Source organism: Eumetopias jubatus, unplaced genomic scaffold (assembly GCF_037043125.1).
Source record: "Eumetopias jubatus isolate StellerSeaLion01/CBP00866 unplaced genomic scaffold, mEumJub1_p1.0 scaffold_2, whole genome shotgun sequence".
NCBI lineage: Eukaryota > Metazoa > Chordata > Mammalia > Carnivora > Otariidae > Eumetopias > Eumetopias jubatus.
Window position 1 is genome coordinate 101,328,710 of NW_028274808.1, and position 72,089 is coordinate 101,400,798.

At 38.8% G+C, this 72,089-nt stretch overlaps 1 protein-coding gene and 1 pseudogene across 1 annotated transcript; one reads left to right on the top strand and one right to left on the bottom strand.

Moving 5' to 3' along the window:
* Positions 1–14,372: 14,372 nt before the first annotated feature.
* Positions 14,373–21,368, top strand: IL21 (interleukin 21). The gene is made up of 5 exons (XM_028102220.2): positions 14,373–14,540; positions 14,649–14,684; positions 18,993–19,148; positions 21,171–21,248; positions 21,345–21,368. Exons 1-5 carry the CDS (start codon positions 14,373–14,375, stop codon positions 21,366–21,368), a joined length of 462 nt encoding a protein of 153 aa, XP_027958021.1.
* A 20,264-nt stretch (positions 21,369–41,632) lies between these two features.
* Positions 41,633–51,444, bottom strand: LOC114208196 (large ribosomal subunit protein uL16m pseudogene; annotated as a pseudogene).
* Positions 51,445–72,089: the final 20,645 nt, after the last annotated feature.

Sequence of the window (72,089 nt, forward strand, 5' to 3'; positions counted from 1 at the left end):
GAAGATTCATAGTATGATGTGGAGCACTTGTGCATGGTTTTAATTCCTGTGAAAATCTCAAAGACAAAAAACATTTTGTGAGCAAAGATGATACTTCTAACTCTTGCTAATCATCTTAAAATCATGACATGGGCCACCAGCAGTAAATGTGAACAGAAATTATGGAAAAAAAAAACTCAGTGCGACTGAGAAACAAACCTCGAGCGCACATTTGTCTGATCATATTTAGTGTCATTTTCACACATAAAGGCCAGCGTGCTTTCATTTTCTCAAGCACGCGTGTCATTTAGGTTTGCCATGTGTCTTCACAAAGCAGTGACCTGATAGCATCTCAAGAAATACCAAATACACACAGCCTCCATAAGTGTTTTCTGATGATGTAATGCTTCCTATTTATTGTTTTAAGTAGCAACTTATTTTATCTTTCAGGTTAGTACATGTTTATGGTAAATGCTGAATAATGAATTCAAGACTCCTCAACTTAGAGATGAAAAGCAAATTCCTTGAAAGCAGTTTTGTCACTTTGCCTCCTAATTTTCAGAATGCTATTTAATCTGCCAGTGACTAAGCTGTAGGAAAAATCTTTTTCTGTTGTTATGTAAAGGAAAATGTGGGTGGAGGGAATAAGGTCTGGTCTAAATCCACCTCAATTTGGACTGTCAGAGATAGAGGAAAAAGAAAAATCTCTGCTCTCCCCAGGTAGGGATGTGAGGTTGCTTAGAATTCCACTTTTGGGGAAGTCCACCATCAAGGTGATGTAAATTCTCAAGTAGCAAATTGACTCAGCATGTTCCTAAGCCACAGGCCTCCTAGGTGACGTATGCTAAATTCACGTCATTTGCCCATTTGCTCTCACTAGGTGACAGGGAAACCGTGTATTTTCCCCACCTCATGCACACACAAAGCGGAAGTATACCAAGCTCCCCTGTGGGTCTTGTTCTTATTCATCTTTCTAACAATTAAGACATTCTGTACCTGATCAGAGCAATTCATTTCAATTATCTTCATCTTTATTCCATTGAGCTTATAGTGAACAATTATAGATGATCCTCCTTTGCCTAAAGGTCTTTCCTATTTCTTGAGTAGTCAGGAAAATTGTTTTACATCTTGTAAATCTGTTCAGAAGTCAACTGAGATTGTCAAAGCTCTAACCACAACATTCCCCAATGCCTATTTAGCAAATAAATTTAACATCAGATGTGGCAGCCACCACTATAACATTTTAAAAGTATGATCCAGGGGCACCTGGGTGGCTCAGTCATTAAGTGTCTGCCTTCGGCTCAGGTCATGATCCCAGGGTCCTGGGATCGAGCCCCGCATCGGGCTCCCTGCTCCGTGGGAAGCCTGCTTCTCCCTCTCCCACTCCCCCTGCTTGTGTTCCCTCTCTCACTGTCTTTCTCTCTGTCAAATAAATAAATAAAATCTTTAAAAATAATAAAAAATAATAAAATAAAAGTATGATCCGTGAGAAAGTGTTTTTGTTTGTTTGTTTGTCTGTTTTCATTTTTTTTTTTTTTTGACCCCTGAAGAAAGTCAGGGGTCAAAAACCTAACCTTTAACACTAACCTTTAACAAGTCACTGTTATGTGCCAGGAGCAGTTTTAATGGACTTGACGTATACCCTTTCAGGCAAAAACTTCCTTGTCATATTTCTCATTAAAAGACTGATGATTTTTACTGTGAAAAGAAAATTAGTGACAGAGGGCAGAGTTTATAGAAATACAGAGAATTGTGAGTCTTAGGCTTCCTTTATCCAGCCGGTGACACATAATTTCACATGGTGCCACTGGTTCCCATGTCGAATTGTCTGTTCCCAGCAACAACAGGAATCATCCTGGGCCTCTTGCCACCTTGCCAGAGTGTTTGAGCAGTGGACACACATTAGTACTTACAAGTGTGACCTTGGACAAGTTCCCCGAACTCTTTGTGCCTCAGTTCTCTCATCTCTAAAATTAATGATAATAATAATTACCTCACAAAGGTGAGGATCAGGTGGTTTATTGTACTTCATTGACTCTAAGTTGCCATTGATTGTAAGAGGTAGCCTGGTGTATGATATATGAATATATGACTATATTGTCCAAGAATACTAAAAGGTAGAATATGTACAAAACTGAGAATAAAGTCTGGCACAGAATATGTACCCGATAAATGTTAACTACAATGATCTATTAGCAACCCATGGGCCACAGTGCAAAAGTGGGCTTGCCAAACCCTCTGTGGGCTGTGGCGTGGCTTCCTCACTCAAGGCAGAACACCTGGGCATGGGCAGGAGGCTCCACTACCCTGGGCTTGGTAAATAGGGAGCCCAATCAGTCACTTTAAAACTTTCTTTTTTCTAGAAAGTAAACCTTTTTTTCTAAACTAAATCTTACCCAGGACCCCATGTGTAAAACAGATAAAAGAGGATTTTCTCTGATGAAAGCATGGGTGGAGGGGCACAAAATGCTGCCCATCCCCCCTCCCCTTCCCCCACAAGGCAGCCTCTCCAAGGAGCCCTGTCAGTGTCACGATATATTGCTTTGTTAACATAATAAGATAATGAGTCTCCTAAAACTTCTACAGGTGTTTGTCAGTCAATTGCTCCAAACCTTGTCACGTTTTACCTTACTGAAATGTCACCTTATTCGTGGCACATATTAATACCTGATATGTGCACTAGCTATGTATGCAGAACACACTTTCAATGTACTTTTCTCACCTTCCTCTAGTTTGGTCTCAAAACTCCCTTAATCTGTTGCATGTGTCTGAGACTGTCCTTCCCTCTCAACCAAGTCACCTCACGATCCCCAACTCCCAGATATAGTCTAATGCTCTCAGAGGACACAACATGAAGGATGCTGAGCTTTTATTCCACATATAGCTTTCAGCTATCAAGGGCTTTTTAATCTAATGTCTTTTTCTTAAAACCCTCCTTGAGCTGTCTCAGGAAGCCTCCACCCAATAATAAATGGAATTTAATAAACTATTATTGTACACCAATTATGATATGCAATATTTTATGGGAAATATAAACCTACCAAACAACTTTCTCTTCCTGGATTATCTGCATAAAACTTAGTAGGTGAAGGAAATAAAATAGAAATACTCACATAAAAGTGTTTTCTCCCTGGTGGTACCTTCTGATTGTGTGTGTGTGTGTGTGTGTGTGTGTGTGTGTGTGTGTCAGGTTTGGGGCGTGTTATGTGCAAAGTAGAACTAACAGTGTGGAGGTTTCTACAGAGGTCCATGACTGTGGCAGCTCAGAGAGCTCTGAACACAGGGAAAAATTAACACAGGTAAGAGAGCTCTTTCTAAAATAAAATACCTCCTTAGAGATTCAGAAAGAAAACAGGATATTCCCAAAGTATCTTTTTCTCAGATACTAAGCAGATATTGCCTTTTTACAGCTTTCCCTGACTTATATTTTCATAGATCAGGAAAAAGCAAAGAGTAGTGTTTTCCTGTAAAAGTATCATTGCCTCATGCGAGAGAGGGAAAAAACCCCAACAAAGATCAAATACCAAAGGTCATAAAAAAGGCTTTCTTTGCTCCTAAAAGAGAATATAGCACTCAAGTCATTTTACTTTAAATGAATGCTTAGAAACTAGAAAGCTTTGTTCAATAAAATAATTATAATTAAAATATATGTTGGTTTCATGGTATGAGGATTGAAAAAGAAACAAATTGAGATGAAAGCAAATGAACCTGGGGAAAGAGAAGAAAAGAGAAGAAATCTGGAGTGAGAAACACGAGAGAAATGAAGAATAGAGACATCCAGAGAGAAGGTGAGGCAGAATCAAAAGAAGAGTGAGGTGGACACTCAGAGCTTTCCTGAACTCTGTGGATCATTTGGGTTGTGGTCATCTGGGGGGTCATCGTTCTCAATGATCACTGTTGACCTTCCTCAACTGCCTTAACTCTTACATTTCTAAGGTCTCCCTTCTAAATGATGATCTGAATACCAATTCCATTAAAAATTATTCTCTAAACACAGCAGCAATGATCAGAGAGCAGTGGTTCTGAAAGCTGGATAAAAATCAAGTCAAGAGCCAGAGAGTCCTACATCCCTGTCATGTCATTAAAGTCTCCAGCGGACACACATACAGATGGCACAAGAACCAGGACTTTTGCTAAATGCTCTGACATGACCCGTGATGACTGTAATGACTTAATGGTGGATAGCTACAAACAATGAACTATCCATCTTTTCTTATCATGAAGACTTAATTTTAGTTAACTCTATGATCTGTACTGATTTCTCCCTCGGTGTCTATTTTTTAAAGTTCTGGGGGCTAACTGGAGCAGGTGAGTGTTCTAACGTTCTCGTTGCCATGAAGAGGCTCAAATAACATGAAAAATGAATGATAATTGATGAAATAGATGTAAATAACTTAATTACATTTTTGGCCATTAAATTGTCAAGATAGCTGATTTTCTGATTGATTTTGTTTATACTATTCAAGACCCAAATGGCTGTAGGAGTTTATTCATTTTTTCCTTTCTTCTTTTATGGATATAAAATATCAGAAAATCATTGGCAAGTCTTACACTAGACCAGGTTGTCACTGGTTAAATAAATAAAAGAGAGGCAATTGGATATTCCAACCCGGGTTGAAAGCCGATTATTTAATTAACCCAGATAAGATATACATTTACATTCTGGATACCATCAAGAATAATTTTGCAAAAGAACTCCTTACCCCACCTTACCCCAAATCCATGTGTCAGATGCATCATCATCGGGGTCTAATCCTTTCATGGAGTACCATGAACTGTACAGACTGCTCTGTTATAACCCAATGATATTGGCAATGGAGGTAGTTTCCTGTTGTGGAGAGAAGTGGTCAGGCTTTACAGGCAGTTCACCCAATCATTCAATGTTTTACTTTTTTTGTGCCTTGGTTTCCTTGTCTGTAAGGAGGGATAATCAGAGTACTTACTTCTCACATTGTTGCTTTAAATGAGATGATGTCTGTAAAGCACTTAGCTATATGAGTATTTGTTCTTTTTTTTTTTTGAAGATTTTATTTTTATTTATTTGAGAGAGAGAGAGAGTGTGCAAGGGGAAGGGCGAGAAGAAGGAGAGGGACAGGCAGATTCCGTGCTGCGTGCAGAGTCCAGCTCGGCCAGGGCTCATGACCCAGAGATCATGACCTGAGCTGAAATCAAGAGTCAGACCAACTGAATCGAGAGCTTAACCAACTGAGCCACCCAGGCACCCCTATAAGTGTTTGTTCTAATAATTATTAATATTACTATTTTTTAATTGGTCCAAGGTTTTTTCCTAGCAGGAGCTACGCCTGCCACCTTTATTAGCAGCAGAAGAGTCTCTTAGGTGTGACTATTTCTCAATGTAAAGGCTGATTTCTTTAAGACTTTGAGCCCTGAGCCTTTGAGCAAATCTCACAAGAGTCTGTTTTCCTGTCCTCCACTTGGCTAGTCAGTCACTCTCATTTATGCACACTGTACACGGACAATTAATATTTAAAGAATTTAAGTACTAAAACTGTCCTATAATTCATCACTAAAATGGAAATAAAAATACTCATTTTTGATGCTCAGATGTCATTTCAGGATTCTTCAGTACCTTGTCCCCTTAGTGTGGTTTAAGATTGGATTTATATGTACAAAATAATTCAAAAAAATAATGTGCATAATTGTATATATATGTACAAAATTAATTACAAAATAATTACAGTAATAATTACATGTCCAATCTTTGTTCTTTTTTTATTTATTTAAACTCAATTAGCCAACTTACAGTACATCATTAGTTTCAGATGTAGTGTTCAATTTATCAGTTGCATATAACACCAGTGCTCATCACATCACATGCCCTCCTTAATGCCCATCACCCAGTTACTCCATTCCCACACCCACCTCCCCTCCACCAACCCTCAGTTTGTTTCCTATTGGTAAGAGTCTTTCGGGGCGCCTGGGTGGCTCAGTTATTAAGCGTCTGCCTTCAGCTCAGGTCATGATCCCGGGGTTCTGGGATCAAGCCCCGTATCGGGCTCCCTGCTCCACGGGAGGCCTGCTGCTCCCTCTCCCACTGCCCCTGCTTGTGTTCCCTCTCTCGCTGTGTCTCTCTATGTCATTTAAATAAATAAAATCTTAAAAAAAAAAAAAGTCTCTCATAGCTTTTCTCCCTCTCTGATGACTTCCCATTCAATTTTCTCTCCTTTCCCCTATGGTCCTCTGCCCTGTTTCTTATATTCCACATGTGAGTGAAACCATAGGATAATTATCTTTCTCTGACTGACTTATCTTGCTCAGCATAATACCCTCCAGTTCCATCCACACTGATGTAAGTGATAAGTATTCATCCTTTCTGATGGCTGAGTAATATTCCACTGTATACGTGTGTGTGTGTGTGTGTGTGTGTGTGTGTGTGTGTGTGTGTGTACTGCATCTTTATAATCCTAAAATTTTTATGGAACAAAAAAGACTTTGAATAGCTAGAGGAATATTGAAAAAGAAAAGCAAAACTGGTGGCATCACAATTCTGCACTTCAAGCTCTATTACAAAGCTGTAATCACCTAGACAGTATGGTACTGGCATAAAAACACATAGATCAATGGAACAGAATAGACAACCCAGAAATGGACCCTCAACTCTATGGTCAACTAATCTTCGACAAAGCAGGGAAGAATATCCAATGAAAAAAGGAGAGTCTCTTCAATAAATGGTGCTGGGAAAATTGGAAAGCCATATGCAGAAGAATGAAACTGGACCATTTTTTTACACCATACACAAAGATAAACTCAAAATGGATGAAATACCTAAATATGAGACAGGAATCCATCAAAATCCTAGAGAACACAGGCAGCAACCTCTTTGACCTTGGCTGCAGCAACTTCTTGCTAGATGTGTCTCCAAAGGCAAGGGAAACAAAAGCAAAAATGAACTATTGAGACTTCATCAAGATAAAAAGCTTTTGCACAGCAAAGGAAATAGTCAACAAAACTAAAAGGTAACCTACTGAATGGGAAAAGATATTTGCAAATGACATATCAGATAAAGGGCTGGTATCCAGTCTTTGTTCTAAAACAGTGGTGTTCAGGGGGCCCATGAATCTATCAATGCATGGGGCATTGTCTATAGATTGGCTAAATCATCTTCAACCATATGTATTATTTTTCAAAAAAGCATATAGCTAGTCTTATGATGAATTAAATGCAAATTCATTTAAAAGCACTCCCAAATTCATGGTGACCCCCTGGCATTAGAATTACTCAAGCAAGAACAAAATAATTAAAAAAAAATTTACTTAAGCAAGATGAACACTAAAGTCATTACTACCATTTACTAATACAGAAAATAAGACATTTTTGATATTAAACAGGAATTCATGACATAAAACATGAGAGTGTCAGATATAGTAACATAAAAACTCAGAATTTCTATATGGCAAAGACGCCATAAAGAAAATAATATCAATATGTTTAACGTATCTTTATATGAAATGGAAATACATATAATAGAAAAAGAGTCTTATAAGTAAGTAGGAAACAACCCAATAGATGGCAAAGAATATGAACAAGGCCGTTCACGGAAAAGAAATAAGCTGATAATAAAGATATGAAAATGAGCCAAACTTAACTATTGATCAAGGAAAGACAAACCAATGACAAGATATCATGTTTTTGCCTAAGCATATTGGCAAATACTTAAAATATTCATAATATAAAGTGTTTGAGAGTGGAGGAGCAAAGGAAATTCTTTTGTTGGTGAGAGTGTAAATATGCAGACATGACATGTTGGAGGGCAATTTGGCAGTTTCTATCAAATTGTTAAAAGGATATAATCTTTCTCCTTGGGAAATGAAATGTGGTATATGTATCTTAAAGGGATATATTTCACATATGCTTAAAGATATAGATGTTTAAGAGTGTTCATTGCAGCATTGTTTGTAGGAGATACAAACTGGAAATAATATAAATATCTATCAATAGGGCTATGAATGAATAAATTATGGTATATAGCCATACAATGAAATACTAATCCAGCTATTTAAATGAGATATCCCTGTATATGAATACTCTATGGATTGCTGTCTCTGACATATTGTAAAGTAAAAAAAAAAAAAAAGTTGTAGAATATGCATAGTAAGATTAAATTTTTATTAAAAAACACATTTTTCTTTTTTTTTTTTAAGATTTTATTTATTTATTTGACAGAGAGAGCACAAGTAGACAGAGCGGCAGACAGAGAGAGGGAGAAGCAGGCTCCTCACTGAGCAGGGAGCCCAATGAGGGGCTCGATCCCAGGATCCTGGGATCATGACCTGAGCCAAAGGCAGACGCTTAATGACTGAGCCACCCAGATGCCCTAAAAAACACACTTTTCTATGCCTGCATCTCTCTCTCTCTACTTCCATAGATCTCTTCTCCATATGTAATTCTATTTTATTCAATCTCTGTATATCTATATCTATTCTTTGATATTCTATGTACATAGGAAAAGAGTCTAGAATGAATGAAAATTAGGGAAGTGAAAATTAGTGGAAGAAAATTAGGAGTGAAAATTAGGGTAGGAAAGGGAGTAATTTTATGTTTTGCTTTTTACTTCATACAATTATATGTATTTTGAATTCTTTGTTTTATGACACAGATGTATTACTTTTGTAAATGAAAGATGAAAAGTAGTGAGATGCCTGTGTAGCCCAGTCAGTTGAGCATCTGACTCTTGATTTCGGCTCAGGTAATGAGATCCGGCCTTGCGTTGGGCTCCAGCTCAGCAGGGAGTCGGCTTAAGATTCTATCTCCCCCTCTCCCTCTGTGCCCCTCCTGACCCCTGCTGGCACGCTCTCTCACTCTGTCTCTCTCTCTCTCTCAAATCAATCAATCTTAAAAAAAAAGATGAAAACTAGTAATTTTCCAAAAATGATCCTTATTCCTAGAAACAGAAATAACTGTTCAAAATGAGGCCTACATTCAGACTGTAGACTCCTCTCTCTGAGATCCTGCTGTTGCCCCTTGGGAGGAAGCTGGGGGAGGTTCCTATTCAGGTGATTAACAAGGGCTCAGTAGACACCCAAGGAGGAGGACACAGCAAAGACCAACATCACATTTTTTAATTTTTATGACCATGTGTTAGAGGCTGCAGGGCCAAGACAGATGTTTATAGCTACTCATCACTCTAGGGAAGGAGAGAATAGTGTTTCTTTGATCATAGACAAGGATTCTAGGCAAGGCTGGTGGAGCTTGTCATATCTCCAGATGTGGGGTTGGGGTGGAACTTGGTTGATGGCATGAAGGACATCTAATCTCTAGCCTCACAGATGGGAGTCATAGTTACCTAGAGACCAGCCTAGGGATGAGTCATCTGTCTGAATACCTTTAGTTTGTAGAAGTGCTACATATTATAATGACTTAATACTGCTTGAAACAGTAGAGGCCTCTCTTCTCAGAGCTTGTCATACAAAACATCTAATTCTTCTCATGAGGGGACAGAGCAAGTGCAAACAGAAAGGAACTATTTGACAGATATGATCATAAGGAAGAGCTGCAAGACAGGGCAAGGGACTTGAGCCAAATATTTTCCAGCACAGCTTTTCCCATGCAAAACCATGAACTACCAGCATTCATTTTCAGACTTCAACTCCTCCTTCCTTTTATTCCTCTCACCCTCAGCCTGTTCTCCCTGGCTGAAAGCCTTCCTTTGGTTCCCCGGCTTCATTCCTACACAGACCAGGTAGTCTCCAAGCACATTCCCTTAGAGAAAATTCTTGAAATATGTCCACAAATCCCCTTTGGGGTGACAAGAGCTCCGTGCTTTCATGGTGACAACCTGAGTTATATTCCTGGAAAGAATGCATCTAGCAGAACCCACCACCTCACTGCAAGATACCAAATAAACCTGGAAGATAAGTAAAAGCAGTGTGCTTGCTACACAAGTATGCCTTCCAGCCAGAATGCTGTCCCTCAGCTTCTCCCAGATACAAGGTCTGAAGCTGCCACACTTACACACAATGAATGGTGTATATATGCAGAAGAAGTATGGATCACTCTGCCCTTCAAAGAAGTCTCTGGAGCCTGGAAAATAAAAATAGCAGTTGTCTGACATTTCCTTTGAGAGGCAGATGAAATGTAAGGTTTTCCTCTTACCATAAACATGAACACAAAATTTTGCAAATGATTTCAGGAGGCTCCTGGACCTCTGAAACACATTGACAGTGGTCCTGGGGGGTCCAGAGAGGCCAAGATAGACTCCCTTGTGCTGATGGGGAAGGGCCATGGAAGGAATGGCACCAGGGTTTTAAAATACCCAAGCTCAGTTGGGCCAAGTGTAAAAAGAAATAGTTTGTTTTCCATTCTCTCTCCCTCCTTCCACCATCTCCTTTTTTTCCTCCCTTCTCAAGAATAAATCCTATATCTTAGTCTTGATCTTTACCTGGATGTAACTAGTCGCTGTTGAGGCTTAAATGTGACCACTTCCAAACAAAATACAGTCAGTTCTGCTATAACGTGACACATACTTTCCTAAAAATCATTGTACTATACAACATTGCACAACAACAACCACAGAGCTTATGGGGAAAATGAGATTAGGCACCCCGTACTCAAAACATGTTGTCAGAGACACTTAAAAAAGATGATAGGAACCTAATAAAAAATATAGCAGTTTTGCACGTTAGTTAAGAAATAACATAGATGCTACTATAAACATGGCACTTTACCTAGAAAAAGACCTGAAGTTTGTTCGCAGAGGTGAGTGTTGCAGCTTGTGAGCTATTAAGAAATGGCAACAGAGGGTTTTCGAGGACAGAACCTTGTAACCCCAGATGAGTATGGCTCATCATACACCTGGTGAATGGAGGCAGCCGGAGGATGTTTGAGGCATGTGTGCACTTTGTGCATTCCTATACAGCTCAGTTCAGCTGGAGGCAGTTTCCTGCATTCACTTAGCATTTCTGGTAGGCGAAATCACATGTAGGCAAACACAAAATTCTTGTTATACTCAAATTGTTCCCTGGTATATTTAATCAATGGAATAAATTCTCATTTTCAACATGAGCATGATAGCAGGACTGACTAAATCTAGATTATAAAAATGATTATAACTTAGAGCCCCCAATTAAGACCCCAATGGAATGATGCCATAAAGGTAGCAATAAGGTTATCTCGAAGCAGATAAAATGTAACTCAGTTAAATCTGAGCTTCCTTACTCCCACCCTAAATTCCATCTCAACTAGTGATATATTCAAGTGAAATGCAAATTTGGCTCCATAACTTTGAAACATACTGCCCATCCTGAGCAAAGCCTTCTTGGTGCTAGGAAGAACTTGTAACAATAAGCACCAGACTTCCTGGAAAATCCTCATTATACATTAATATCCTGATCATCCCACACCACGTGGCAGCCAACACTAATCTTACTTCCCTCCTCTCCACCATTCCTTCTCCCTTTTATATGCACCCTCCAAAAGCCCAACTAACAAAATTCCAGACTTTATGGGTTTTTGCATTACCCCCTCCTCTCTTTCCCACCTTTTTCCAAGAGTAAAAACTCCATACATAGGTGTATTTTTTTTTTTTTGGTCTTATGTGCTTTCTTTAATTTTATTATGTATGTTAATCACCATACATTACATCATTAGTTTTTGATGTAGTGTTCCATGATTCCTTGTTTGCGTATAACACCCAGTGCTCCATGCAGTACGTGCCCTCCTTAATACCCATCACCAGGCTAAGCCATCCCCCAACCCCCCTCCCCTCTAGAACCCTCAGTTTGTTTCTCAGAGTCCATGGTCTCTCATGGTTCGTCTCCCCATCCGATCCCCCCCCCCCATGTATTTCTTTTCTATTGCTGCTGTAACAAATTACCACAGAATCAGTGGCTTAAAACAACACAAATTTATTACTTCACAGTTCCGGAGGTCTGAAGTCTAAAATGGAGCTTTGGGGGGCTAAAGTCAAGGTGTTGGCAGGACTGCACTCCTGGAGGCTCCAGGGGAGAATTTGTTCCTTGCCTTTCCCAGCTTCTAGAGGCTGCCTGTATTCCCTGGCTTCTGGCCCCCTATAACTCCGACCTCTGCTTCTGTTCTCACATCTCTGACTCTGACACTCCTGCCTTCCTCTTATAAGGAACCCCGTGATTATACTGGGCACACCTGGGTAATCTGGGCTACTCTCACATCTCAAGACCCTTAATTTATCACACCTGCATCGACTATCCTTTTGTTACTTGTGAAGGTAGCATATTCACAGTTTCCAGGGATTAGCCTACCACACCAGCAGTGATACTCAAAATGCTTTACAACTGATACGCCACTTAAGGCAGGGTGTCTGATTCGCAGAAAGGTCTTGTCATAATGCTGAAGCAGGACCCTGGAGATCCTGACACACTGGTTGATGGACAGTAGTGAGGGCTGGGAGGTCTCAGAGAAGGACTGGGATGCGTAGGACTTTGGTGAGGTACTCCGGGGCTTTGAGGAGTGGTTCTCTCTAAGCAGTATGAAAGACTTTTGATCTTTTTACAGTCAGCACAGCCGTACCTGTGTGTTTTGGCTGACCACTGACCTGCCGTGCTCTTCCTTATCCATAATCAACACACAAATTTTCTGGGATTTTATCATGTGCGGTATTCAGCCCTATTACTTGGAATGTCTACTTAAGCCTCACCGCAACCCTATGATTAGATCTGTACTTATATTCCGTTTGTGTTAACATATACCTGGGGTCAGATGTGCTATTAATTGCTAAGCCCTGGATCTGAATTTAAGCATTTTACTTTAGAAATTGAGCTCTTAACCACTGTGGTTACTGTCTACAAAGAGACTCACGTCTCTTTAGGCAGATAAGGAAAGCATGTACAAAGACTATGCAGGCAGTGTCGAGGTGCCAGGTGGCAACCCCTAGTCCACCGTATTTCATAGGTTTACCTAGAACCCTCCCCTATAGAATTTAATGATTATAGGGAGGACCTCTTGATCATACAGTAGGAATTCTTGTCTACTCTGTAAGACCAAACCTGAATAGACTTGAATAAGATATTCTATGATAAAAAAATTATAGTCAAGCAAATCAAGTACATGCAAAGAAAACAATGATCATAAAGACTATGTGTAAAAGTTTAGAAAGTACAAACTCTAATTTATCTTGGGTACATAACAGTCTAGCATAAAGTATGGTTGTAAGCATGCAATGAAATAGGTGAAAAATAAATGAATAAGTATAACCTATAATCAAGAGTCTAATTTGTAAGATCTAATTGCCTGTGGTACAAAACTACATTTAGTTGGAATACTATATTTAACTTTCTCAAATGGGTAGAGTGGCAGGGACAGAAGAACATCAGAGAGGAAGATGATAAAACCACTTCTGGACTTTTGAGTCTTTTATAACCTCTACCTGGTCATAGTTAGAATAGTGTTGCTCATCCCCAGAGGAATTAATATCTAAAAGAAATAAGTAACACTACCTCCAAAGAAAAAGAATCAATTATGGGTATTTTTGATTTTGCTGTTGAAAAAATTTTTGGTTTGGACAGGAATGAGTACCTTTCATTCATTTAATTGTTGCATTATATAGAAGAGATGGACATTAGAGGTGTTTTTTTGTTTTGTTTTGTTTTGTTTTTGTTTTTTTTAATGAAGGTAGGGTAAGATCCTGATTGGGAGGTGGGATGAAGTTCTTCAGCATCTCTTAGAATCATTTATGATATATTTAAAAACCACATTGTTAAGTAAAACGTTAAAAGCCAAGATTAATGTTCTTTAAAGATGTTCTTGGGAAGAACTGTAAGCAAATTCTACTTTAAACCCTTTAACCTCATTAAAATCCTAAAATATTCTTGCTAGTTTGGAAAATACCCCCGCTATTTAAACTTTCCTAAAATGTAGCTCCCCTCCTACCTTTATGATGGAATACTGGATGATTTCAGTCAAAAGGCATCGTTATTACACTAAGAATAAGTCCTGGAGGAAAGCAAATGTTGCCACTTTACTCATTATTGAAGTGCCCTTATGACTGTCAGAGGGAACAGGTAAGATGCTAGGGGAGGCAGAGAAAGAGAGATCAAAGTGTTTTTGTTTACTTCTTTGAAGTTTTGTAGTACCTACTGTTTACCATGCACACTTCTTGATTCATGCTGAAAATTGGAATTCACCCATTTCTCTTTTTCCTGTCTAAGATGCAGATGGGGCACATTTCGTTGACTCCATCAATCCCTGCCCCCACGCATTAGCACATGCACACGTATACCTAGCCAGTGGAAAAGAAAAAAGAGTTACTCACATTCATCCATTTTACAAAGATTTCCAGGCTGCAATGGGAGGGCTTTACCTCTCCCTGAAGGATGAATAAATAGGTAGCTTTACTGACAACCTGTTCACAGTCAAACTGCAGTGAAAACTGAGACCAAAGTCTTGCTCTACTGGCACTTATGAGATCAGGTGCTGGCAACATGGAGAAGATAGTCATCTGCCTGATGGTCATCTTCTTGGGGACAGTGGCCCATAAATCAAGCTTCCAAGAGCAAGATCTCCTCTTGATTAGATTGCGTCAACTTATAGATATTGTTGATCAGCTGAAAAATTATGTGAATGACTTGGTAAGACCATACTTGTCACAACAAAATTTAAATAATATTCTTCAATTAATAGAAAAGGAACTTTTTGACTTATAAAAATAACCCAGAACTAATTTTCTTTTGCTCTAGGACCCTGAATCTCTGCCAGCTCCAGAAGATGTAAAGGTAAGACCAGTTGAATTTATTTGTGAAAATATATGTGGTACAAGTTTTTAAATCCAACTAAGAAAGGCATTAGCATAATTATTTAGGAATCTACTTAATTTCAATGAGTTTGGGGGTTTAATAGTTGGTAAAAGAGTTATTCCTATTTTGGTCAAACACTCATTGATTTACCAACAAGCCAACCAATAAACACTGCATTACCTTAAAAAATATATTTTTATCTCTAAATATCTCTGAGTACTTCCAAGTAGTATTGTTGCGAGAGAATCACAAAACTATACTATGATCAGTTTCTGAACAATGACCAACTAATTACATTTTAAGAGCCCTTGGCAAACCTAATACAGACCAGAAGAAGCAGAATTCACCTTTTAATGACAAGAAAGAAAGAAAAGAAAGGAAGGAAGAAAGAGAAGGAAAGAAAAAAGTAAGAACAGATTACAGGCACAGCATGGACGAAATCAGGGCTGTCCTTTAGAATATAATTCCCATATACCTTGGCCTCAGTGATTCTTGTCTTTGGCCTTTGGAGAGGTCTTTCAAAAGGACTATTTTCACAAACTCATCCCATTCTCTTAAGCCATTCAAATCCATTAGGTCCCAGGAAGAAAACATCTAGGATATAGTTCAAGAGTGCTGCGTGCTGATCTTTTCCTTAGTAACTTCGCTCTAGTCTTCATGTCTGGTACCCTGAAGAGATAAATGCAATTGGGGAAATATTTTCATTGTCACAGACCTTTAACTGCATAAATTAGAATTACTAATTTATGTGCTACCAGTAATTAGGACACTACAAAGGGGGAGACATATAAAGATACATTGCAAAGAAAACAATTATCGTAAATGACTATGTGTAAAAGTTTAGAAAGTGAATGAGTCACAACTATTGCTTTTCTCTAAAATTCACTCTCTAGCTCTGAACCTAACCACTCTCATTTACTAGGTCCTTTTCTAATAAGCAGCATCTAAAATGAAAGTAGCACATTCAGCTTATTGGAAAGACTTTTCTAATAAGTGAGAATATTTCTTAATCATGACCTAATTATCAAAACATGCATTTGCAGTATCTCACGCATTTTGTTTAACTGTTGTGGTTAGAGTCCTTTTGTACCAGCTCTGTCTGTAACTTACAAAATGAGAAATAAGGAAGATTTCCCATTTTCTAACTTGAGTTGATCCAGTGGGTACTTCCTTTGTTAAATATCTATGCTTTGTTGGAGATAGACTTTTTTTTTTTTTATCTTACATCATAATGAGAAGATTTTGTCTCGGTGACACTGTATCTATCCGACAATCTTATCCAACAATGCTAGTTATGATACAAGTGAGAGATGGTGTAACTAAGATCTTTAAGCTATGCTGACAGGCAAACTTGGGAAGAAAGAAAATAGTTTGAGGCCACGGTAGCTTTCTATCAAGTTTTCCACGGCCAGCATCAAGGCAGGGTCTATAAGAGATTTGAAAAGATTAAAAAGTTTAAGGAAAATAAATTCACTTACATGTTGCATGTAAATCTTGATACATAGTGATTATCTCCGATCCCTAATTGGCCTTGCCAGGCATCATTCTCTTTCTTTCTAATTACATAACCAGTGGTCCTCAACTGGTAATGATTTTGCCCCCCGAGAACATCTGACATTGTCTGAAGAAATTTTTGGTTGTCACAGTTGTGTGTAGGGGAGTGTTTTCTACTGGCATCTAGTAGAGTCCAGAGATGTTACTAAACATTCCAGAATGCACAGGACAGTCCTAACAACAAAGAATTATCTAGCCCAAAATGTCAATAGTGTGTTATTGAGAAACCCTGATATAAGCCTGGCTTGTGTGTGGGACAAAGGTAACCTCACCCAAGACTTCCTAGTGTGAGTGGCCAGGCCTTTCTGTGAGGGGTGTTAAAAAAAGCTATAAGGAGGTAAATATTTTCAAACACTCAATTGCAAAACAACAAAGCCAAATGTGCTCCCTTGCAAAAGCAGCACTTGTCTGTTCTCTTTGTTTGTTACTCTTGCTTTTGACTTCCGTACCCTTCCTCCTATTCTGCAATACTAGTGTGGGACACAAAACTCTTCATGTTATCATGTGTTCAAGGTTGAAGGAATCAAAGCCTTGCCCTCATAGTTTGCTGCCACGGAGGCACAGCAAAGGAAAATTGTTATACTCGCAGATGGTGGTGCTCTGCATGAATTTGGGTTCATCCAGTGACAGGGCACCCGAGGCTGCCTGAAGCAAGATTAATCTCTTCACGCCCCTTCTTGGTTCATCCTTAAGGCAGTTAGCAGGACGGCTCTTCCACTTCTTTTCCTCTTTGAGGCTGCCTTTGATGTGCATCTGAAGCCAAATCCAGCAGCTATTTGTCCTGGACCGCACATCACCAGGGACTGCTCTGCTGCTTGCAGAGAGCACAAAGCAACATACCACTGTTTGCTGACACAGGTGAACAAGGAATGGCAGGAGAGACAGCACAGCCTGTCGATATGGGCATCAGTGTCCAGATGCCATTCAGAGGCTTTCAGAAAAGCTTTCTCAGGTATAAACTCTCTCATCATGGATCTTGACCATTCCTGGCAATATCAAGGGAGTTCATTTTGTAGGGCCCCTATACTTCTTTGGAACATAACTTTCTTTCAACATACACATGTAAATGTTAACTCAGCAAAATGGGCTTCTGTGAGAAATGCTGGTTTCTCAGATCATCACGGATGAAGCAGTTAGTGTTTTCAGTTTCAGCTGGAAAATTTACCTCTTTAAATATGAATATTATTTTTTTCCAGTAAGTTAAGCCGGTTGTGGTCAAAAAGAAGAGAAAAGAAAAAACTTCAACAAACATGAACATGTGGTTTTCAAGGAAAAAAAAGTGCTATAATTAACATTTATAAATAGTTTCTATTAAATAAGCATTTTGGCAAACATATGGAAAGGATATTACCTTGCCCTTATGCGAGAGGCAAGCTGCTCTGTTATAAGGAAACCAGATAAGCTGGTTCTCGGCTTGTGGCTATGTATGCAAAGCAAACCTGATGAGGTTGTGCCTTAAAGATGCATGCTATTAATCAACATTCATACTGGGTAAGCATATGGGTTGGAAAATGCAAAGCAGGCCAGATGCTTTTTTCAGCTGATTGTCCATGAGAAGACTCAGGTAATTTTGTTATATATGGAACTGCCCTTGCAGGGACGGACAGAGATTGAGGTTTCTGGTTACATGGCAGTGACTTCCATACACATTAGTAAAATGAGGCCACAGCAACTAGGGTGGGGTGGGCTAGGGATTGAAGAGCCTAATATAAACACATTTGCTGAAAGAAAAAAGAAATTTGGATACAAGTTCTTAGATCAGCATTAAAATGTTTTCAACAAGTCAGTTTAAAATTTTGTTCTTCCAATAAATTCCATTTTCTTTTTAGTTTGGTTTTTAAGATTTTTGACTTATTCACTACTCACTAGTTATTTGACTAAACCAAGAGACAAGGTTTTGATCCTCGTTCTGTCCACTTCTCCATTCTTTGAGACACTACCCTTAGTTTCTAAGGAACAGTCTTCCCTCCATTGGTTGGGCAAGTCTCAAATTCTGTTCCTTGACTGCTTGATTCAGGCAGAATCCCACCCTAACTGGTCTAAGAGTGTGAATAGGATTTTAGAAGAGTCATGTGTAATCTATCACAGGTGTATTGAATCTTAGATGTGGAATATGCCATCAGAGGTAGGTAGCCACTTCCTTTTCCCAAAGTAGGGGTTTTGACTCATTTACTTCATTTGTCAACTCCACACCTATTTATTGAGCATTTGCCAGCAAGAAGACATGATGCCAGGTGTTGTACAAGATAAGATGCTGCTCGATGTCACTGTTAGATGCTCCCATGTACATTGTAGAGAGAAACAAAAAAACAAACAAACAAATAAAAGAGATTGTTAATTGGATTACAGCATACCTCACCCAAAGCTGCAACCAGTCACAGTGTCACTTTTAGAAAATTTGTTCTAAAACCAAGCCCACTCTCCCTCACAAAACACAAAGATCCTGCCTACCACCCAGACTTCAAATGGAATTAGGAATAAAGAGCTGTGGAAAAGTGAGGCTCCTCCCTCTTGCCTCTCTCTTCCCCAATATGGGGTGAAATTTTACATTGCAGGTGCCTTCTCTTCAGCCCAAAGATTAAGTAGGATGTGAACTCATTCCTCACCATCTGCTGAAATAAATGTGATCTAATACGCCATAACAGAAGTAGAAAAAGAGGATTGGGAAGGTCATTTTTACTTTCTGAATAACTTTTGTTTTGCTAACATCTATACAAATTACTTCTCTTGCAGAGACATTGTGAGCGGTCAGCTTTTTCATGTTTTCAGAAGGCCCAACTAAAGGCAGCAAATACGGGAGGCAATGAACAGATAATCAATGTATTAACTAAACAGCTGAAGAGGAAACTACCTCCCACAAATGCAGGCAGAAGACAGAAACACAGACCAGTAAGACTGTCATTTGTCATCTATCTTATTTGTACTTATTAACTATATCTCTTACATGATATAACACACAAACACACTTGTAGCCAGAGATTCTGGTGCCTTCCTTCCAGTTACATGTTATCATATCCGGTGTATTTTGAGAAATGGAGTCACCTCTTCCAAATCCACAGACTTGAAAGTGCCCAGAAAGTCTGTTTAGAATTTTGCTAAAAGTCCCTGGCAGCTAGAATAAGTTAATATAACTTCCCAAGGTGAAGAATCCAATTGTGACTTAGGAGTTAAATATTTTTCTATCATTTATATGGCCACATGTAGCTTGTATTCTTATTAACCGGACCTAGATCCCAGTTTTCCCACAAGAAAAGAGAGCCTACAAAAGACTAAGAAAAATCTCAAACTTTGCCTTCTTCTCTTAAAAAATATTATTGTCCTGTACAATCACAGTCAGTACTACATTTAAATAGATAGACTTCATTATTTGACTGGAGAATTTTAATAGTCCCTGGTTTCAGGAGGTCCTACTAGATATACCCTCTTGTGTATCTCTTCTTACGCCAACTCATAAGCAATGCTGATAGTCTCATGACTAATTCAAGAACTAATCAAAACCAGTGGATAAACACATAAGATAAATTACTCCAAAATATTTTTTTAATCAGTTCTCTCCCCTCCAAGGAATTTTACATGTGATTCACATGAAATCTTAGTGACATTATCAAAATGACTTTTATTTCCTTTAATTTGCTTAGCCAAGTTGCAATGTGAAGAGTATCCCTCTAAAACTTTTCTAGGAAAGGAGCTGAGCCCGCTTTGCAACACAATAGCAAAGACTCATAGAAATGGCAACGCTGGCACTGAGCTTAGAACTATCTCGTTAAGCACCTTCATTTGGTAGATGGGAAAATGAGACCTAAAGAGGTTAAGTGACTTGTCCCAAGCCCTGCAATTACTAAGTGGTAGAATGAGAACTAGAACCTTTATCTCCTACCTTTCAGTCAAATGCTCTCACCACAGCATCAAACTGACTTAGAAATGCTGAATACCAAGCAGTGGCCTGGTGTTTGCTCTCAAAAAGAATAAGAATAAAGAAGAAAAACCTAGAATTTTTTAAAAAGAAATATAAGTGGACAATATACATATGAAAAATTGTTCAGTCTCCCTATAATCAAATAAATGTAAGTTTCAGAAATCTTACTTCTTTCCAATTAAAATTTTTAACAATAGCCAACAATAGTGAGAATGGTCTGCATGAATAGAAGTAAAACTTTTTTACAATATACAAGAGACAAAAATTTTTACTCCTTTAATTTAGTAATTCTACTTCTAGAAGTTTATCAAATCAAATAAAGATGCATATAAAAATTATTCAGAAATGTTCTTGCAGCATTGTATTCAATAATGAAAAGTTAGAACAACCTATGTGTCCAAAAATAATAATAGTTTGATCCAATGTTGGAATACAAAGCAACCATTACGTATCACATTTTTGAAGAATATTTAACATGTAGGAAATGCTTGTGATATGTTGAGTGTAAATAGAGCAAATTACCATCCAGTGTAAAAAACATAAATGCAAAGAAAAAAACATTACTGAAAGGATATACATCCAAAGATTGCAGTGGTTATCTCTGAGGATAGGATTACAAATGATTTTTCCTTTTGTTTCTCCCTGAACAATTTTATGCACGTCTTGAATTTTTTTCAGAGAACATGATTTATATTTCTAATTGGAAAAAAAATTTTGGGGGTGCCTGGGTGGCTCAGATGGTTAAGCATCTGCCTTCGGCTCAGGTCATGATCCCAGGGTCCTGGGATCGAGCCCTATATCGGGTTCCCTGCTCAGTGGGGAGCCTGCTTCTCCCTCTCTCTCTGCCATCCCCTCCACTTGTACTCTCTGGCTCTACCTCTCTGTCAAATAAAAAAATACAATCTTTAAAAATAAATAAATAAATTTTAACTGAACATTTTATTAAATAGGAAAAATGTTTTAAAGGAGAATGTTACTCTTTCATTGATTTCTAGACATGCCCCTCATGTGATTCTTACGAGAAAACACCGCCCAAAGAATTCCTAGAAAGACTGAAATCACTCATCCAAAGGGTATGTAACTGCAATTATATTTGATTTTCTACTTCATATTTATCTATCCAGATTGCTTCTTGTGTTTATATTACTCATGGTATATTATTCCCACAGATGATTCATCAGCATCTCTCCTAGAACACATGAGATATGAAGGTTCCTGAGGATCTAACTTGAAGCTGGACACTATATTACATACTCTAACACAGTAGTGAAACTCACTTCTTGGTTTCTAAATGGAGGAGTACAACATATTAGTGATGGGGAAAAAGACTCAGATAAGTGTTCAAAGTCAGGATTATTTCCCCCCATTACAATGCAATACTTAAGTTTGATCACATGCTCTGTTTTAGTCAACTTGAAAAAGCTTTATACTCAATTAGAGTTTGATTTCCTATGTTACGGATTTCTATGGTTTCTAAAGTTTTTACTTTATATTATTTTGCCCAACTATGACATTCCTTTATTGGGGGAGAAGCTTAAAATTTTTAACCCAAAACTTAATTTGGGAATTTATTGATCTTATATTTACTTTGATCTTGATTACCACAAGAATGAGATCTCTGATGATCATAACTTAAAAGTTATATACCTTCATTCAAGCTGAGAAATACAGAAGCATAGAATCAAGATGAAAAGTTGGTCTTTATTCTTTTAAGGAAATGAAAATTGAGTGTTTAAAAATGTATATCTGAAGAGTTTACTTTTTATCTCAGAATGTCTAATGTATAAATATATAGTTTATTTATGTGCCAGGGGATAGTTTTACTAGATGGCTACAAAAAAGTCTTATTCCTTTATTGGGATTTATCAAAAATATTTAAATGCTATAGATAAGAATGTATTTATGGAATACACTCGTTAGTCTTTTTTTTTTTCTTTAAGTGGGTTTAATAGTAACTTTCCCAGTTCAAGTCCCCTTATAAGCTAACATTTTAAGCTTGTGGAAATGGCAATTAAAACCTATAGAGGGACATACATCAGGTGGTCTTCTGGAACCAAATACATTAAAAAAAATCTTGTAGCTCTCATCTCAAACTGTTATAATGATTATATGGGAGTGAGCTAGTAACTCCAAATGTCTGTCACCTTTCATTCTTCCTTTCTTTTCTTTCTTCTTTTTAAAGTGACAGACACCTTGTGCTTGCATGCTTTGCATAAGACAAATTCAATCACCTATATAAGATCAAAATCGGGAGACATATCAAGAGGCCAAGACTCCTGTCCTCATAGAAAACAGACTTTTGCATAAACATTCCAATCTTTTCAACCATGGATAGTAAAAATAAGCAACTTGCTCTAACTGCCATTTCATATCAACTCCAGCAGAGTTTATTTAAAAATGAAGTTAAAAACTCTAGAAAAATAAAATTTTTGCTAGAACGTTATAAGCTATTTGAGAATCTCTTATTGTTAAAATGGCTGTGAATGTGCAAGAGGATATGGGATGGGAAACACTGTATGTTCTGAGAAGAGAAAATTATCTCCTTAAAAGTATTTTAAAAACAAGTACAGATAAATTTATAGTTCTAGAAGATATATTAACCATCAGTGATTTCATCAACTCTCAATGAAATGTTGTATCATCAGAAACAAGGTATTCTGTTTTAAAATTTTTTAAATGTTATTACAGAGGGGTCATGTAAACAATAATGATGATAACATGCATGGAGAGCCTACCTACGTATCAAATGGTACCAGCCCAGACTGTTGGGATAAAAGTGGAAAGCAGCCACAAAGTTGACTAGGGAAGGGTGAAGTCTGTATTTCTTGTTTCTGTCTTTATAGTCGTTGACTTCTTTGACACTGTGATTTTATATTTAAAATAATGTATTTATTTTGGTGTGTTTACTGTTAAAAATCTCTGTTCTAATCCTTTGACCAGAGATTCTACCTTAAAAGTAAAAATAATTTAATGGGGTGTTGGTTAAGAGCCTTCACTAAAACTGAGTTTAAAGACTCAGGTAAAGATCCTAGCAACACCCCAAGAAAAGCACTGCATTGGAAAAAACAAGATGAAGAAGTAAAACTTGAACAGCTCCATCTTCACTGCTCTGTGTTCAAGGCTTACCTAGCCCTCAAAAGGGATATAAGGCTTACCTATAAACATTATTTCACCTATGGATGGTGATATAGGAGGCCTGAAATTTTGCTGGCTGTGAAATCATGGTCACTTGCTTAAATTTTGGGGATTTCCATTTCCTTCTCTCTAGAATGAGGGTGTTGGACTGAATCTCTAAGGTCTATTCTGTCTTTTTTTAGAGCTTTATGTGTTTATGAGTTTCTAAAGTTCTGGATACTCTTATGGGAACATCTGACCATACTTTTGAGTAAAATTTTTACTGAATCTAATGTTCAGTTACACAATCATATTCAATAGCATTTGTAGCAACACTCACTGCAGGAACAAAAGAGATGTTCACAAAAAAAAAAAAGAAGGAAGGAAGAAAAAGAAAGACAGAAAAACATTGCAGTAGGTCACGGAAATTCAGGGAAAATTAATCATGATTTTTACTATTGTAGCTGAAAGTGTCTTTTTTGGACACTTGTATAAAATTGTAGCATTATTATTCTATATTATTGCTCTGTTGTATTTACATTTGCATCTGAGAATTTAGTTTTAATGCAAACTATGTACTTTATAACTTAATAATTATTTATTATATATTTGGTTTTAAATGTTTATGTTCATGGCTTCTTATTTAAGACTTGATCATATTAAATCATATTACTGTCTTTGTGATTCCCTGGAAACCCTTAATTCAATAGCCTTAGCATAAAATAAAAGATGATCCTCAGTTTCTGGGAGCATATTGTTTTTATATGTATATTACAAAGACAATCTTCTGTCTTTACATACTTCACTGAAATGGAACCTTCCACTCCTGTCTCTGCCTTAAGGATACCACTTCCTTTTGCAATTTTCCCAAATGTATGGCAAGTCCTGGAAGACTTGATTGTCCTCTGCTGGTCACTCCTTCATCTTTACTGCGGAGTTAGGCATGTTCTTTCCTTTGAATTCAACTTCTGCCATCATCTTGGGTAACTTCAGTACCCATGGGGAAGATTCCACCAACACTGCTACTTCCCAGAACCTTGACTACCCAAGTTCCAAACCCCTACATCTTTTATCCTGTCATCATCCCATTCCCATGGCCATGTGCCAGACTTTATTGTCTGGAACTATTTTCCGTGTGAAATCCTTACATATACAAAGCCATCACCTGCTAGTCTCTTAGTTCTCCAGACATCCATCTCAAGATCCCATCACAACAGCCAGGCCTTTGCCCCTCCCCATTCTCTCAGTTTATTAATTCCCCTTGGCCCCCAGCCTCCACCCCACCCCCAGAGCTTAGGCCTCTGATCAGTCCCTTGAACTTCAGACCCAGCAATCTTCTCAAGTAGCTGCCTACAAACTCCCTACCTAGCTGTTTTGATCTTGGTCTCCTATTCCAGCTTCAGACACAAGATCTGGCCCCTCGGGCGCCTGGGTGGCTCAGTCATTAAGCGTCTGCCTTCAGCTCAGGTCATGATCCCAGGGTCCTGGGATCGAGCCCCGCATCGGGCTCCCTGCTCCGCAGGAAGCCTGCTTCTCCCTCTCCCACTCCCCCTGCTTGTGTTCCCTCTCTCGCTGTGTCTCTGTCAAATAAATAAATAAAATCTTTAAAAAAAAAAAGATCTGGCCCCTCATCTTTGGGAACAATTTCAGACTTCCCTACCTGGCTCACTAGAGTTACTTTCCCACTTCATGCCTACTTCTGAACACTCATCTGCTTTCAGTATCTGCCTCCACCTATTCTAGTCCACAGATTAGTCCAGGAATAGCCTCACCTCATGAGGAGGGAGGGATTTGGAATTCACAGTTAAGCTCATTGAAAGAGTAATCTCTACATGTGCCTAGACTCCCTCAACTTCATTCATTCATTCATTAAATCACTATAATCTGATTTCTAACATCCTACACCCTATCACTGTATCAAAATTGCCCTTTGTCAGGTCAATGATGACCTTCAAATAACCCAACTCATAAATGTGTCTAAATCCTTACCTTACTTGATTTTATCATGACTTTTGCTAACTTTATTCCTTCTCCGACTCTGGAGGGCCCTCCTCCTCCTAGTTCTTGGCTTGCCTCTCTTACCACACGTTCTCAGTGTCAGTTCTTGGTTGGCTTTCCTGTATCCTCCCATTAGAAGTTGATATTCCTAAGGATTCTGTCCTGGTCACCTTTTCACTTTAAACCTCTTCCCTCAATAGTCCAGTGGGTTCTTGGTGTTTTAAAAAACCCTCTCTATGTTGTTGAACCACAAATCTATAGGTAAAGGCCAGATCTCTCTGATGATTCCCAGGCCCCTATATCCAACTTCTCCCTGAAAATTTCCATCTTTATCCTCCAGGCCCATCATCTGAACATGCCAAAATTGATCTCATCACTGTTTCCCACTTCCATGACCTCCTCTATTTTTCAGTGTTCCCTAATTTTTTTTTTTTTAAGATTTTATTTATTTGACAGAGAGAGACACAGCGAGAGAGGGAACACAAGCAGGGGGAGTGGAGGAGGGAGAAGCAGGCTTCCCGCGGAGCAGGGAGTCCTATGTGGGGCTCGATCCCAGGACCCTGGGATCCTGACCTGAGCCGAAGGCAGCTGCCCAACTGACTGAGCCACCCAGGTGCCCCAGTGTTCCCTGATCTTAATGGGAATGTATCTCCAGCCTCCCAGACTCTGCCTTCTCTCTCATTCACTATAACCAATTGGTCATTGGGCCCTGGTATTTCTATCTCTTAAGTACATCCTTTCTTTTCTACTCCCTCTGCCATCATCTTAATGCAGGCTTTCAGCAATGGTTATAACTTTTGATTGAGTTCCTGGCCTCTTGCCTTCTCGTCTTTCCAATCTATCTCTGCATGGTCACAGGAGTATCTTTTAAATTGTAACTCTGGGGGCGCCTGGGTGGCTCAGTCGGTTAAGCGTCTGCCTTCGGCTCAGGTCATGATCCCAGGGTCCTGGGATCGAGCCCCGCATCGGGCTCCCTGCTCCTGCTCAGCGGGAAACCTCCTTCTCCCTCTCCCACTCCCCCTGCTTGTGTTCCCTCTCTTGCTGTGTCTCTATCAGATAAATAAATCAAGTCTTTAAAAAGAAATGTAACCCTGATTAATCACAGTTTCTCCTTATTTAAAGCCCTTCACTGGTTCTTCTCTGGAGTAAAGCCCAGGCCTAAAGCTAGGCATGTAAGACCCTTTTTCATCTGCTCCACTCAGTTCCCAGCCTCTCTTCACCTTGAACTTCAAAATTCCAGCCAGTCTAATCTGCTTCTAGTTCCCTGGACACGCCATGTTGTTTTATTCTTCTGTTTCTTTGCACTTGCAGTGTCCTCTCCCTGGAATATCACTCCTCAACACCCAGAAAAATCCTCATGCATCTGTCCATATTCAACTGAGTCATCACTTCCTCCAGAAGGATTTCCATCACCATCTTACTCTATCTCTGTGACAATGTTGATCTCTTCCCACTTTTAGACTTGATCATATTTTGGCTGTTAGTTTTAATGTGGTATACACACATTTATTGAATGATAGATACATCTGTTTCCCTTTCCAGAACATAAGCGTCTCTGGTAGAAGGAACTGCATCTTGCTAGCACAGTGCCTTATACATAGTAGATAACATATAGTAAGAAACAAATGTTTACAAAATTGAACTGAACCAAATACAAAATGCACAATTATGCATTGAAATTTTCCCTCACATCTCTCTTTCTCTTACTGATTGAATCCAACTATCAGTAAAGCCAGTCAACTGTTTTCAAAATATCTCTAGAAGCCAACCACCTGTCACTATCTCCAGATTCCACTCCACTCTCACTTAGATGATTGTAATACTTTCCTAAATAGTTTTCCTGATTTTTGTTCTTGTACCTCACCAAAATCTACTTGCAACAAGCAACTTGAATGATCTTTTAAAACACCAGAATATGTCACCCTTAGCCCAAAACCTTCTAATGGCTCCCACCTCATTCAGGATAAAGCCTGAGTCCTACAACAAGGGCTACATGGTCATGTCCCCTCAACCTCTCACCTCTCTAACCTCATTTTCACTCTTCTTATTCAACTCAAGCCACACTGGCACTCTTTCCTGTCTCCAACACTCCAAGAACACTTCCACCTATGGCAGTTGCATTTTTTGTTTCCTCTGTTTGGAGTGCTCTCCTGCCAAATGTCCACATGGTCCATTCCCTCCCCTCCTTCATGTCCTTCCTCAACCAGGTCTTCTCTGACTACTATCAGGTAGTCCATTCTCTTTTAAATTGCAACTCTCCTAAATACCACTGCTTTATTTTTCTCTATAGCACTTACCATCCTCAACATATATATTTTAATAATGTATGTGTTTATTGTCTCTGTCTCCCACCAGAATGTTAGCTCAGTATGGGCAGAGATTTTTGTTTGTTTTGTTCACTGCTATATAACTGGCACCTAAAACAATGCCTTGAACATAGAATGAGATCATGAAAAATTTGCAGAAAGAATTGGTGGGTTCTACAATAGCTGGCACTGGAGTTCTCCCATAGGGTTTTAATTCCCAATACATAGTTTGCTTTTTCTTTATGATGCAAGTCAGGTACTATTGAATTTTTTCTTTTATAGCTTCTCCCTGATCTCTGGGTACTTTGTATCTTCTGAAAATTTATCCTCATCCTCTTATCGACTGTGATCACACCTCTTCTATATTTTCCAAATGATATTCCTTCTCCCTTTATAAAAATAGAAAATTCAAAGCATCCATACAACCACTGTGAGTCTCTAAAAATGTCTTTCTTCTACCTTTATTCATAATAAAATATTATTTTCAAGAAAGCTTCTTGTATGGTACAAATTATTTTATTTTATTTTTTTAGTTTTCCTTTATTTATTCATTCTGAATGAGATGGTAAAGTGCTCTGGAGAAAGAAAAGCAGAGAAAGGGGATGGGTGGGGGGCATGTGTGGGGCAGATGAGGAGAAAACAGTTTTTTAAAAGATTTATTTATTTTTTGAGAGAGAGAGAAAAAGAGAGTGGGGGAGGGGCAGAGGGAGAGAATCCTCAAGAAGACTCCTTCCTGAGTGTGGAGCCCGATGAAGGGCTTGATCTCAAGACCCATGAGATCATGACCTGAGCCAAAACCAAGAGTGGGACGCCCAACTGACTGAGCTACCCAGTAGCTCCTGAGGAGAATAGTTTTAAGTAGAATGAAAACCTATATCCAGTGGGATCTTTTGTTACTTCCAGTGAGTTTAAGTGAGGAATACTATAAAGGTGAGCAGCAGTCACATGAAAGAGAATTCTTTGAGGTACAGTGTTGAAACAGAATTAGTTCAAATGAATCATCTAACAAATGTCAATAAATTAGCAAGTGGTTTTCGGTCCTGGCATGCATTATAGTCATCTTTAGAGCTTATACCAAAAAAATACACTACTGGGTATTTAATTAAAATAAAATTAGAAAGTCTGAGGGCCTGGTCATTAATATTTTTTAAAACTCTTGAGATGATTCTAGTGTGTAGTCAGGGCTGAGAACCACAGAATGAATCAAAGCAATGCTGACACATTATGGCTAGGAGGAAGAGATGATATATGCTACAAAGTTATGAGTACATTAATGTACTTTTTCTAGAGCATTATCTTTTTGCAACAATTTAATTCTCCCTGAGGCTCTAACAGCAAAGACAGCACCCAAAAGATGAGCTTACTCTTTATAACAGAAAGACAATTTTGGAGATATTTTAAATGGGATTAATTATTTGTTTAAAAGATGAATAATAGATTATGGAATAATCGTATAATAGGATTCAACATAGCAACAAGAAAATGAATAGTAGCTATATGGCTGAAACATAAATAAAATAAGATAAAAAGAGAGGGAGGGAAATCATAAGAGACTCTTAACTATAGGAAACAGACTGAGGGTTGCTGGAGGAGAAGAGGGTCCAGAGATGGGGTAACTGAGTGATGGGCATAAAGGAGGGCACTTGATGTAAGAAGCACTGGGTGTTATATGCAACTGATGAATCACTAAATTCTATGCCTGAAACTAATAATACACTATGTGTTAACTAAATTGAATTAAAATAAAAATTTGTAGGGCGCCTGGGTGGCTCAGTTGGTTAATCGACTGCCTTCGGCTCAGGTCATGATCCTGGAGTCCCAGGATCGAGTCCCGCATCAGGCTCCCTGCTCAGCAGGGAGTCTGCTTCTCCCTCTGACCCTCCCCCCTCTCATGTGCTCGCTCTCTCTCTCTCACTGTCTCTCAAATAAATAAAATCTTTAAAAAAAAATTTGTAAAAAAAGAAACACAAATGTTTAACCAAAAATGCTAGACAAAAAATACATATTTTATGATTCCATTTATATAGGGCAAAACTAATAAATAGTATTAGAAGGTCATTGGTGGTAATCCTTGGGGAGGAGAATAAGGTAGTAATTGAGAGAGAATATAAAGGGGTACTTCTGGGGTACTAGTCATGCTGTATTTCTTGACCCAGGGGGAGGTATTTATTGAGCTGTACACTTATGATTTATTCCATTTTCTCTATGTATGTTATAATTCAATAAAATTAAAATTCAATTATTGAAAATAAATGATAGAAAAGATGTTTTAGAAAAATTCTCTTTCAGGGGCGCCTGGGTGGCTCAGTCGGTTGAGCGACTGCCTTCGGCTCGGGTCATGATCCTGGAGTCCCGGGATCGAGTCCCGCATTGGGCTCCCCGCTCAGCGGGGAGTCTGCTTCTCCCTCTGACCCTCTTTCCTCTCGTGCTCTCTATCTCTCATTCTCAAATAAATAAATAAAATCTTTAAAAAAAAAAAGAAAGAAAAATTCTCTTTCAGATGAACAATACATGGAACTTACAGAAATACAAAACTTGGAGAAGGCTATGGAGAGAGAAAAGTTGGCTAAGTGATAACAGGGAGGGAGGGAGGGAGGGAGGAAGGAAGGAAAGAAGGAAGTGAGGGAGGGAAAAACAGCAGTTCTACAAAGGAAGATTCTAGGTTGTGGTAACTTAGTCAAAAATAACGTTTTATTTTTTTTATTTATTTTAATTTTTTATTATGTTAATCACCATATATTACATCATTAGTTTTTGATGTAGTGTTCCATGATTCATTGTTTGTGCATAACACCCAGTGCTCCATGCAGAATTATATTTTTAAAATGGCTCTGATCATGTTACAGTCTTCCTATTAGGCTGAGAGATGGTTGATTTGGAGAAGAAAAGTTTGTGTTGCTGTGTGTTTTCCCTCTATAATCTTAATTCAAACAATTTCCCAAATATAACTTACAAGGGAGAGAAAGAAAGGGAAGAGAAGAAAAGAGAGGAAGGGAGGGGAGGGGAGGGGAGGGGAGGAGATAAAATGAAATGAAACAACAGTAAATATCCTTGGTCAGTGGTCAGGTTTTCCCAGAAGGAGAGCCTGAGTCAAGGATTCTGGTGCAAGTGGCTTACTAAGGAAATGCTCCCAGAGAAACCAGAAAAGGGAATGTGGAAGGCAGGATTGGGAAAGGGGAAATCCAGGTCTGGGGATAAATTCAAGTGAATTCTCAGATTCTACCTGATTCTGCGAGGTACATTGGAGCCTGGATTATACCTCAGAGTTGTTAGTTCTGCCTGGAGACAAAGGAACTGGGCTTTTGTATTCCCACAACTACTCTGTCTGTCTGTGGAACTTCAGTACAGAAGTGAGGCTGCCCCAGTGCCCAAGGGCCATCCTCTGAGTGTCCCCAGTACAAGCTGCCATCAAAGCACACATATGGGATGGGTACATAGAGCTGATGGAAAGGATCCAAGGGCATCTGGGCAGGCACCAGCTCTGTCTACTACAGAAAGAATGATTTTTTTTTTCTTTTAAAAGTTTATTTTCTCAGATGTGAAGGCTTAAGGCAAAGATTAATTTTATTGACAAAAACAGAGGTAGTTTTAGGAAAGTTGGGATATATTTGTTCATATTTAATTATATAGAATTATGTATATATTTATTATGTATATATTTTATATAGGTTATTTCTTTTGGGGGGGCCACAATTTTATTTTCAAAAGCCCACTTAACCTAAAGGAGCCTTGTTTTGTAGAGAAATGTATTTTAGCCCAAAGAGTGAGTGCTCAAGGACAAGAATATGACACCACTGATGTGCACCCCACGTCCTGAATACCAGCAGGAACTGCTTCCCTCATTACCACCCCCACCTAAGGGCAGCCATCAGTCTCATGCTGCAAACAGAAGAGATTTTCCCTGTTAAGATATTTATAGTCTTAGAATATAGGGCAGTTGATGGATTCCAAGCTTCTAGTAAGCCTCCCCACTCCCTTTTTTTTGGACTTGGAACCAACCATTTCTTGGAGGGTCCTTTGAGAGAAATGGCATTGTAAATGGAATTAAAACATTTATATATGTTGATAGATAAATCAATCTTGAAAAAAGAAAAGTTTGGAGCTGGTCAGTCTGAGGAGGGTGCAAAAGGGAAGGGTGTGGCCAGGATGGAAACAGAATCATCCATGACATGGTGGGTGGGTAAGTGTTCAGTGTTGTCTGGCAGAGTTTTTCCGGTATGCTAAGTTACTGATGAGGAGAGAACGGAATAGCAGAACTTGAAGTATAAGTGTCATGCTACAACATTTGTTCTAAAGCTATTACTGTGGGATCAAGCCCTGTTGAATGACTTGTGACCATGGGGGAGAATTTACTTTTTGCCTACATTATCAGCAGTACCTCTTATTTTCCCAACAGAAGCTTTTCACTGAGGATGTCCTTTTAAAAAAGATACCTTTTAAAGAGAGGACATGCTGCCACCTATTGAAACAATGCAAATACACACAGACACCCAAATTCTAAAATGTCAGGACCTTGTGAAAAGCAAATGGTATCAACTCCAAAAGATTTCCTCAGCTCTTTCAGTCCTGAACTTTACGAAAATTTTCAGTACTGAGATAATTTCTAAAAGGAGCTTCAGGACCATGAACACGACTTCTCTCTGGACCTACAGAACTCACCTTGGCCTTATTGAACTGTGTTTTAATATGCGATTTCCTGGGTTGCCTGGGTGGCTCAGATGGTTAAGCATCTGCCTTTGGCTCAGGTCATGATCTCTGGGTCTTGGGATGGAGTCCTGCATCAGGCTTCCTGCTCAGCAGGGAGTCTGCTTCTCTCTTGCGCGCTCTCTCTCTCCCCCTCTGCCCCTCCCCACCACTCGTTCTCGCTCTGTCTCTCTCAAACAAATAAACAAAATCTTTAAAAAATATGCAGTTTCCTAATAAATAAAATAAATGTTCCCAGTGGTTGCCACAGAAGAAAGATTTGAAGTTGCAGCACTTTAATTAAACATGTCAATTAAATCATTTTTTCAGCTGCTTCTGTTCATGTCCCTTCCCTCCAAAAGTTTATTTTCTGTATAACACAACTCTCCTCAATATAGTCATAGTGTTTTAACCAATTCTGTATCATTTTGCTTCTCTCATTTCCTATTTCTGCCCTCTTTGTCAGGTCTAGACTAATAATGGTTCAGATACGCTGGCCTCTATTGCTTCTACTTTTTTTTTTTTTTAAGATTTTATTTATTTATTTGACAGAGAGAGACAGCGAGAGAGGGAACACAAGCAGGGGGAGTGTGAGAAGGAGAAGCAGGCTTCCCGTGGAGCAGGGAGCCAGATGTGGGGCTCGATCCCAGGACCCTGGGATCATGACCTGAGCTGAAGGCAGACACTTAACGACTGAGCCACCCAGGTGCCCCTATTGCTTCTACTTTTAATGCCAAAACTTCTTTCTTCCCTATTGAGGAGCAACACACAAACCAACAAAGAACCCAAACCCTTTGTTTTTGTCCCTCTGGCATCTATTCTGCCTCCTCTGGTATTAAAACCCCCTTTTTCTTTGAGAATGCTTCCTTGACCAACTCTCAGTCCTTGTTGTCATTTGGGGCTAGTCTCACCCCCTCTCCAGCTCCAGGGGTGGGAACATAACATAAGCTAGAGCCTGGAGAAGCCTTCCTGTGACTTTTGTTGTAATTATTTAGAACGAAATGTTCTCCTCCTATAGTAGCTACTAAGCTGATGGGATTCAGGCTGGAGCTGCCAGTGGTCAGCTCTGCCACTCTTTGCAGAGTGCTTTCTGAGCACGGAGAAGCGAAGTGAGAGACAGAGGACAGATTGTGCCTGAAGGTTCACCATTAAACCTAACTATCTGAGCCAATAAATCTTTTATATTTAATCTAGTTTCAGTCGTATTTCTGTCACTGTGAATGGAAGAGCTTTAAATTCACAGACTTCTCAATCCCAGCACTTTAAATTACTTACTCTCCATTTTTTTCTCTGATCTGGAATCCACTGCAGCTCCATAGTGCTAGTTGGGAAATCTATTTAGGCTGGACTGAATATTATTTATCTCTATTCCCTTCTGCAAGAATGAGGAGGGCCATGGACCAGACTAAACTAAAAGAAACTTAGCTTAACAAAATGTAAAAATCAAGCCTCCATAAATTCAAGTGATAAGCCAGTAATATAAATGTGTGTTATAACAAATATCAACATTCTCTACAGAAGAGTGCAGAGTCTCTACAATGTATAATACATAATATCAACATAAAAAATTAGTAGACATGCAAAAAAATAGGAAAATGTTACCTTGACTATATTCTCATAGTCAAGAGAAAAAGTACTCAAGAGAAAGAGACTCCAGGATAATTCAAATATTGGTATTAGCAGACAACAACCTTAAAGCAACTATTATAAATGTGTTTAAAGACTTAGAGGAAAAATGGCCATAATGAGTGAATAGGTTAGAATTTCAGTAGAAACACAGAAACTATAAAAGTGATGGAAATTATAAAACCAAAAAGTGTAATATCAGAAATCAAAAATTCACTGGACGGAAAAAAAAAATTCACTGGATGGGCTCAACACGTTGAAATGAGCAGAACTTGTAGAGAAATATTTGAACTTATCCCACTCGAGGAACATGGAGAAAGAAAACTGAAGAATGAACAGAAACTTGGGGACATGTGAAACAATATCAGTTAGTCTAATATGTGAAATTGGAGTCCCAGAAGGAGAGAAGAGAGATAATTAAGCAGAAAAAAAAAATCTATAGAAATAGTGGCCTAAATTTATCTAAACTGGGTGAAAAACATTAACTTACAAACCTAAGGAGCTTAGAGGACCTGAAGCAGTATAAAGACAAAGAAAACCACATCTACACAGCACAGTAAAACTGCTAAAGCCAAAGATAGAGTGAAATTTTCAAAAGCATCAGTGGGCATGGCGGGGGAGTGTGTGGACATTATATACAGGAGAATGACAATAAGAATACTGTCTGATTCTCATCAGAAACAAGAAAGATAGAAGACAATGAAGAAAACATTCTTAACATGCTTCAAAAAATGTCAACCCAAAATTCTATACTCAGTAAAAATATCCTTCAAAAATGAAGGCAAAATAAAGGCATTTCTAAAAGCCTATAGAATTTCTACAAGAACTATTAGAAGTTCTTTAAAACTAAAGGAAATGACAGCAGATGGAAACTCAAATATAGAGGAAGGAATAAAGACCCTTGGAAGTGGCAGATGTGTTGGTAAACATAAAATAGTATTTTTTTGTCCTTCTTGTTATTTCTTTCAAAGACAGATACCTGTTCAATGTGAAAAATTATAACATTTTATTGTGGAAATTATAAAAAATATATGACAACAACAGCATACAAGATGGTGTGATAGCAAATTTAATCACATTGTTTCAGGGTTCTTAAACTTAACACAAAATGGTACAATAGAAATTCTACACAGACTATGATAAGTTAAGGATGCATGCTGTAATCTTAGAGGCAGCTAAAAAGGATTAAAAGGAATAGCTAAAAGTTAGGGAAATTATAATGGGATACTAAAAATATTTAATTAATCTTAAAAAAGGCAGGGAAGAAGGAACACAAGAAAAATATCAGATGGGACAAAGGGAAACACATAGGAAAATGACAGAATTAAATCCAACCATATGTAACTAATTACACTAAATGAAAATGGACTAAGTTCTCTATTTAAAAGCAGAGATTGTTAGCAGCATAAAAAAATTAAGACACAACTATATGCAAACATAAGAACAGGTTCCGAGTAAAGGGATGGGAAAAGATATGTGATAAAAACAATAAGTATAATAAAGTGTTGGGCCTATGTTAATATCAGACAAAATGGATTTAAAAACAAGAAGTATTACCAGTGAAAGAGGTGAACATTTCATAATTATAAAAAGATCACTTCATCAAGAAGACATAACAATTATAAATGTGTATGCATCTAATATGGAGCTTCAAAATAAATGAAGCAAATACTGACAAAACTAAAGGGACAAATAGACATATTTATAGTTATAATGGGAGATTTTAAGACACCTCTTTTAGTAATTGATGGAACACTGAGTATACAGCATATTTGAATAACACTATCAACCAACTTGTTCTATTATTATGGAACACCATCAACTTCAAGTAAAAAGTACACATTCTTTTTAAGTGTGCATGGAAGAGTTACCAAGATAGGCCATATGCTTGGTCAAATGAATCTCAATAAATTTCAAAATCTCAATATATATTTATATATTTTTAAACCACAATGAAATTAAACTAGAAGTCATTACTACTGACATATCCCAATAAACCCTAACTATTTAGAAACTAAGAAACAGACTTCTAAATAACTCATGAATCAAAGAAGAAATCATAAGAAGTATCAGAAAATATTTTTAATTAATAATAAAAACATAACAAATCAAAATTGTGGGATGTATCTAAAGCAGTGTGTAGAAGGAAATTTTTAGTATGATAGATTAGACAACAAAAGTTCTAAAATTAATTAAGATTCCACTTTAAAAACTAGCAAGGCTGATGAACAAAAAAGAAAATGTGGACAGCTAATATGAATAAAAGACAAGACATTACTACAGCTTCTGTAGACATTATGATAACAAACGAATACTATTTTTAAAACTTTGTATCAGTAAATTTTAAAAATGAGATGAAATGGAAAAATTCCTTAAAATATAAATTTACCAAAATGGACACAAGAAATAATAGAATATCTGAAGAGCTCTATGTCTATTAAAGAAATGGAATGCAGGGGTGCCTGGGTGGCTCAGATGGTTAAGTGTCTGACTCCTGATTTTGGCTCAGGTCATGATCTCAGGGTCCTGGGATGAGCCCGAGTTAGGTTCTCCACTCAGCAGGGAGTCTGATTGAGGATTCTCTCCCTCTCCCTCTGTCCCTCCCACTCCTCACTAACTCTCTCTCCCTCTCACAAATAAATAAATAAATCTTAAAAAGAAATGAAATTCATAATAAAAACATGTCTCACAAAAACACTCTAGGCCCAAATGGCTTGCCTAATGAATTCTATCAATCATTTATGGAAGAAATTATGTCAAGTTTATACGAACTCTCAGAAAACAGAGGATGAGGAAATACTTCCAAACTCATTTTATGAGGCCAGCATTCTGACACCAAAATCTGAGATAAATCTTGTTTTTTAAGATTTTATTTATTTATTTGAGAGAGAGAGTGAGTGAGAGAGAGAGAGAGCACAAGCCGGGGAGAGAGGCAGGGGAGAGCAAGACGGACCAAGAAGCAGACTCCCCGCTGAGCAGGGAGCCTGACATGGGGCTCAATCCCAGGACCCTGGGATCATGACCTGAGTTGAAGGCAGACACTTAACTGACTGAGCCACCCAGGTTCCCCTGAGAGAAATCTTTTGAGAAAAGAAACATCACAGACCAATAACCTTCATAAACATAGATACAAAATAATGTTTTAAAATTGTCACATTTTATGCAGAAACACATAAAAATTTATTACAACATGACCAACTGTAATTCATTCAAAGAATGAAAGGACTGTTTAACATATAAAAATCAATCAATGTAATCTACCAATTTAATAGAATAAAAGAGAAAAAGCAAATTATTACTTCAATGGATGCAGAAAAAGCATTTGATAAAATTTAACACCTATTCATGATTTTGCAACAACAAAAAATCTCTGCAAACTAAAATAGAAAAAAAAACTTCCTTAGTCTGATAAAAGGCATTTTTTAAAAACCTACTGCTAATATCAAACTTAATGGTGAACTATTAAAATCTTAACATTTAAGATCAGGAGCAAGACGAGTATGTCTACTCTCACTTTTATTCGAAACTGTTTTGGAAGTCCAAGAAGTGTAATAAGGTGACAAAAGACACAGGAAGTACAAACGTTGGAAAGAAAAAGCAAAACTGTTTTATTTACAGATGACTTGATTATATAGAAAACCCCATGGAATCTAAAAAACTGCTATAGCCAATAACATAAATTTATCAAAATCTAAGGCCAATATACAAAATCAATTCTATATATACCAACAGCAAAAACAGATATGAAAAATTTTTAATCTCATTCATAATAGTATCAAAATTAGAAAATGCTTAGCAACATATTTCACAAAAGACAAGCAAAACCTCTAAAAGCTACAAAACAGGGACGCCTGGGTGGCTCAGTTGGTTTGGCGTCTGCCCGCAGTTCAGGTCATGATCCCAGGGTCTTGGGATCAAGTCCCACATTGGGCTCCTTGCTCAGTCTCCCTCTGTCTGCCACAGTCCCTGCTTGTGCTCTCTCTCTCTCTCTCTGACAAATAAATAAAATTTAAAAAAATAAATAAAAGCTACAAAACATTGCTGAGAGAAATTTGAAAAGATCTCAATAAATGGAGAAATATATTATGTTCATGGATTGGAAGACTGAATATTGCTGAGTCAATTTTCCCCAAAATTCTACTCAATTCAAAATTCTATAAATTCAGTGCAATTCAAAATTCTACAAATTTGGTGTAAATCACATTTACAATCCCAGACATTTTTTTTTGGTAGAAGTTAGCGAGTTGATTCTAAAATTTATATAGAAATGCAAAATACCTAGAGTAGCCAAAATAGTCTCGAGGAAAAAAGCTGAAGGTCTGAATAATCTGAATTCAAGACCTACATATAGTTACAACAATTAAGAGAGTACGGGTATTGGTGTAAAGATAGATAAAGGAATAGACTAGAGTCCAGAAATAGACCGATATATATATGGACAAAAGAGTATATGCCATATGATTCCATTTATATAAAGTTTAAGAACAGGCAAAAACTAATCTGTGGTGATAGAAATTAGAGGAATGGTTGCCTATGTGGGGGTGGAGAGTGGGGTAGAGGTGGATTGGGATGGAGCAAGAGGGAATTTTCTGTCTCAACTGGGGTAGCGATTACATGAATGTGTATAAATTTATTAAAACTCCTTGAATTAGACATTTAAGATCTGTGCATTTCACTGTATTCAAACTTCCCGGAATAAATAAAAGCTATAATTGGAGCTAAGCGTGACATATGGAAAGGCACAGAAGTGTGACATGGCACAGTGCCTTTAGGTGGAGGAGCTGGAAGAGAGAGAAGGCTGGAAAAGGAAGTAGGGGCCAAATTGGAAAGGGCTTTGGGATTAAGAAGTTTGAAGTTCATCCTGAAAGTAGGGGAAGCTGCTGAGGCATTTTTTGTTGGCAAGATCAAACTAAGAGCAGAGTAGGGGGTGGGTGTGAAGGGACTCATCCAGGGTCAGGGAAGTTGGGCTCTAAAGTGGCACCAAACAAGAAAGAGTGAGGGTCCCAGCCAGGATGGAGAGAGAGGACTGTAGGGAAACAGAAATCTTTAAGTGGTAGTAAAGAAGTAGAATCTACAAGTTTAATGCAGGTATGGATTCCGGGATGGGTGAGAGGGGGATGACAAGATTGACGGAGGAAATCTGAGTCCCATTTTCCCATTAGCCTCTCATTAGCTTTGGAGAGTTGGTGGCACACATGGTACTAGGGTCGGAGTTCTGAGTTCTGCATGGAGCACTGGGTGTTATGAACAAACAATGAATCATGGAACACTGCATCAAAAACTAATGATGTAATGTATGGTGATTAACATAACAATAAAAAAATTAAAAAAAAACTAGATGACAATTGGGTTTCTCAGGTTATCTATAATGTCAGATAAAAGGAAGGACTTGTTGCTGTGGGAGGCAGGATCCAACCAGGCACCGATATCTGCCTTTGGTCACCTGTGTAAGGGTGTTAGCTCCAAGGTTACACCAGGTGATTTTCATTTTCTGATCTCACAACGGTCAGTGCTTTGGAGGCAGAAGGTGGGGAAATTGTTGAAGAGAAGTCAGAATTGGGAAGGGATCAGGAGAATTGTTCTTCCTCAACTGACACGTTCCTATGGAGTTGAACCTCAGGATTTAAGAGATAATAAAAACCTATCTGTTACGGTCTGAATTATGTCCCTCCCAAAATTCGTATGTTGAAGTCCTAACTACCTCAGTCCTAGTAGCTCAGAATGTGACTGTATTCGGAGACAGAGCCTTGAAAGAGGGGATTACATTCAAAGAGGTGATAAGTTAAAAATGAGGGGGGCCCTAATCCAATCTGACTGGTGTCCTTTCAAGAGGAGATTCTTCTGCATATACACACAGCAAAGGCCAGGGGAGGACACAACTAGATGACCATCTGCAAGCCAAGGAGAGAGGCTCCAGAAGAAACCAAACCTGCCAACACCTTGATGTTGGACTTCCAGCCTCCAGAACTGTGAGAAAATAAATTTCTGTTGTTTAAGCCACCCGGTCTGTGGTACTTTGTTATGACAGGCCTAGCTAACTAATCATCCATCCGTCCATCTGTTTCTTTGTTCAACCCTATCATGTGCTAAGCTCGAGAGAGACATAAATACACTAAACAAGAAACATCACCTTAGCTCCTAAAGAGAAAAATGGGCAAAGAACAATTATAGCTATATGGGGATAAGTGTCCAGACAGCTTTATGTTCAGTTTAGGGCACTAGATAAGGTGTCCTGTAGAAGTGTCATTTACCTTGCAGGCTAAAGGACTTGCAGAAATTCCCCAATCTAGAAGAGGGTTTCTGAACCTGGCACTATGGACATTTTAGGCCAGATAATCATTTGTTGTGAGGCCTTGCCTTGTGCATTATAGGACATTTAGTAGTATTCCTGGCCTCTATCCCTTAGATGCCATTCATACCCCCACCCCAAGTTGTGACAACCCGAAATCTCTCCAGACATTGCCAAATGTCTCTTGTGGGGCAAAAATGGTCTAGAGGGTGGGTATGAGCTTCTAAGCCAAGGACACAGCATGGAATCAGGAAAAAGATAGGATGGCCGTTAAGGAGCCTGCAACCTTCTCATTTTACAAAAGAGAAATTAAGACTCAGAAAGGCTCAGTTCCTCATGCGAGACCGTGAACTGGTCAGTGTAACCAGAAACAGCAGTGGCTGTAGTAGGGGTAAATGCAAATCCAGAAGAAATCTTTAATATGAGGCTTATCTCTCTCTCCCTCTCTCTCTCTGTGTGTGTGTGTGTGTGTGTGTGTGTGTGAGTGTATGTGTGTGTATGCATGTTTTTAAAGAAATATATCAAGCTCTTACCTATTGCAACATTTGAGACTATGGGGCTCCAACATGTTAAAGGTTTATTTTCTAGTGCCTGGCGTAATGACTGGATGAGTAAGTAGTAAACTAGGACTAGCTACTGGACTAAACCTGAAACAATAGCAAATATGATGCTATTTACATTTTTCAAAGGAGTAGTCTAAAATTTATGTCTTGGTGACTAATAAGCAGCCAGTAACTGTGGATGAGAGTGTTTTTGGTAAGGGCAGATGGAAAACACAAGAAATGTTAGCTAGCACTGACATTTCTTCCTGTAACAGGAAACAGCCCACAGAGCTGGGCCTGGCTAGTGGGACAGTCCACTGTGGCAAGAGGTGCTCTTAAGAAAGCATCTGAATAATGGTCAGTGTAAACACTACAGCTCACTAGCAAAATTGTTTGCTTAAAATTATACCTAAACATAAGCAACAGTTAATGATCCAACAAAGGTGACCTGTTCTTTGTTTACAATTTATGGCAAATTTTGCCTCACGCTAGTGGGTACTTGGCATTTCTTACTAAAGCACAGAGCTTCGTGCGGCATTTACAAGGACAGCATGAAGAGTCCTCTCGCATTGCCATGGAGGGTAAAGGCAGGACATACGCCAGCTTCAGAATCAGGGTTCCTTTTTGGGACCTAACTGAAAAATATCTCCTCTAAGAAGCCTTGGGTGGCCACGTTGGACCTTGTGCTGTTTTCACATCCTCCTCAGTCCTTACGTAGCCCATCTGGCCTAACTAAGGTGAACTCAACAAATGCTGACAAGAATGAGGCTTTCTGGTGTGTTTCCCAGTCCCCGAAGAGGACTCTTCTTTCCTTTGTATTCTGTCTCCACCCTGCCATCCCCTTCCTCCTGTCAGTGTCCCACTCAGCATCCGATAACCTAGAATGCCCATCAGGAGTGTCATTTGCTGTGCAGGGGTGGATGGCTCACAGGTGTGGTTGGGGCAGCAAGGGACTGCCTCCTGGCCCTGTTGGAAGCATGTTCCTCACTCCTTCCAGCAGTCCCTGAGTTCTCTTCAGGGAAGCTCTGAAGGTTCCACATAGCACAGTCTGAAAATCCCTGCTCCAGTCCAATGGCGAGGCTACAGATAAGAAAACAGAATCCCAAAGGGCCTGAGTGACCTGCCAGGCCACAGATCTCTAATTTAGCATTACCTGAAGCAGAATCTGCATTTCTTCCTCACCTCGACCAGGGGGCTTTGAACCAGCCCTCCCAGAGGTTGAAGTCTTTCCTGCTGTAGGCCCCTGGGGATGACTGCTGGTTGGACACAGATGGCAAGGGTCAAATATCCCCGACATCCCATAGGAATAGTAAAAGATGTTGGTTGACTGACTGGAGACTTAAATAATATTAATGAAATAAATCAGTTCAACATGGTCACGACTCCTTTTAGTCCTTAGGGCACCAAACGTTATCTATGAGTGTTTATCTATCAAAATCATTTGGTTTTTCAGGTTGAAACGATAAAGGCCAGTTATTGAGCCACACACTATATTTCACTCATCCAGCGGCCTTCTCTGTGCAGATCAGACCTGCCCAAAGACTGCTCTTACCACACTCCACACTGGTATACTGTTAATAGGGACAATAAAAGCTATAATCTCTATGTGGACATCTTTTGTTTTGAAGGAGATCAGATTATGCCATTCCAAAATATGCCACCATAGGAAAGGAAAAAAAAATTGATTTCTTCCACCTTCCTTAGGTTCACTGGCTGGGAGCCTACAAATTAGATTAATAAAAGACAGATTAACAGAAAAGCACACAAATTATGTAAGTTTTGTGTGAGGAAATGAGATCAAAAGAAGTGGCTTACTAGGTTTGATGTAGTGTGGAGAGTCATAGGAAAATATGATAGGACAGAATGGTATGAACTAAGGTAGTAAACTGGGGGAAACTTAGCAAGGCCTGTTGGTTCAGATTACTCTCAGTGTCCCTCTATCTTTGGAGATAAGGACACTCCTTTCCTCCAGTTTTAAGGAGGACACCTCTCACACGAGGGACTTAAGACCTGATTCAGGGGAGATGGAGGAAGTCAGACAGTCCTTCCTGCACCTGCCATCGCTCAAACTCCTCCAGCTTAAAATAATCAATATGCCAAGGTTTCATATTTTGGGTTAGTGTATTCTGAACCCTGCTACCCGTTTGGCATAAGGATTATTTTGAACTGAAAATATCTGAGAATCAACAGATACATAAAGAAGCCTCCCCAGGTATTTCCTTATCTGACTAAAGGCAGAAAGTACTGAGAAATATGTGCTGCCATAAACCCCTCATCCCCGAGATGGACTTGTACAAACAAACCTGACTGGGATAGCCCTGATGTCTCATTAGTTTCCTCCATGTATTTATCTTCCCACAGTTTGCCACTGTTGGAAGCCTGAAACTTTTTCCCTTGTCATGTCACATCTCCATAATTTCTCATTCTTTGTTTAAAATGGTATAGAAGCTCTCAGGCCTATCTACTTCTTTGAGTCCTCACTTCTTTTCCAGAAAAACCATGATGTCCCATAAAAATTAACACCAAATAAAATTTGTATGCCTTTCTTTCTGTTAATATAATATGCAAAGCCCCAGGTGATAAACCTAAAAGGGCAGAGAAAATTTTCCTCCCCACAGTTTGTGTTACCTCACTACTTCTTTTGTTCACTAAGGTTCACTGTTCATCTTTGTTCACTGATTGTTAATTTTTCTCTATCAATCTATCCATTTATTTACCCATCCATCCATTCATCTATGTATTCATGATCCATCCATCCAGATAGCTCTTTATTTATTTTATTGAATCTTTTGAGAGTTACTTGTAGATATCATGATACTACATATCTAAATATTTCAGCAAGAATCTCCAAAAACAAAGGCTTTTATCTATACAAACATAATTATCACACTTAGAAATTTAACATTGAACTGATACTATTGTTTAATTCCTTGCTACCCACAGTGTGGTCCCAGGGCCAGCAGCATCTGACCTTACCTCTAGGAACTCTCAGATGGTGTATGTAGGAGTTGGAGGGGGTGTGGAATCTGGTTTTTTTTTTTCTTAAATTTTTTATTTTTATTGTTAATATAATCAAATAATTTCATAAATATGCTTTGTTTTGATATACTATTTTCTTTAAACCATTCACACAGAGCTGTGATGTAGACCAGTTATTCCCACATTTTCCCACCCTACACCCTATGCATTGGGAGGTACCAATCTTGCCTCTATTTTCTGTCCTGGAATCCAGTGCCTACCTCAGGTGCTCAATAAACAGTTCCTGAAATACTGCACTTGGGAAGAGGCCTATTTTTTCATAGTGTGAAATGATAAGACAAAGACTTCCACTAAAATGCACCACAAAAACACTGAATTTTATAGAATTTGTTTTGCTCTACCTGGAATCCTGTAGATTCCAAGTTTATTTTTGTTTTTTGTTTTTTTTTAATTTTTAAAAATTTTTTATTTGAGTATTGACACGTTACATTAGTTTCAGGCATACAACATAGTTATTTAACAAGCTTATACATTATGCTATGTTCACCACAAGTATAGCTATCATTTGTCACCATACAATGTTTTTACAATACCACTGACTCTATTCTTTATGCTATGCCTTTTATTACCATCTTATTCACTCCATAACTGGAAGCCTATATCTCCCACTCCCCTTCACCCATTTTGCCCAACGTTCCACCCTCTCCCCTCTGGCAACCATATTTTTTCTCTGTGTTTATGGGTCTGATCCTATTTTTTGTTTATTCATTTGTTTCGTTGTTGTTGCTTTTGTTTGTTTCAAAAAATGAGTGAAGTCATAGAGTATTTGTCTTTCTCAGTCTGACTTATTTCACTTAGCATAATACCCTCTAGGTCTTTCCATGTTGTCTCAAATGGCATGATCTCATTTTTAATGGTTGTGTAATATTCCATTGCATAATATTCCATTGCATATATATATATATATATCACATCTTCTTTATCCATTCATCTATCAATGGACACAGTTTGCTTCCATATGTTGGTTACTGTAAATAATGCTGCAAGAAACACAGGGGTGCACATATGTTTTCAAATTAGATTTTTTGTGTTCTTTGGGTAAATACCCAATAGTGGAATTATTAGATCATATGGTATTTCTATTTTTAAGCTTTTGAGGAACCTCCCTACTGTTTTCCACAGTGGCTACACCAATTTACATTCTTGCCAATAGTGTATGAGTATTCCTCTTTCTCTATATCCTTGTCAACACATGTTATTTCTTGTCTTTTTTTAATTTTAGCCATTCTAAAAGGTGTAAGGTGATATCTCCTTGTGGTTTTGATTTGCATTTTCCTGATGATTAGTGATGTTAAGCATCTTTTCATGTCCCTGTTGGCCATCTGTATGTCTTCTTTGGAAAAAAAATCTATTCAGATCCTCTGCCCATTTTTCAATCAGATTTTTTTTTGGTGTTGAGTTATATAAGTTCTTTATATATTTTGGATATTAACCTGTTATTGGACATACCATTTGTAAATATCTTCTCCCATTGAGTAGGCTATCCTTTTGTTTTGTTGATGGTTTCCTTTGCAACAGCTTTTTATTTTGGAGTAGCTCCAATAGTTTATTTTTGCTTTTGTTTCCCTTGCAAAGGAGATGGCAATCCAGCAATGTGCGTTTTAACAAACCCTCCAAGTGATTCTGATGCATGCTAAAGTTTGAGAGCCACAGTTCTAGATTAAAAGATAAAAAGAGATCTGACAACTAAATGCACTGTGATATTTGTTAGATTCAAATTTGGAGTGGGGTGAGTTGGGGAACAGCCAAAAGGGATACGACTGGGTCAGTTGGGGGAGATTTGAATATGAATTTTACATTAGATCAGGGCTTCTCAGAATTGAATGTGCACACAAATCACCTGGGGATCTTATTAAAATCCAAATTCTGATTTTGACTCTGGGGTGGGCCCCGAGATTCTACATTTCCAATAAACTCCTAGGTGATGCTAATGCTGCTGGCATATTTTAAAAGCTAATCTAGAATAATTCCCCAATCTTTTGTTTTTCATTACACTGACATTTTTGAAAATTCTAAGCTAGCTGTTTTGCAAAATATCTCACAATTTGGATGTACCTGATTATTTCCACATAACTAGATTAAATCCTTTTGGCAGGAATATAATATAGGGGATCCTGTGCCCTCAGGATAGCACAACAGGACACATATGATTTTATTACTCTTTAACGCACTTGTGGCTTCAACTTTCAGCTTTTCCTCCTCCACCCATCCCATAGCCTTCTGAGCAGGGGTGGTGTCAAAATCAGGCCCCGGAGACCTTCACCTGCACTCACACTCTTCTTGGTACTGTTGACAGGAGCAATAGTGAAGACCTAACTGGAAAGATGAATGCCCCTGAGACAGTTGCCATTGATCTGTCTCCCTAACTCAAACCCTAATGATACAAAACAATATAGCTGTTTGTGAAAGTCCTCCTGTACCAAAGATGAATCACTGGTTTGCCTCAGAAATGAAAGGGAGACTGATTCAGACAAGCTCTGTTGCCAAAAATACCTTATGGAGGATGTTACACCAAAAAACAGAAAGTAAGCAGAAGCCAACCGAGAAACACTGAAGGTGTTATGACAGACCTACAGAAATCCTTTTGAAGATATAGGTAGCAAGATTTGAACCTTCTCTGGAAACTGGCAACCAGTCCAGTGAGCATCCTTATGTTACTTTCAAAGAGAATCTCAAAATAGAACAAGAGACACATATTTCACAGAGAAAATCTATGAAATGAATTGAAGACAAAAATTAAGAATACATAATTTTTGTGATGAATAAGGCATTAGTTAAAATTGAATAATAAAAAAATTAATAATAATTTAAAGGCAAAAAAAACAGAGGGAGAGTAGTACTTGAGAATAGTCAAGACAGTCATAAAAATCCTAGTCAGTTGGGAGTTTCAGCCCTCAAGTTCTTTCCTTGGAACACAATTGTTGTTGAGAAAGACAACATAAGAGCTATAAAATAAACCTGCCTGCTTAAGTTGACCAGCCTGCCAGGCACACTAGATTTCCACTGAAGGCAGGAGTGTGGGTCCAGTATATGTCCTTGATCTCTGTGATGAGAGGCAGCTAGTTCCAAAAAGCCTGCCAAACCCAGATGGCTGGGGTAGTCACTTTTCCCCAAAGCTGGGGACACTGTGAATCCCACTTCCACAGTCTGAGACTCTAAACATGGTGAAGTTTCCAGACACAGTTGTAGCTGAGACATTTAGTCATTTTACCCCAGAAGCTGAAAGCATGATGAAAGAAGAGTTTTTACCTATGACCTCCAACCTTATCTTTTAGGTCTGATGTGTTGTTATTAATTAAGGACAATAATAGGCAAAAAGGTTTAAATGCAAGTAAAGGGGAAGGGGTGTAGTGAGCTCCACTAAATTTAAGAAACTTCTATAAAAGTTGTCAAGGAACCAGAGCCAGCTGACCTCCCCTCTCCAGTTCCATCTCTTCCATACTCTTCGGGCACTCTGCCCCTCAGTTGTTCTGAACCATCTGGGTGCCTCAAGCTTGCCACACATTCTTGCCTCCAGGCCTTCTTCCCTGCCTTTCCCACCTTTAGCTGGCTGACGTCAGATTAGACAATCTCTTCCCCGGGAAGCCTCCTTAACACCCACCCTCTCCAGGGCTGTCCCCACGGAACTCCGTGCTTTTGGTCATACGTGTGCCTGTCCCTTCCTCTAGACTATAAGCTAGTCTTGAAGGCAGAAGCCCTATTTTGTTCTATTTTGAAGTTTTAGTATCCAGTGCCTGGCACATGATATTAATCATGATGGAAATATATTTATTACATGCCAGGCATTACTCCAAGTACGTTAGATTAATTAATTCATTTAATGTGCACAATATTATGAGGTAGATACTGTTATTATCCCCAATTTACAGAAAAAGGAGTCACAGAGTATTTAAGTGATTTGTCCATGGTCTCATACCTGGTAAATGGTAGAGCTATGATTTGGACCCAGCCAATTTGGTTCTATGGACTATGCTTTTAAACTCTAAAGTATGTTGTTCTTAACAAATACTAGATGGAAGAATGGGTAAATGGACATGATATATGTAAGGATGGATAGATGGATGGATGAAAGGATGGATGGGTAGATGGGTGGAGTGTGCAGATCTCTAGCCAGTTAAAGAAAGCTAGGGCATGAGAGAAATGTGCCCACTGTAGACCTCTTCTAAGGAAGACCCAATTAAGTACAAACATTTAGGCACAAACTACTTCATACTAAAGCAGGAATCTATATGTTGGAGAACACACAAATACACAGAAGTAGACATTGAGGAACCCATGAAAATAGCATGGGTTTTGGAATCAGGGGACTAGATTTGAAGCATAATCCTGTCGATCTGAGACCACTTACTTTGTCTGTTAACACTCACCTCATCAGTGGAGGATATATGAGTATTCAACAGAGTGCTTGGAACATGTGAACCTTCTGATTAATTTTAGTTCCTCCCCTGCTCAAGAAAATTACATCACCTGGATCTGATTTACCATAAGCAGGAAAATGCTGAGAAAAGGATTGGAGTGGCTGACTCACTGGAGGACAGGAAGGAAAGACTTGTCTGGATCCCCTGCTCTCTTCCTGGAACTGGGCTTTTGGCTTTGAAAAGAGAGGTGAACTCACAACTTAGGTCTGCCAATTCTGCAAATTCTAGAATTATTAGATAACTTTTACTTCAGCTTGGAAAAATATGCCAGTGTATACAAATGTGATATCCCTGGGGAAAGAGTGCTTGATATATATATTTTAATAGCTTTTTTCATATAATAAAAGTAATTAAAGCTCATTGCAAAAAAATTAAGGAACTACAGAGAAGTGTAAAAAAGAAATGAAAGATTGGTCCATGTTTCTCATCTTGGAGGATCTTCCTTAATTTCTTAGTATGCATATAAGTATGTATACTTTCTTAAAAACAGAAATAGGATGAGCCTGTATATAGCATTCTGTTATTTTTACTTGATGAAATATTGTGGATAGCTTTCTTAACATAGGAATACATAATCAACTGCACAGCAATCCACTGAAAGGCTATAGCATAAATTATTTAACAATACTATAAATGAGGCTCATGTGAGACCATTATTATAAAGAACACTCCAATGAAAATCTATATACATATCTTTGAGCTCCTTTTTCTATTATTGCCTTTGCTTAAATTCCCAGATGGGAATTGTCAGGTTAAAGATAAACATTTTTATTTTGATACATACTGTCAAACTCCTCTAGAAAGGTGGTGTTTCATCAACAGTACAGGAAAGTTACCCACACTTTCTCTAACATTGGATATAGCCGTTGTTTTTAAACAGAATAAAAAAAGAATGACTTCTCATTTTAGCTTACATATATATTTTTTTTCCTGAGGTAATCCTCAAACTTCATTTAATGTAAATATAATGGACTTAAAAATATCAAGATTTTGTTTTATATATTTGGGTGCTCCCAAGTTTGGGGCATAAATATTTTACAATTGTTAGATCCTCTTGTTGGATAGACCAATTTATTATGATATAATGCCTTTCTTCATCTCTTGTTACAGTCTTTGGTTTAAAATCTAGTTTGCCTGATATAAGTATGGCTACTCTGGCTTTCTTTGGATGTCTATTTGTATGATAAATATTTCTCCATCTCATTTTCAATCTGCAGGTGTCTTTAGGTCTAAAATGAGTCTCTTGTAGGGAGCATATAGATGGGTCTTGTTTTTTATTATCCATTCTGATGCCCTATGTCTTTTAATTGGAGCATTTAGTCCATTTACATACAGAGTAATTATCGATAGATATGTATTTAGTACCATTTTATTACTTATTTTGTCATTGTTTCTGGAGATTTTCTCTGTTCCTTTCTAGTCTTTGTGGCTTTTGGTCTTTCCTTCCCACTCAAAGAGTCCCCTTTAATATTTCTTGCAGGGCTGGTCTAGTGGCCATGAGAATCTTTAGTTTTTGTTTGTCTGGGAAATTCTTAATCTCTCCTTCTATGCTGAAAGACAGCCTTGCTGGTCAGTGTATTCCTGGCTGATTTTCCCCATTCAGTGTGTTGAATATATGATGCCACTCCCTTCTGGTTTGCCAAGTTTCTGGAGAGATATGCTGTTAGTCTTACAGGTCTTCCCTTAAAACTTAGGGACTTCTTTTGTCTTCTGCTTTTAGGACTTTTTCTTTATCAGTATATTTTGCAAATTTAACTATACTATGTCTTGGTGTTGGCCTGCCTTTGTTGATTTTGATGGGAGTTCTCTGTACCTTCTGTATTTGAATGTCTGTTTCCTTTCCCCAGATTAGGGAAGTTTTCCGCTATAATTTCCTCAAATAAACCTTCTGCCCCCTTTTCTTCCTCTTCTTTTTCTGGGACATATAAAGATATTCAACATCACTTATCATCAGGGAAATAAAAATCAAAACTACAATGAAATAGCACCTCACACCAGTCAGGATGGCTAAAGTTAACAATACAGGAAACAACAGATGTTGGCGAGGATGTGGAGAAAGGGGAATCCTCTTACACTGTTGGTGGGAATGCAAGCTGGTGCAACCACTCTGGAAAACAGTATGGAGGTTCCTCAAAAAATTAAAAATAGAATTACCTTATGATCCAGCAAATGCACTACTAAGTATTTACCCAAAGGATACAAAAATACTGATTTGAAGGAATACACGTACCCTGATGTTTATAGGAGCATTATCAATCATAGCCAAATTATGGAAAGAGCCCAAATATCCATTGAATGATGAATGGATTAAGAAGATGTGGTATATGTATATAATGGAATATTACTCAGCCATAAAAAGAGTGAAATTTTGTCATCTGCAATGACATGGAGCTAGAGAGTATTATGCTAAGTGAAGTAAGTCAGTCAGAGAAAGACAAATACCACATGATTTCACTCATATGTGGAATTTAAGAAACCAAACAGATGAACATAGTGGAAGAAAAAAAGAGAGACAAACCAGAAGACAGGCATATAGAATTTGCCCCAGGACCTCCCCTTCTGGGTCAATTCATACGGGCTCAGAACTTTCCATATCCCCAGCTTTGGCAGTGGCTATATGCTCAAAAATCCAGAGGTTTGGGTTGTTCTCTCCTAATTCCTCTTGATCTTTCCACATTTTCTCTAGAGTCTCATGCACACAGCCTTTGCTAAGAAGGGCAATTTGTGCACAACTTGATCAAGGAAACCTTGTATGTCTTTGAATTCACAATGCCCACCCATCTCTATTATGAGATGGCCAAACTTCACAGGAGTCACTTGTAGCCAAAAGCACTTTTGCCTCCACCAATGTGCTGTCTCATACCCTTGAAGGTGATGGGCTTGAAAGGGGCTGGTACTCTCCATAAGGCAAATATGTTCTTGGGGTCCATAGAGTGGTTCATCGTCAGGTGCATCATTTCAAAATGGTCCCAGTGGAGGTAACCACCACCAAGTGCCAAGATTGTAAAACTGCCTCTCCTTCAGCAGGAGGTCCCTATATGCCACTCACGTTTTTAGATTCTCTTCTCACTTTTGGCACAAAATGGTGCCCTTTCAACAAATCTAAGCTTGGGCTTTTCAGGAACGGAAACATCTTCAAAAGTTACCACTGGGAGCAGCATCTGTAGTCCAACAGTGGGGGGTGGGGCTGCCCAAGAATCTGAGAGTGTTGCTCACAGGAGTGGCCGCCTGGCTGAAGCCAGCAGCTGCCACATGGTCACCTGCGTCTGGCAGCCCTGGGCTCCCCAAAGAGACTCTTAACTTACATATTTTTAATTGCTAGTGAATCACACACATTTAAATGTTTATTGACCATTTGGAATTTTCTTCTGTGAATTTCTAGTTCATGTCCTTATCGTATTTTCTTATCAGTTTGTAAGCGCATGTATCTTTGCATGTCTCATGCCTAGTATAGAACTTAGCACATAGTAGTTATTCAACCGTTATTTGCAGTTGTTTGGCTGCAAAAATATGTTTATCCCCACAGGACACAGGGCCAGGAGTTCTAAGTTTGAATCCTGATTGCCAAGAATTTACATCTAACTTTGGGAAAATCAAATTTTTGGAATCAGAAAATGCTGACCACAGTCAGACCCCCAGTAGCCCTGACACTCTACATCCTAAAGTCTGAGACTTGAGAGAGAATACTCTCTCAAGAGAGTATATATATATATATATATATATATATACTTTTTAAATATACTTATATAAAATATACTTATATTTTAAGTATAAGTATAAGCATACTTATACTTATAAGTATACTTTTAAGTATAAGTAAAAAAAAATATACTTAAATATACTTATATAAAAATTTTCTAAAGAATAGACCAGGAAGAAGAGCAGGGGCCATTTACCTGGTATCATTGAGAGGTACCACAAGGTTGGTCTGTACCCAAACCTTGGTCTGCCAGAAGCCCAACAGCCATCATCCCTAAAACAATCATCATACCTTAACAAGTCTTAATCAAGACCAACTATGTTTTCTATGGGGTTCTTAAGAAAATAGAAAGACATTTCCTATCAAAATTTCATTTGATTCATATTTTAAGAAGCCTTGGTCAACCCAGACCATGCAGAAAAAATCCCAAAGGAACATCTATAATGCTTCCTTATAATATATATTAATTAATGTATATAATATATATAACAGGGGCGCCTGGGTGGCTCAGTTGTTAAGCGTCTATCTTGACTCAGGTCATGGTCCCAGGGTCCTGGGATCGAGCCCCACATCGGGCTCCCTGCTCAGCGGGAAGCCTGCTTCTCCCTCTCCCACTCCCCCTGTTTGTAGTCCCTTTCTCACTGTCTTTCTCTCTATGTCAAATAAATAAATAAAAATATTTAAAAATATATATATATAAATTTGTAATTCATATTATGTTTACTTTTAATGTTTGTAAGAACATACATTTGTATTTTCTCTCTTATTTTAATGATCAGAATATTTTTATGATATTAAAGAGTTTTCTAATAATAGAACCCAACCTTGTAACATTGTGCCTTTAGGAAAGAGAGCCTCATGTATCTGTTGCACAGGATGTCATCGGGAATCATTTGAACCATCATTCAAGAGATAGGAGGCCCACCAGGAAAAAATCCCGCGGCATTTTATTGTCTACCTTGATATACTGCCAAATTTTCACAAGAATTATATTCATTCCTTATATTAACTTGTGAGAAAGAGCAAAACAAAAACAAACAATTTTTCAGTTCTATCGGACCATTAATTAGAAGATACACCATGTATTTTAGTAACAGCTTTTTGGGATATATGTAAAAAGAAACACTACCATATTAAATGTACACATTTAAAAATATTTCCAGATTTCAGAAAGGCAAGAAAGATACGTTTTTTGTTTGTTTGTTTGTTTGTTATTTCAGCATCAGGGAACCATGACGGCACTAGCCCTCTTTTATATGAGAAAAAAGAAGTGGAATTCCTTACCTAAAGATGTGAGTGAATATTTCCTTGGTTTGGTGCTTTTTGTATGGTAGGTTTGCTGGAGCAAAGGGAGTAAGGAAAGAGTTTAAAGTTTGAGGTTAGGTTAGCCACAGGGGAGGAGGGCCCAGCAGGAAAGGAGGGGTTGCTGAGGATTTGGGCCTTAAGCTAGTCAGACTCTGGCCAGGCTCTGATTTTGCCTTAAACCACCTTGTTTCTGACCATGGATTACTATTCCAAGCTTTCCAAGCTATAAGCACAATCTGGCTGGCCTTTTTATTTTCTTTCATCATTCCGTTCCCAGCACTCTGCCTCACCTTCAGACACGTCATTTCCCCTATTCCTACCAGATATACCCACCAGAATGTTTGTATTCTTTTTTATAAATTTATCTTATTATTTTTAGAGAGAGAGAGAGAGAGAGAGCAAGAGAGGTAGGGAGAGGGAGAGAGACTCAAGCAGACTCTGCAGGGAGCACGAGCCTGATGTGGGGCTCCATCTTATGACCCTGAGATCAGGACTGGAGCAGAAACCAAGACTCCACTGCTCAATGGACTGCACCACCCAGGTGCCGCAGAATGTTTGTATTCTACGAGAGATCAAAAAGACTCTTGACCCGTAGAAATAAATTTTCAATGGTACAACTGAGGGGTTATGATAAATAGTAGGAAAGACGTGTTTGGCTAGATGCTCAAATTTATATGTCTATATGTGCCCTTAGAGTTATAACTAAAGATATGCAAATTGTGACCTTGGTAGTTTCCTTAACAAATGCGCCAGCTTGTCCTTGCGTGGTGATTGGACGGCTTGTTTAATGGCACTGTAGCAACAGCAATGGCTGAAATACCATGTAACTCTGCTTCTCTCACAAGGCTTTGCAATGCCCATTTTAGCTTTGGAATCTTGCAGCCATTGGCCTCTGTTCTTAAACAGTCAAGGCAAGACAGGTAATCCAGAGCACGGTAGCTTACGACTTCAGGCTTGCTTCAGAGAGCTCTGCCTTCTCCTCTTGGGGGACCTCATGTTGCATTCTGAGCATCAGCCAGCACACAAGCATCTATGACACCTCCAGGGGCGTGGAGTCACCCATGATAAGGAAGAACTCAACAGAAACGTGATTTTCCCTGTTGTAAATTCTGCCCCGATCTACTGCCCAACTTCCCCTCCTCTCACCTCAGCGTTTCAAGAGAATAGACTCTCTGTCTGATAAAGTTTTTCTTTGCCCACATGAAAGCAGTATGGAGCAATTGCAAGCTTGCTAAAGAGCTGTTGTCTGTGGAGATAACCACAGCTTCGGTTTTTGGGCCGAAGGCACCCTATGGCTGCCTCTCTTCCTACCATCCGTTTGAGCAGGAACAGTAGTTTGTGCCAACTCCAGAACTTCAAGCATGTCATTTCTGAAACCACAACAAGTCTCTTAAGCTTCCTGAACAAAGTGCTCGGAGTGGAAAGCCCTGAAGTTCTTTTGGGCCTCCTAAAACCACAAAGCTGATTACTGAACAAAGCCCCAGAGCATCTGAGCACATGGGTGCCTTTCTTGGAGCTCGTCTCAGAACATGAAAAACAGTTACTGAGAGTAGTAACTAGGGAAGGGGTGGGGGTGGGGTTGGGGAGTCCGCCTTCTCTTCTCAGAGCAGTAACACCATCTAGACCGTCTGCACCAGTGATGGTTCAAAGCTCTGTCAAGCAAAAGGACCTCCTTGTAATATCAAATCTTAAGAACTGTATTGTTAGTAGAATCTAACCAAGAAAATATATAATAACCAAAAGCTAGTGCGAACTCCGTATTCTTTTACATAAATTTATATTTTGCTAGTTCTAGTCATCTTTACATTTTGGAAAAATATTGGCACATTTGCACAAAACATTAATTTTTCACCCCTGAAATTTTGCATCTAGAATCTAGATTCATGGACACTTTGCAATAACTCCATGGACCACTAGGGGTCCCACCAGAGGCTAGGAACCGCTGACAAATAAAAACTATTCATCACAGCTAGTACTCAAGGATACACAGTAGCTGCAAGCTCCCAAGGAAGAGAATCCACTAGGCATTTGGATGCCTCTCAATTGGGTGGTGTTTATTTATGAGTCTAGGATTTCTAGAATAAATTCCTCTTGGAATGTAATGCCAGGAACTCCGTATCTCTTAAATTATTTAAAATTTTGCCTCAGTTTTATTGAGATATAACTGACATGTAACATTGTGTGAGTTTATGGTGTGTAGCATGTTGATTTGATACATTTATCTATTGCAAAATGATTCCCACCACAGCACTGGCTAACACCTCCATCCAGTCACAGAAACGATGTATCTCTGAAGGACAGTTGTATTTCCTCCTTTCATGAAATGTACACTGTATTATTCCCTGTATTTCCAGTTTTTCCTTAGCTAGGAGGAAATTTAGAACTAAATGCAATGCTCAGTTGTGACAGTCACCCGGTGCCTCAGCCCCTGCACTTTCTGCTTATTCCTCAGCCTTGCTAGTTTTCCTTTTTTATTTTTCAAACATCTCTCTAAATGTGATCTTCATTATAAGCTTCCTCACCTCACTGAATTCAGATAGGCATAAATTATAAACAAGCACCAAGGCCCTCGTTTAGCTATCAGCCTCCAAGGTAGTAAAAAGAGTAAAATGCTCTGCAGAGGAGCTTCCTCTGGGCCACTGAGCTATTCTGCCATCTCCTCTGCCAAGTGTATGCTTGTGGACCAGTATCATTCAATTTCCTAGGCCACACTTCTCTAAGATGATAGGGAGCACAAGGATAGTGGTGGCTGAAAAGTGTGACTCGGTTTCACAGCGCCTACCCTGCACAGGGCTTCAAAGCAAAGCAAAACGAAACAAAACAAACCAAGCAAAATCTTGTCTGTCCTAAGGAATTCAAGAGAGCTGACCAACATAGATGGGCAGCAAAAGCAGCTCCTACAAGGTGCCATGGGCTATCCCTAACATTCTCCCTGGCAGCATCTCCTGACTACTCTTCCAGCAAACTTCTTTTCTCTTTTATTTCTTATCTGACCTGCTGCTCCTGCCTTGTTCCAGGCTCTCATCTGTTTCTTCATTCCCAGTCGGCTTCTTTCTGTCAATGGACTAAACCATCTTACCACCAGGGGGCAGTGCAATTAAAGAAACTGGCTCAAGAAGTTTGCAGCTCTAGACTAGGAAGTATCAGTGATAAAAATCATTCCATAAATTTGTCTTTCTCTATGATTTTTTTTTTACATTTCCATTTTTAAACTTAAATTCTGGTGATATGCCCACTTGTAAATCTATATTCATATCACTGTTTTTATAAATAGGACTGTCTTGGATTCTGTCAAAGTCCTTTTTACTATAAGATGCCACTTAACACTTGGTGCTATGACGTATACAACAAAATACAGACCCAGAGGTCATTACATTGCACTTCAGCGTCCTTTGGGTATGAACCACAAAGTTATAAGATGAGGTATTTCTTAGAACTAAACCCCCTCAGATAGTGTTGTCAGTATTGCAAAGTAAGGGGTTCTCTGAACTTGAAAGGAAGCTATTGTCCTGTGGGTAAGAAGTACTTCCAGTCTGCTTAGTAATTCCCTCTTTATTATAAATAAAGGCCCTTGGGATTTGATCTGTGTGTTGGGGTTCTGGTTAGACCCGTCTAGGCCAGCTTTGACAAGCTCCAGCTGCTATATGGAACAAGGTGACTCCTAGCCCCTGCCTCAGGGGTTTATTCCATTATCCCTAAGCATCTTCTATTATAATGTGGATATACTATTTGCTTTGCTTTGTTTTTAAGGGTTTGTTACTATAAATAAAGGTACTGGCAAAGGAGGGTAAGTATTATGATACACATGGCCACGCTCAGTCATTAATTCAAACTGTGACTACTATTTAGTCCTTAATGAGCACCAGAGGATTACTAGGCATTTTCCAGGAAACAGAGATTAAAAAATAGGCCAGCAGTTCTTTAGATCAGAAGAAAGCACCAGTCAGTACCAAAGAATTTGGGCTTTGCTCCTTAGAAAGAAACCTGAACTGACCAAGAGACTTGGGATTTCGCTAAGGTAGATGGTTCCAGAAAAGTGTTGAGAAATATTTGAAAAACAAAATAAGAATGATTTGATGTTCAAGTATGGTGAGATTTTCCAGATATCTTACATTGGTATATAAAGATTCATTAAGATTGGAAGAACTACACTTACCGTGGTAATTATTTCACAATATATACAAATACTGAATTATTATGTTGTACATCTGAGTCTAATATAATGTTATTTGTCAATTATATCTCAATTTTTAAAAAAAAAAAGTTGGACTTCCTTAAAAAATACTGAAAAGATCAAATTGCTGGGTAATTTAGGGCAGAGCAAAGGAAACAAGCACCCCTCTTGCCCAGTTTCTGTAGGAGGATAGGAACCTAGCTTAGATGGGTACCTTATTCCAAGGTACAATACCATCTCTTGCCATAAAAATGGGAAGTTATTTTTTTTCCTCCAGATAAAGTCAACTAGCTAGCACAGAGGATCACTCTAATTACCAGGTAAAGTTAGGATAAACTATGTGTGACAAATGGTACTATCAAACTGTCTTACTTGAGGACTAGTTATGGTCCATCTTAAAGATACGTATGTAACTGGGGATAAAAATCTTTCTGTCTCTGCAATCTTTTAGCAGATTGCCTGTGATGTGCATTCAGGTTTAATGCTTATTCAACAATAAAATGATTTTCTTTCCCTAAAAGACAAGAAAAAGAAAACAGGTAAAGAATACAAAAGGAGGTTATAGGGGGCAACCCACTAAATATGGGCACTGCAATTATATAGCCACCCTATGAGGTAGGTGTTTACTATCATTAATATTCTTGTATTATTACTATCATTAATACTCTTGTATAAAGGAGAAAAATGAGTGAGGGAAGGTAAGTGATTTTCCTCGAGTTTCCCTGTGAAAGACATCGGATTCTAATACAGCCCAGGTTCTTAATACTACCATGCTTCCTGACTCCAGAGTTTGCATTCTTAACCATGATGCTGCCCCGTCTCCAGAAGAGAATGTAAATCTAGAACAAATTAAGGAAAGATAGGACAGAGGTTCAAGGGAGGTGGTCCTGGATCTAGCTTCTCAGCATTCCTGCCACACTGATAGATAAGTACAATTTATTTTAGTTTCTCTGTTAATAAATCTCTGTTACTTTATTCCAGTTCTTTGTGCTTGAGGGTCTTTCAGCACAGACATGGCATTACTTCTCAAGTGAATCAGACTTCAGCATAGAGAAACCATTCAGTAGATATATTCAGTTTTGTGACCAAAACTTGGGAATAATGATATCTATAAACAGTTTGATGACAAGTTCTCCTCTGGGAACTAAGATAAATAACACCCATCTTCATCACTTCAGTCAAAACTATGTAAAAAAAAAACTGCATACATTATGGAAGAAGGCAAGCATACTATTTAGTGAGAGGAAAATCATCGTCAAGCGTCTCTATTTAGTGAGAGAGAAATGTCTTTTGAAAGAACTCAGGTCAGAAACAACTGTAGTGGTTCAGAATTGGTATCAGAAATAACTGCAGATACACACAATGAAGGGAATCTTAACAATTAATCTAGCCAATGTATAGAGGTTAAGGAAACCACAAAAGGCAAAATAGGGTAGCTGCAGGTTATACTAACTAGATAATAATGGCCACACATTATTCCACAAGGGCAAAATTCCAATTTAACTAGAAAAGAGTGAACCTAGTGTCACATTAAATGACAGAATTATCATCATGAATACAGACTACTGGGTCATGTGGAGCTGTCTTGATGCATTTCCATACTCTTAAATTTTTGTGTCTGATTTGTAAATTCTTTTTCTTTCTCTTGTTGCCAACAGGTTGCAGTAACGTGCCTGTCTCAAGCAGTTACTACCTGTGGTAGACGACACATTGGTGTGAAGGGTGCCTAGCTCCCTGTGGTCACCTTAACTCCTTCCTGATACACAGGAGCAGGTTCCTAGAAGAAGCAAAGTTTGCTTATAATAACCCGGTGCCTGGAAACAGTTGACTGCATGAAGGGCAGCCCACCTGACTAGGCTAATCAGTGATCCCTCTCAGGGAATATGGAGTCTGGAACCAGAGTGAGTGTTAAATTCTCTGTGAGTCTGTAATTGTAATACATGAACTTGAGAGCTAGGAGAAGCTGTTATATGGCCTGTCCCCTAAGCCCTATGTAAAGTAGATGCTTAATGAGAAACAAGAGGCAGTGAAAAAGTGTGCAAGAATTCACAAAGAACTTCTCATTACCAATCCCATACCTTCTTGAGGTCCAGAACATTGCTATCCTTAGGTTCTATAAGACAGTACTGAATTTTGACAATAATTTCTGTTTCTCCCCCACTAAGCTGGTATCGTGGACATTTGTTGATACTTCTCATCATCTCATTATTTCCTCCTTCCTAACAACTCCACAAATTCCCAGTCCTATGTTTTAAGTAGAACTAATCCTAAATCTTGGTTTCAGAGTGGGCCCATACTGAAGCCAGTTAGAGCACCCCATTCTCCTGTACAGAGTTACTGATGCAGAAGTGAGCACATGACCTCTTCCCCAGGAAGAGAATTCTTTGCACTGAGTTCATCGTAGACAAGGTATTTCCCCTACTCTGTGTGAGGAAAGATATGAGCTACATGTTCCCTAAATGCATTTGGGAGGCCCCAAGAAAAGTTTTTCAGAGAAGAGGGTTATCTGCCAGAACAGAGCAGCTTATCTGACCTCATGTCTCTTGGTTCAGCACTTGCCATGTGCTGCCACCACCAGAGTGCCCAGAGAGGAGCTTTGGGGTCAAACTCATGTGTGCTCCCAGGAGCTTAGGGGCACATGTGAATAAGAAACTAGAGTCACCCCAGAGGACAGGTAGGGCAGGAGAGAGCAGCAGTAGGCCTGGGCAGGGCAAAGACGCCAGATGTTCCCCGGGCCAGTTCTGGGTGAGCAGGCAGCGGAATGGCCACAAGGCTTTATTTTCTCCAATAAGAGAAAATCTAGTTACAGAATGTCCAGAACTGGTATGGAACAGCCTCAGGAAGTCAAAAGAAATTCAGGTGTTTCTACTGTTTGTGACTCCTTCAAGGCCACCTCATGACCAATGTGACTACTAGCATTAGCCATCATCTTTGCATTCTAAGCAACAGGAAGGAGAAATGGAGAAAGAGGACTTGCCCTGCCCTCAGAGTCCCATACAACACTTACAACAACAAATAACTGGCCAGAACTTAGTCATGTGACCAACAGCTCTACAGCACTTCGAGAAATGTGGTCTTTCATTTCAGGAGGTGATGTACTCAGCTAAAAGTTTGCCTTCTGTTACTAAGGAAGATAGAGGAATGCATACTGAGGAGGTAGCTAGCAGGCTCAGCAAACCTTCTTTTACCTCCCTCTATATTCTATGCTGGTCACCTTACCCAGTCCCACAGTTGCGTGGACGGCCTCTCAAATCTCCAGCCTCATTTCCCTTCAGCTTTTCCTTTCCCATTTATGCATTCCTGTTTGACTTTTCCATCCAGACCTTTCTCTAGATTGTATCCAGACCTATCTCAAATTCATTACATCTAGAACCAAATTTATAACATCTTACCAAGTCACCAAGGCAGCTTCCATATAGTGCTCTACACTCACAGAACCAGCTCGCAGCACATAAGGCAGTTCCCCAAACCCTCTCACTATTTACTGCCTTTGGCCTAAACAGCTTGCTGTAACCTGTATCGTGTTTCACATCACGATTTACTCGTGATTTTAAGTGATTCCCATAACCATTTTGCAAAAAAAAAAAAAAAAAAAATCAGGTTGGTTTTTTTTTTTTTTATTTTTCTGCATTTAGCAAAGCCTCCCCAAATGCAAGACTAGTCTCTTTACATGACTCGTTATTATAAAGTAAAATAAGCATCAATGCCCGAAAAGATGTGGAACAAGTGACTGGAAATACGGTTTTGCAAACAGTTCTGGGTTTTTACCAATTTGTCTTTTCAGTCAAATTGTTTTTAACCCAATGATCTGGCATGTGCCACATAGCCTTGCTGGTAGAGTGATGGTCCAGTGGGGGTGTTTTTTTGCCAATTTCATTAATACAAATTAGAAGCTGTCCACCAGCTCAGAGAGTTTCTGTTCATATAACAGTTCTTTTTACCACAACTTGGTGTGCAAATTAGCCAAGAAACAACAGCATCTTCTATATGGCAAATAGAAATGTGGGGGAGGAGAGAATGATCCTTCACATTGGAAGAAGATAAATTTGAGTATGTTTGGGGAGGAGAAGGAGAAGAAAAAAGGAAAGTGAAGAAATCTGCTTCTGGTTGTCAGAAGAAGCTGGGATGATAAATAGAGGCTCTAGAAGGTAATGTTAATGCCTTTTATGGCTACTAAGGAGACACAGGCTGCGGTGAGTAAAATAATGTAACAGATATCCTTTGTCCACTCCTCTACTGAAATTGATATCTGAGCTCACTGACACTGAAGGCCCTTGTCTTTATCCATCCTACTTAAGCTCACCATAGCATAGCATCAGGCACTATAAATGTCCTCCCTTGGCTTTCATGACTTGAGAAACACTCCCATCTGATTCTTCTTCTACCTCTGTATCAATCCTCAGTTTTATTGCTGGTTCCTGTTTCTTAATCCTTTTATCAGTCCTGCTGTTTCCTGGGGTTCATCTTCCACTTGCTTTTCTTCCCTTTTCCTTTCTTGCTGATCTAATTTATTTCTATAGTATTAACTTTATGCATCAATGATTTCCAAATCTGCAGTCCAATCCAGATTTCTTTCCTTATCTCTAGACCTATATTTCTGTCTACTAGGGATCTCCACCTGAATAATTTACAAGTATTTAAAGTTCAACATGTCATCTTTCTCTTTAAATTTGTTATTGCCCTTGCCTTTCCTGTCTTGGTTAATTTTGACCCACCCACCCAGTCACCCAGGCTGGAAAGCCTGGAGTCATCCAAGATCTCTCTGTCTTTTTTGTTCCCATTCCCCATTTCATCAGTCACCAAGATCTGCAGATCCTATAGCACATTCCACATGGATCATTGTTTACCTGACCAACCCCACCTCCACTCCACGAATGATTTGAGAGCAGAAATATGTCTGTTTGATTGTGGATCCTTAGCTCATACATTGGACCAGATACTTGGTACACCGACTACTTTGTAAATGCTTCTGCATTGTTGATGATTCTCCTAGACACATACCCATTTACAATAATCAGTCAATACCTTGGTCCAATAAGCAATTCTGAGAGAATACTCTCTGATATATTTGTTTCTCCCAAAAGAAAAGCATATGACATGGTTATATTTGTATAATGAATTATTGTTCACATACCTAGATTTTTAGTTCTGTAGAGAAATCAAGCCTAGCTTCCCCTCAAAAGGTAGCATGTAAAAAGAAGAATACTGTGGAAATGCCAAAAGGTAAAAATTGTCATGGAGTTCCAATGAGGAGATTTAGTTTGGGTTCCTCCCAAAGCAGGGCCTGAGACAACGATGTGGGTGCAGGCCTCCTTACATCTCCATGTGGTGATCCCAAGAAGCAGGAGTGATGGAGAAGGGAGAGTTAGGCAGAGGAAGAAAACAAACAGGTAAGTGGGATTTGTTGGCCTGGTTTCCACCATGTTCAACTAGCTGGGACCCTCAAAGAAGCACGTAGAATGCTCCTCAAGATTGTTCAAGTGCAGAAAATTGGGGTATTGTCTACTGACTCCTGTCTGCCCCTAGAGAAGGGTTATCTCCAGGAAAATAGGCATTCCTGCATTTCTGGGCTACTCACAGGTATGGAACAATGAATTCTTTTGGGTTTGTTGAAAACACTGGAGCAGGAAAATGGTGAGGTTATGGTGGGTGTCTGAGGCAGAAGATTTTTAGTGGCATGCATAGAAATGTCCACCATGGCTGCAGTTGAAATCAGAGGTGGGCCAAGAGGAAACATCTGCTACAAGAATGAAAGGTGATCAAACAAGAGAAACAGGTTTCCTGGGTATCTGAGCAGATTGGGTGGATGCCAGGTGAGGACTTAAATGAGTTTGATGACTATTTCCACTAGAAACATCCTTGAGCATTCTCTATTTTTTAAAAAACATTGTCATGAGGGACAGAGTAGGAGGGAAGCAAGTGGTAAGAATTGTTTTGGAACCCTGTATGCGTTCCGTATTAGAACCCTGTATTGGACACTGTATGTTGGTTTCCCCACACCCAAACCCAGCTCTCTATTGGCTCTATCTATTCAAGAGTATGCAAAAGTTAGTTTATTTCCTGCCTTCTTTGCTAGAATCCCCAGACATTACCAAGTGATATTATTCTGGCAAAAAGACATTAGAAAGAAATCTGTTGACACTAACCTCTTCTTGCCCCTCCCCTCTAGTATCTTGAGTGAACAGGGATGTGATATCCTAAACTCCAGTGTCCATCTTAAAACCATGAATTGACACCTGAGGAAGAAAGAAGTCCTAATTGATAGAGGCAATGCAAATCTCAATTTGCTCCCTTTAAGCCTTGGCCAGGCCAGGCCAGTCCAGGCCATGCATGAGACCCCTGGCCACTGCTTCACCTAAACATTTCCTTTATGAAAAGGTGACCAACTCAAGGAAAATGCTTAAGCTTAGCTCCAATCCAATTGCTGTAGGACAGTCTTACTGGCAACACCTTGCTTTTAACCTAGCCTTGATTTTGAACCACTCATCACTCTATCTTTACCTGTCCATGTTGTCCCCATCACTATCTCACTGTTCCCAGAATCTACCAGGTTTCAGGATTTTAACCTTTAAGTGGCATTCCCACTCGGTAGCTCACAGTGCCCTCTGTTGCTCCCACTTGCCTTACCCTGTCCCCCTCAGAGGGGGCAGAGATAACAACATGGGGAAACAAAAGACTGCAGAACATGAGAGCACCTCCCTTTTCCTCCACCTCAAGTTCTGCCAGAATTAAGTCTTTCATTGGCTTCCTGAAGCCAGCATTTGTGCTTATGAAATGTTATATCCAAAGAGGATCAGGAAGGACCCCGGGTCAAAGGTTTTTCTCAACTATAGTACTATGCAGAAGAAACAAAAATCTGTACAGAATGAAATATAAAAATTTAGTAGGCTCTTTCTTCTGAAACGACCCCAACCTTTTTATGTTCCATTCATACAAATAAAATTAAGAATTAAATAATTCTTAATTCTAAGTCTAAACTTTACAAAAGAAAAATCAACACAGAGTTATTGTTTTTCCACCAGGAGAAACCCTCCAAAACTGGCAAGAGCCAATAATTTGTATGCCCATTGCCCCTTGACACACTCTTGAATCAATCCTCTCTTCTCTAGTATGGACTTATCTCCTTGATGTGGTAGCAAGTTCTTTGAGGGCAAGGACTGGAGGATTCCATTTCTCTTGTAACCTACAGGGAACCTAGCATGTTGTAGTCCACACTGTAGGGCCAAGAAAGCTTTAATGAGTATATGGTAGATCACTTTCTTTATTCCAATCAGAACACCATCTAAAATGATTTAGACCATTTGTTAAGTAGCAGTCTTCTTAGATGGGAATGGAAAATTCCTGCTCTTTGGTGGTTCATGAGCCAACATAAAATTTGATGGTAGGTGGTTTCTGTTTAGCTACTGTAGGTAGACAACTTTTCTTTCTGAAGACATTGCCTTTTACAGTAATTAGTACTCCTGGTGTTTTTGGTTGGGAGGCCAAATGAGTCATGGAGGTCTCAGGTCACAATTGAGCCAGGTTTTAAAACCACATGGGAAAAACATTCTACCTAAGAAAATCAAAGTATATAATTCTCTATCATAATATCATCGCCACCTATGCTTGTATTCATTCAACACATAAATGAGCACATACTGGGTGCTAAGTCATATATGCTAGAATTGGGGTAGAGCGACAAATGAATGAATTAGAAAAGCTGCCTTTCTAACTTATAGTTTAGTAGTGGATACAGACAAGTAACTAGGAAATGTCAACAGAGTACAATCACATACAATCAACGGGCAATTATGTACAGTATACATATCCATATACAGTACAGTCAAAGCAAGTCCTGAGAATCCTCATATTTAAAAAATGCAGGTGATAACATACAAGTAGAGCACCATCCAGTAATCAGGAGAGCTTGAGCAAGAGGCTCTGTGTTTTTCCTGATACTCAAACTCATAACGACAATAATAATGGCAATGATTCTTCATACTTGCACGGCAAATGGAGACTCCTTAAACTGTTGTAGCATGTTATCTCATTTAATCCATATAACAAACTTTTTGAGAAATATTCTAATACTTTACGGAAGAGGGTATTGTGACTTAGGGAAGTTAAGGTACTCTGAGGGCCTCCCTTCACATTTCAGTGATGACAGCACATGACACTGTTTATTATGGGCATACTCTGTAATAAACATTATTTGATAATTGCTATCAATTTTCTAAATTAAACGCTTGTACTCCTAAATACTAAAAATAAGATTTTTTTTTTCTTATATAAGCAGGGGCATATTTACCAAAGATAAAAGCACCTTATGAGAAATGACTTGGGGACTGTGACTAAAAGACCCAGAACTACTTAGAAATTTCAAGTCTCACTTTCTTTTATCTTGGAATTCTTTTTAAGTTTTTCAATTTTAAAATGTTCCACTCTCTCCTACATGGGAAAAAAGTAAAACCTGTCTTTCTATTTTAAGTTTGTAAAAACATGTTGAATGATCCTTTAGAATGCAGTCAGTATTCTCAGGACCCACGGTTAGCAAACAGACACATCAAGCAGCATTTCACAGCTCAGTGGAGATTAAATAACTAGCTACATGAGACCCTATTGATCCTCAAAACACATTCTATAATCACAGTAATATCAATATGCACATCCTTCAAATTCACTTTTCCTTCAAAGCATGAAGAAATGTGAAAATCACTAAATTCTATTTGTAGTACCACAGTACCAAATGTTCCATATTTACACATACTGGTTATAATTTGAATACTTATTACTTGTTAAAACTCAAACATTTAAAAAATAAGTTTAAGTTTGTTTTCAAAACCAATAATTTCAGTATTATATTGACAACTATATAAACAATTCAATTATTTTAAATGTTTTTAGTTATCACTGCAAAATCAATGAACACTTTATAAGAAAAATTTATCTAAAAAAAATGGCCATATTATGAAATCAATTGCTCATATGCCTGAGAAGTCACTCAATTTTTTTAAAAGATAGATTTATTTATTTATTTATTTATTTATTTATTTGAGAGAGAGTGAGCACACAGAGAGAGAGGGAGAAGCAGGGAGCCTGACATGGGGCTTGATCCCAGGACCCTGGGATCACAATCTGAGCCGAAGGCAGACACTCAACTGACTGAGCCACCCAGAAGTCACTTGATTTGGAAATAATAGGAGGGATTAGTTTATCTGTAGATTTGTCACAATCTTTTCTGGGGTTTCTTTAGTTGGTTTCATTGCCCTTTTAGACCTGGAATGAACATGTCTTGTTTCTGAGGGGTAAGAATGATATTAGGACATTTGCCTGGTTTTCTGAAAGGAGGGGATGTTCTCATTTTTCCCTGTGATTTTTCTTATTTGTCAGGCCACAAAAGTCATATCGTGTTGGCAGAGGAATATTTAAAGTGAAGGAAATGCAGGGTAAACCTTGGGACTCCTCACTTAAACCGATCCCTTCCACAGCACTACGAGGGTTCCTATCAATGTGTCTAAATGGTCATATGTTTCTCTCCTTTCCAATTTACATTCTGTCACATTTCCCCTGGGGCTGAGTGGCATTAGAATGGCATAAACATTTGGGGGATTTGGATAAAACATGCTTTCTCACTGGGGGTGATATTGCTCCCAATAGACGCAAAACATCTTACTTTTTATGTATATAGCATATCTATATACATTACATAAACATACACATAATATATCTTTGGTATTAAAATTTCATGTGGTAGGCAATTAGGAGGAAAGTATCTATGAATGTTCTATGAAAAAAGGCAATAAAATGAAAAAAAAAGGTCGAGAAACACTGGGCTAAGGGGAATTACACTGGAAATACTTTTAGTTTGGGTCAGTGGCATATACTTTTCCTATGAAAGCAAAATCATTTTGGATATATTTGGATTAGGTTACAAAAATGGATATATTTTAAAAATATTGTTTGCTGTGCATAATTGAGGGAAAAAATTGTGCTTCTCAGCAGATGGAAGCCATAAAAGATGTTTTAGTTGCAATACTTCCCTGAATAAGACAAGTAGTTATTAAATGTGGGCTTCTGCTTCTAACTAATGAGACTCGGTGGTAAAATGATTAAAAGAAAAAAAAACCCTAACATTTACTGAGCAATCACTACGTCAGACACTATTCTAAGCAATTTAGATACAGTAACTCATTAAATACACACACACACACACACACACACACACACACACACAAGAACTAAAGGAAGATACTATCATTTACCAATCTTATGGATACTTAATCACTGAGATTAACTAAGTTACCCACAGGATCACAAAGCTGGTAAGTAGTGGAGTTGGAATTCAAACCCTGCAGGCTGACTTCAGAGCCTGTGCTTTTAACCACCACATTTCCTGCCTCCAAATAAACAATATAGGAATTTGTGAAAACTGAATGATTAATCAGTGACCTTTCAATAACTGATGGACTGTGAGGCTCACACAAAACAAAAGTAGGTAATATCAAGGGCACTTTAGTGGCTACATCTGAAATAAAGATTAACTTCTGCTTCCTCTGAGGCCAGTAGGGTGGATAGGCTACAGGCCCCAGACATGAGTGAGGCCCTGGAGATGACCAAGCTCTAGGTCAATGGCTCTCAACCATGTCTGTGCATTAGAATCACCTGGGAAACTGTTAAGAAAACACTAGGGCTTGGACCACCCTCCCTGGATATTAACTCAATGAGTGTCAGGGGACAGGCCCAGCCCCTGAATTTTCTCAAGACTACCTGAGGTGATTCTAAAGTGCAGACAGGTTTGAGACACTGCTCTAGACACACCACAAACTCCTGCCATTGCTATTTTATACATTTCTTGTCCTGAACCTGACCTGAAAACCAACTCTAAACCTTCAGTGTCCACCTAGCCCTAACGTCAGCACATCCCAGGTCAGAGCCCTGGAGAAGCCAACCACTTTGTGGAGGAGTTTCACGACAATACCAATCCCACCCCCCTGGGGTAGGGGGAACTCACAGTGAGGTGACTCTTGGGCTGAGACCAAAAGAGGAAAGAGAGGGTTGGGGCACAGTCTTTCTTTGCTTCCCTCCCCTCGGAGTGATTTTTCTCTACAAAGCTGACACAATCAGTACTTCAACTCCTTTTCCTTCTAGAGGTGATACTAGGAAGAAAGCGGAATGAGCTGTTGATAGAGTTGGGACTCCATCCTGGGATGGAGTATTCATCCACAAGTTTCCCTGGAACTTAAGCTCTGCCTTAAAAGCTTGGTGAATTCTCTTGTTGAAAACACATTCTGGGGGTGCCTGGGTGGCTCGGTTGGTTAAGTGACTGCCTTCGGCTCAGGTCATGATCCTGGAGTCCCGGGATGGAGTCTCACGTCGGGCTCCCTGCTCAGCAGGGAGTCTGCTTCTCCCTCTGACCCTCCTCCCTCTCGTGCTCTCTGTCTCTCATTCTCTCTCTCTCAAATAAATAATATCTGAAAAAAAGAAGACACATTCTGGTAAGTATAACTTTACAACCAAAATTCTATGTTAGAATTCATCCATCGATGTGGAGCTATAGCTGTCCCAAAGGAGATAACCAGTAGAGAATACTGACTGGGAGATGGGAACAGAAGTATATGTCCTTTCCAAGAAGAAAAAAATAACTAGAAAATCTTAACCAAAGAGAAAGCCAGGGTTTTCTTAGTGACTTCACCTGTTCTCTTTCAGAAGTGGCAACAGAGAAAAACCATTTCTTCCTCATTTTAGAACACAAAGAAAGGACCAATCAAAATTTAAAAAAAAAATCCCCATTTCAGGGAAGTTAAAGCCTACAGCAAGATAAAAACCTTAGGTGTATTGACTCCTGGCATATATTTTTCAGTTCTGGAATGGTTTTCAATTCTAAGTATAAAGATTCAAGGTGAAGAGAAAAGAAATCTATACAAGTGCAGAGAAACAGGGTAAGATTAAATAATAATTGATGACAGCTAAGAATTTGTAAAGTGCCTAATTGTTCCTATTTTTATTTATTTAATCATCTTTTCTGTATTTTTTTAGCAATATGACTTATGTAGATGTATTTTTTTGTTTTGCCTTGTTTTTTCACATTTTTAAGAATTTAAGTGGAAAAGAATATAAATTTTTTTTTATTTCCATGAATAATAAGAAGTCTAGCTGCATCCAAAGTCAGCCACTACATTATTAATATTCTGCCCTTTGGAGCCCAATCACCACACTCACCCACCTCCTCTCCAGGGAAATTTAGATTTAAAGGGATTCACTCGCAGGGCAGAGTGAAGGAGATCATGAGGTAGAGTATAGATGAATGTGTCAGGGAGAGGTACAGGTACGGGATCCTCTCAGATCCTCTGGTTCTTCTAGCTCCACATGCCTCCTCCCCTCCAACAAAACCCCCTGGTTCATCCTTTTAGTGATGTTCCTATTGGCATTTTTGATTCTTTCCTCTCTCTCTTCCACCTGTGTCTTCTTTGTCAAACCCCATTAGGTTAAAGTCCCCATCCATTCTTACTTGCTTTCAACCTTAGAATAAAGTCAAACCTGGGCTGAATGGATCCACAATGAAACCACCCAACATGATCCTACTTGGGCCCTCACTGCTAATTGACAAGGCTCTCTCTTTTGTGGATGCATTGATACAGGTCTCAAGACACTCTAAATATTTCTATCAAGCCCTGCTGCCATATTCACTCTCAATAAACAGATTTCCATTCTATTTAATGTAGACTAAGGACACTCAATATAAATCTCCTAAGCATTCTTCCTTTTCAATTCACATTTTTCTAAGTATTTCTCTCCCTCCTTCCTTCCCTCTCTCCCTCCCTCTCTCCCCGCCCATCACGCACAAATAAACTCTTCCTTCATGTCTTTCCCAACTACTCTGCCAACTTGATCCCAGAAGCATCATTCTCTCAAAAAAAATCTTTCTCTTGACCCTTTAATAGTCCCCTCTCCACTGATATTTTTTTATTCTAAATAATATTCTCTAGCACCTTCCAGGTTTTGTTTTGTTTTTTTAAAGAACCTCTCTCATGAACCTCTCTCATGACACCACCACTTTCTACCTTTTGTTAAAATTAATTCTGTGTATGTTTAGGGATAAAATTTAAACATCTTTTATTTTCTCCAGAGTCTAAGATTGTATCCTATATACACTGTGTGCTTAATGAATGTGTATTGAATGAATGAAGGAAGGAATGAATGAATGAGTGAATGAATATCTTCAGTCTAGTTAAGTCTTTTTTTAAAGAATTTTATTTATTTATTTGAGAGAGAGAATGAGAGACAGAGAGCACGAGAGGGAAGAGGGTCAGAGGGAGAAGCAGACTCCCCGTCGAGCAGCGAGCCTGATGTGGGACTCGATCCTGGGACTTCAGGATCATGACCTGAGCCGAAGGCAGTCGCTTAACCAACTGAGCCACCCAAGCACCCTAGTTAAGTCATTTTGGGACTTATTCTCCTTGGTGTCTGAAATAAAATCCATGAGAGCACTCATTTAGGTTTTGGAATGAAGACTGCCCTGGACTTCTCAGATAGTTACCTTCTCAATGCAAAGAAATGCCATAGCCCCTTAGTCAATGTTTCTTCATCTTACTTAGTGATACTAGAAACTTCACAATTAGAAATTAATTCCCTTGACTTACATCTTCAGTCCCTCTTTAAAGTTGTAACTCTTAAAAAAAAGCAAGCAAGCAAGCAAGTAAATAAATAAATAACAGTTGTAACTTTCCAGGAGAGGTATTATATTTAGATTGGAGTAAATTAATTTTTCTGATCTTTTCCTTTGGACTGAATGTGATAGGGAGAACAGAAATATCATACTTTTCTGCAGCACCTGGGGGGCTCAGTCAGTTAAGCATCTGCCTTTGGCTCAGGTCATGGTCCCAGGGTCCTGGAATCAAGCCCCACATCGGGCTCCCTGCTCAGTGGGGAGTCTGCTTCTCCCTTTCCCTCTGCCCCTCCCCCTTGCTCATGCTCTCTCTTTCTCTCAAATAAAGATAAAATCTTAAAAAAAAAGTATCATATTTTGTCCATGGGAAACAGGGGCAGAAATTGATGGTTTGGGGTTCCTTAAAAGGAATTCTTTGATTCTTGCCTTTCCCTTCTCCACCTGTGCCTTCTTTGCCAAACCCCATTAGGTTAAAGTCCCCATCCAGGCCCAAATCACAGCAGGAACCCTGTGAACATACAATGGCTCTCCAATAGCCTCCTGTGTTGTCCTCCTCAAGGGTAGGTACTCTCCAAGGATTTGTCTCCAGAAAGCCATTATTAAAATGCAGTTAGAAGCAGACTGGAATCTTGCTTCAATTTTGTTTCTACTATAAATAGATGGAGGGGCAACTTTGATCCTCACCTATGAATGAATTGGAATCCATTTCTCTGATCCTGCAAGTACAGGTTGTGACTTCCAAAACAAGCCCATGGCAGTATATGATTTGTGATATTTATCTTCTTTCTAAATTTCCATAATTTCAAATATCCTATACTTCATATACTTTCATTTTACCAGAAAAAGGGGGGTAAACTAAAGCAGAACGAGAGTATATTAATTACAAGATTTAGGGGGAGAAAACACAGAAATATCTTTGGGTCTAGAATGCTTTTCCTTAGATTAATTTTGGTGAGAAAATATTCTTTATAGTAAACAATGTCATAGTTAGACCTAGTCTCCACCAGTTCTCGATCACCAGATTAAGAAAGACAGTTTAAGAATTATATAGGAAAGAGAAGGCCAAGAAAAAGAT

What these genes read in the sequence shown, in the direction of transcription:
- IL21 (XM_028102220.2), top strand. Translation starts at nt 14,373, where the DNA reads ATGAGATCAGGTGCTGGCAACATGGAGAAGATAGTCATCTGCCTGATG. An exon ending in AAAATTATGTGAATGACTTG is followed by an intron (nt 14,541 to 14,648) that starts GTAAGACCATAC and finishes CTTTTGCTCTAG; the next exon opens with GACCCTGAATCTCTGCCAGC. An exon ending in CAGCTCCAGAAGATGTAAAG is followed by an intron (nt 14,685 to 18,992) that starts GTAAGACCAGTT and finishes CTTCTCTTGCAG; the next exon opens with AGACATTGTGAGCGGTCAGC.